Source organism: Leuciscus leuciscus (genome assembly GCF_965113295.1).
Source record: "Leuciscus leuciscus genome assembly, chromosome: 22".
In the NCBI taxonomy this organism is placed as follows: Eukaryota; Metazoa; Chordata; class Actinopteri; order Cypriniformes; family Leuciscidae; genus Leuciscus; species Leuciscus leuciscus.
Genome location: NC_138746.1, coordinates 27,688,068 through 27,760,156, shown reverse-complemented (window position 1 = coordinate 27,760,156; position 72,089 = coordinate 27,688,068).

Here is a 72,089-nt window from a genome sequence, read left to right as displayed (position 1 = left end):
GATAGATAGATAGATAGATAGATAGATAGATAGATAGATAGATAGATAGATAGATAGATAGATAGATAGATAGATAGATAGATAGATAGATAGATAGATAGATAGATAGATGATAGATAGATGATAGATAGATAGATAGATAGATAGATGATAGATAGATGATAGATAGATAGATAGATAGATAGATAGATAGATAGATGATAGATAGATAGATAGATAGATAGATAGATAGATAGATAGATAGATAGATAGATAGATAGATAGATAGATAGATAGATAGATTTAGATAGATTTACATAGAATGCTAGACAGACAGACACACACACACACACACACACACACACACTAACTCGCTCACACACTCAGAGTTTATGAGTTTAGAGTTTATAAGTGTAACAATTGATGAGTTTATAAGTGTACGAGTTTTTGAGTTTAGAGTTTATAAGTTTAAATGAGTTTACAGTTTATAAGTTTAAATGAGTTTAAGAGTTCAGAGTTTATACATTTATGAGTTTAAGAGTTCATAAGTCTATGAATTCATGAGTTTATAAGTTAATTAGTTTATGAGTGTATGAGTTTAGAGTTTATAAGTTTAAATGAAGTAAATTTAGTAGTTTGAAGTTTAAATTAGTTTAAAGTTTAAATTTAGTTTGAAGTTTAAAGTTTAATTTAGTTTGAAGTTTAATTTAGTTTGAAGTTTAATTTATTTTGATGTAGATAGATGAGTTTATTAGTTTAAATGAGTCTCAATGGCTCATATAGTATAGAACGGCAGTTTGGTTTAGTCTTCAAGGTGTTTAGATTTGAATTTTTGTCGGTTGGTCAGTTTGAAAATGAAAACATTCCACAATGTTAAGTCAATGGGAGTTTTTCCGAGTTTTGATCGTCATTTTTAGTAAAACCGTAAGTCCGATCAGTTAGAAAAGATATAGCATACAGAGTCAGAATAGTCTGAAGGTCTTAGCCGAGTTTGGAGTATGTAGAGTTAAAGCTCTAAATTTTTGTCTCAGAAGAAGTAGAATAAATAGATGGGAAAGTTCGTCGAGACAAACTTTAAGTTGGCTTGAGAAAGTTTGGAGCAGAACGTTTTTTGCTAGGCGGTTGCTAGGATGTTATGGGTGGTTGCTATGGTGTTCTGGGTGGTTGCTAGGTGGTTGCTAGGGTGTCCTGGGTGGTTGCTAGGGTCTTTTGGGTGGTTGCTAGGTTGTTCTAGGTGGTTGCTATGTGGTTGCTAGGGTATTATGGGTGGTTGCTAGGCGGTTGCTAGGGTGTTCTGGGTGGTTGCTAGGCTGTTTTGGGTGGTTGCTAGGATATTCTGGGTGGTTGCTAGGCGGTTGCTAGGATATTTCTGGTGGTTGCTAGGGTCTTTTGGGTGGTTGCTAGGCGGTTGCTAGGATATTTTGGGTGGTTGCTAGGCGGTTGCTGGGGTGTTCTGGGTGGTTACTATGGTGTTGCTAGGCGGTTGCTAAGGTAATTTGGGTGGTTGCCAGGGTGTTGCTAGGTGGTAGCTAAGGTATTTGGGGTGGTTGCTATGGTGTTGCTAGGCTGTTTTGGGTGGTTGCTAAGGTCTTTTGGTTGGTTGCTAAGCGGTTGCTAGGGTATTTTGGGTGGTTGCTAGGCGGTTGCTAGGGCATTTTGGGTGGTTGCTAGGGTCTTTTGGGTGGTTGCAAGGCTGTTGCTAGGGTATTTTGGGTGGTTGCTAGGCGGTTGCTAGAGTGTTCTGGGTGGTTACTATGGTGTTGCTAGGTGGTTGCTAAGGTAATTTGGGTGGTTGCTAGGCTGTTGCTAGGCGGTTGCTAAGGTATTTTGGGTGGTTACTATGGTGTTGCTAGGCGGTTGCTAAGGTAATTTGGGTGGTTGCTAGGGTGTTGCTAGGCGGTTGCTAAGGTATTTTGGGTGGTTGCTAGGCGGTTGCTATGGTCTTCTGGGTGGTTGAGGCGGTTGCTAGGGTATTTTGGGTGGTTGTTAGGGCATTTTAGGTGGTTGCTAGGGTGTTCTGGGTGGTTGCTAGGGTATTCTGGGTGGTTGTTAGGCAGTTGCTACAGTGTTCTGAGTGGTTGCTATGGTGTTGCTAGGGTGTTCTAAGGTATTATAGGTGGTTGCTAGGGTGTTATGGGTGGTTGTTAGGCAGTTGCTAGGGTGTTCTGAGTGGTTGATATGGTGTTGCTAGGGTGTTCTAAGTTATTCTGGGTGGTTGCTAGGGTGTTCTGGGTGGTTGCTATGGTGTCCTGGGTGGTTGCTAGGTGGTTGCAAAGGTATTTTGGGTGGTTGCTAGGGTGTTCTGTGTGGTTGCTAGGCGGTTGCTATGGTGTTCTCCGTGGTTGCTATTGTGTTCTAGGCGGTTACACACACACACACACACACACACACACACACATTAACTCATATACATATACACACACACACACACACACACACACACACACACACTAACTCGATAACACTTACAGAGTTTATTTGCGTTACAGTTTATAAGTTAAAATGAAGTAAATTTAGTAGTTTAAATTATCTTAAAGTAGTTTGAAGTTTAAAATAGTTTGAAGTAGATAGATAGATATATCAACCACCCAAAAGACCATAGCAACCACTGAAAATATCCTAGCAACCACCCAGAACAACATAGCAACCGCCTAGCAACCACCCAGAATACCCTAGCAACCACCTAGCAACACCCTAGCAACCACCCAAAATATCTTAGCAACCGCCTAGCAACCACCCAGAATACCTTAGCAACCGCCTAGCAACCGCCTAGAAACCACCCAAAAGACCCCAGCAACCACTCAAAATACCCTAGCAACCACCCAGAATACCTTAGCAACGCCTAGCAACACCTAAGCAACCACCCAGAATACCCTAGCAACACCATAGCAACACCCTAGCAACCACCCAAAATACCTCAGCAACCACCTAGCAACACCCTAGCAACCGCCTAGCAACCACCCAAAACACCCTAGTAACCATCCATAACACCATAGCCAACCACCCAGAACACCCTAGCAACCGCCTAGCAACCACCCAGAACACCCTAGCAACCGCCTAGCAACACCATAGCAACCACCCAGAACACCCTAGCAACCATCTAGCAACACCCTAGCAACCACCCAAAACACCCTATTAACCATCCATAACACCATAGCCAACCACCCAGAAGACCCTAGCAACCGCCTTGCAACCACCCAGAACACCCTAGTAATCAACCATAACATCCTAGCAACCACCCAGAACACCCTAACAACCACCCAAAATACCCTAGCAACCGCCTAGCAACCACCCAAAAGTCCATAGCAACAACCTAGCAACACCATAGCAACCACCCAGAACAGCCTAGCAACCGCCTAGCAACCACCCAAAATATCTTAGCAACCGCCTAGCAACACCATAGCAACACCCTAGCAACCACCCAAAATACCTCAGCAACCGCTAGCAAAACCCTAGCAACCGCCCAAAATATCTTAGCAACCACCTAGCAACACCCTAGCAACCGCCTAGCAACCACCCAAAACCCCCTAGTAACCATGCATAACACCATAGCCAACCACCCAGAACACCCTAGCAACCGCCTAGCAACCACCAAGAACACCCTAGCAACCGCCTAGTAACACCATAGCAACCCCCCAGAAGACCCTAGCAACCGCCTAGCAACCACCCAGAACACCCTAGTAATCAACCATAACATCCTAGCAACCATCCAGAACATCCTAACAACCACCCAAAATACCCTAGCAACCGCCTAGCAACCACCCAAAAGACCATAGCAACCACTGAAAATATCCTAGCAACACCATAGCAACCGCCCAGCAACCACCCAGAATACCTTAGCAACCGCCTAGCAACACCATAGCAACCACCCAGAACAGCCTAGCAACCGCCTAGAAACACCCTAGCAACCACCCAAAAGACCCTAGCAACCACCCAAAATACCCTAGCAACCGCTTTACAACCACCCAGAATACCTTAGCAACCGCCTAGCAACACCATAGCAACCGCCCAGAATACCCTAGCAACCGCCTAGCAACACCCTAGCAACCACCCAAAATACCTTAGCAACCGCCTAGCAACACCCTAGCAACCACCCAAAATACCTAAGCAACTGCCTAGCAACAACATAGCAACCACCCAGAACATCCTAGCAACCACCCAGAATACCCTAGCAACCGCTTAGCAACACCATAGAAACCACCCAGAATACCCTAGCAACCGCCTAGCAACACCATAACGACCACCCATAACATCCTAGCAACTGCCTAGCAAAAAACATTCTGGTCCAAACTTTCTCAAGCCAACTTAAAGTTTGTCTCGACGAACATTTGCATCTAGTTATTATTACTATTATTATCTTAATAATTCTATTATTATTTCTGGTCAAAGGTTTCTCAAAAGTTTTTAAACTATGTTAAATTATAGACTCCATCTGATGATAAATATGTCTAACCAAGTCAAAAATGTGACTGGTCACATCTAAATTTTTAAATTGGCCCAAGTGCAATTCTTGTTGCAATAGTCTGTTAACATTGGCTCAATGAGAAATAATACGTCAGACTAATTGAATGTGACCAGTCACTAGAAATTTTTGACTTGGGGATGTAATTTTTTTTTTACAGTGTAACATAAGAAAGAGTCCACTAGTAATATAGAAAGGTCAAGTTTCGAGTACTCCTTGGCCAGAAAAAATGTCAGTATGTCAAAAATGGACTTTTGTCAGGATGAAATAACATCTTTAAGGACTCTTTGGCCAGAAATATGTTCAGTAGGTCAAAACCGTACCTATGCATTGTTATAACATTATGTGCTTTGCACAAACGATCTAACGTTGAGCATCATTAAAAAAACATAGGCTATGCACTTCTTGCAATGCATTGCACAAACGATCTAACGTTGTGCAATGAAGAATAACATACAGGTTATGCACTTTTTACATTGCATTAAATTGCACACCAGAACTAACTCATTCCCATGTTGATTAAAGACATAACGTGTGTTGTTGCATTGCATTGCATTGTATTGATTTGCACTGTGTTGCATTGCATTGCACTAACGATGTGACGTTGTGCACTGAATAACAATATGCACTTTTCGCATTGCATTACATTGCAATGCATTGCTTTGCACTGCATTGCATTTCATTGCACTAACGATCTAACGTTGTGCACTGAAGAACAACATATAGGTTATGTACTTTTTGTATTGCATTGCACACCAGAACTAACTCATTCCCATGTTGATTAAAGACATAGAGAGATTTCTATTTAATGAACATGGCAATGAGTTAGTTCTGGTGTACAATGCAATGCAATGCGAAATTCTTCAGTGCACAAAGATCGTTAGTGCAGTGCAATGCCATGCAATGCAATGCAATGCAATGCAATGCAATGCAATGCAATGAGAAAAGTACATGTGTTATTTTTCAGTTCACAACGTTAGACCGTTAGTGCAATGCAATGCAATGCAATGCAATGCAACAACACACGTTATGTCTTTAATCAACATGGGAATGAGTTAGTTCTGGTGTGCAATGCAATGCAGGAAGTGCATAGCCTGGTATTCTTCAATGCACAACGTTAGATCGTTAGTTCAATGCAATGCAATGCAATGCAACAACACACGTTATTTCTTGAACATTGGAACTATTTAGTTATGGTGTGCAATGCACATAATGTTATTACAATGGTGCAGGAAGTGCATAGCCTGGTATTCTTCAATGCACAACGCTAGATCGTTAGTGCAATGCAACACAATGCAACCACACACATATCATCTATTTAAAGAACATTGCATTGATTTTGTACTGGTGTGCAATGCAATGCGAAAAAAGCATAACCAATATGTTTTATTCTTCAGTGCACAACGTTAGATCGTTTGTTCAATGTAATGCAACAACACACGTTATCTAATGAACACGGGAATGAGTTAGTTCTGGTGTGCAATGCAATGTGAAAAGTGCATATGTTATTCTTCAGTGCACTTTTTGCATTGCATTGCACACCAGATCAAAATTCCCATGTTCATTAAAGAGATAACGTGTGTTGTTGCATTGCACTGCACTGCATTGGATTGCATTGCATTGCATTGCATTGCATTGGATTGCATTGCATTGCATTGCATTGCATTGGATTGCATTGCATTGCATTGCATTGCATTGCATTGCATTGCATTGCATTGCATTGCATTGCATTGCATTGCTTTTGCACTGCATTGCATTTCATTGCACTAACGATCTAACGTTGTGCACTGAAGAATAACATATAGGTTATGCACTTTTTGCATTGCATTGCACACCAGATCAAAATTCCCATGTTCATTAAAGAGATAACGTGTGTTAGATCATTAACGTTAGATCGTTAATGCAATGCAATGCAATGCAGTGCAAAAGCAATGTAATGCAATGCAATTGCAATGCAATGCAATGCAATGCAATGCAATGCAATGCAATGCAATGCAATGCAATTCAATTCAATGCAATCCAATGCAATGCAATGCAATGCAATGCAATCCAATGCAATGCAAAAAGAGCATGACCTATGCAGTGCAATGCAACAACACACGTTATCTCTTTAATGAACATGGGAATTTTGATCTGGTGTGCAATGCAATGCAAAAAGTGCATAACCTATATGTTATTCTTCAGTGCACAACGTTAGATCGTTAGTGCAATGAAATGCAATGCAGTGCAAAAGCAATGCAATGCAATGCAATGCAATGCAATGCAATGCAATCCAATGCAATGCAATGCTATGCAATCCAATGCAATGCAATGCAATGCAATGCAATGCAATCCAATGCAGTGCAGTGCAATGCAACAACACACGTTATCTCTTTAATGAACATGGGAATTTTGATCTGGTGTGCAATGCAATGCAAAAAGTGCATAACCTGTATGTTATTCTTCAGTGCAATGCAACAACACACATTATGTCTTTAATCAACATGGGAATGAGTTTGTTCCGGTGTGCAATGCAATGCAATGTAAGAAGTGCATAACCTATATGTTATTCTTCAGTAAACAACGTCAGATCGTTAGTGCAATGCAATGCAACAACACACATTATGTCTTTAATCAACATTGGAATGATTTAGTTCTGGTGTGCAATTTAATGCATTGAAAAAAGTGCATAACATATGTTATTCTTCAGTGCACAACGTTAGATCGTTAGTGCAATGCAATGCAACAGCACACTTTATCTCTTCTTTGAACATGGGAATGAGTTAGTTCTGGTGTGCAATTTAATGCAATGTAAAAAGTGCATAACCTGTATGTTATGCTTCAAGTGCACAACGTTAGATCGTTAGTGCAATGCAATGCAAGAAGTGCATAGGCATAGCCTATGTTTCTTTAATTATGCTCAACGATGGATCGTTTTGTGCAAAGCACAAGTAGTTTACAATGGTACGCTTTTGACGTACTGAACATATTTCTGGCCAAAGAGTCCTTAAAGATGTTATTCCATCCTGACAAAAGTCCATTTTTGACATACTGAATTTTTTTCTGGCCAAGGAGTACTCGAAACTTGACCTTTTTATATATAATAGTGGACTCCTTCTTGTGTTACACTAAAAGAAATTCAATTAGTCTGACGTATTTCTCATTGAGCCAATGTTAACAGACTATTGCAACAAGAATCGCACTTGGGCCATTTAAAAAATTTAGATGTGACCCGTCACTAGAAAATTTTGACTTGGAGAGGTTAGACATATTTATCATCAGATGGAGTCTATAATTTTACATAGTTTAAAAACTTTTTAGGGAACCTTTGACCAGAAATAATAATATAATTATTAAGATAATAATAGTAATAATAATTAGATGCGAAAGTTCGTCGAGACAAACTTTAAGTTGGCTTGAGAAAGTTTGGACCAGAATGTTTTTTGCTAGGCAGTTGCTAGGATGTTATGGGTGGTCGTTATGGTGTTGCTAGGCGGTTGCTAGGGTATTCTGGGTGGTTTCTAGGCGGTTGCCTGGGTGTTCTGGGTGGTTGCTATGTTGTTGCTAGGCAGTTGCTAAGGCATTTTGGGCGGTCGCTAGGGTGTTGCTAGGGTGTTCTGGGTTGTTGCTATGGTGTTGCTAGGCGGTTGCTAAGGTACTCTGGGTGGTTGCAAGGCGGTTGCTAGGGTCTTTTGGGTGGTTGCTAGGGTCTTTTGGGTGGTTGCTAGGTGGTTGCTAGGCTGTTCTGGGTGGTTGCTAAGGTGTTGCTAGGTGGTTGCTAAGGTATTCTGGGTGGTTGCTAGGCGGTTGCTATGGTGTTCTGGGTGGTTGCTAGGATATTTTCAGTGGTTGCTATTGTCTTTTGGGTTGTTGAGGCGGTTGCTAGTGTGATCTGGGTGGTTGCTAAGATATTATGGGTGGTTAGCAGGGTCTTTTGGGTGGTTGCTAGGTGGTTGCTAGGGTGTTCTTGGTGGTTGCTAGGCGGTTGCAATGGTGTTCTGGGTGGTTGCTAGGATATTTTCAGTGGTTGCTAGGGTGTTTATAGGCGGTTGATAGGCTGTTCTGGGTGGTTGCTATGGTGTTGCTAGGCGGTTGCTAATGTATTCTTGGTGGTTGCTAGGCGGTTGCAATGGTGTTCTGGGTGGTTGGTAGGATATTTTCAGTGGTTGCTAGGGTGTATATAGGCGGTTGCTAGGCTGTTCTGGGTGGTTGCTATGGTGTTGCTAGGCGGTTGCTAATATATTCTTGGTGGTTGCTAAGCGGTTGCAGTGGAGTTCTGGGTGGTTGCTAGGATATTTTCAGTGGTTGCTATGGTCTTTTGGGTGGTTGAGGCGGTTGCTAGGGTATTTTGGGTGGTTGCTAGGGTGTTCTGGGTGGTTGCTAGGATGTTATGGGTGGTTACTAGGGTGTTCTGGATGGTTGCTATGGTGTTGCTAGGCGGTTGCTAAGATATTTTGGGTGGTTGCTAGGGTGTTGCTAGGCGGTTGCTAGGCTATTCTGGGTGGTTGCTATGGTGTTTCTAGGTGGTTGCTAAGGTATTTTGGGTGGTTGCTAGGCGGTTGCTATGGTGTTCTGGGTGGTTGCTAGGATATTTTCAGTGGTTGCTATGGTCTTTTGGGTGGTTGAGGCGGTTGCTAGTGTGTTCTGGGTGGTTGCTAGGATATTATGGGTGGTTAGCAGGGTCTTTTGGGTGGTTGCTAGGTGGTTGCTAGGGTGTTCTTGGTGGTTGCTAGGCGGTTGCTAGGGTCTTTTGGGTGGTTGCTAGGGTCTTTTGGGTGGTTGCTAGGTGGTTGCTAGGCTGTTCTAGGTGGTTGCTATGGTGTTGCTAGGTGGTTGCTAAGGTATTTTGGGTGGTTGCTAGGCGGTTGCTATGGTGTTCTGGGTCGTTGCTAGGATATTTTCCGTGGTTGCTATTGTCTTTTGGGTTGTTGAGGCGGTTGCTAGTGTGATCTGGGTGGTTGCTAGGATATTATGGGTGGTTAGCAGGGTCTTTTGGGTGGTTGCTAGGTGGTTGCTAGGGTGTTCTTGGTGGTTGCTAGGCGGTTGCAATGGTGTTCCGGGTGGTTGCTAGGATATTTTCAGTGGTTGCTAGGGTGTTTATAGGCGGTTGCTAGGCTGTTCTGGGTGGTTGCTATGGTGTTGCTAGGCGGTTGCTAATGTATTCTTGGTGGTTGCTAGGCGGTTGCAATGGAGTTCTGGGTGGTTGCTAGGATATTTTCAGTGGTTGCTATGGTCTTTTGGGTGGTTGAGGCGGTTGCTAGGGTATTTTGGGTGGTTGCTAGGGTGTTCTGGGTGGTTGCTAGGATGTTATGGGTGGTTACTAGGGTGTTCTGGATGGTTGCTAGGCGGTTGCTAGGATATTTTTGGTTGTTGCTAGGCGGTTGCTAGGGTCTTTTGGGTGGTTGCTAGGGTGTTCTGGGTGGTTGCTATGGTGTTATGGATGGTTACTAGGGTGTTCTGGGTGGTTGCTATGGTGTTGCTAGGCGGTTGCTAAGATATTTTGGGTGGTTGCTAGGGTGTTCTGGGTGGTTGCTAGGTGGTTGCTAGGGTGTTCTTGGTGGTTGCTAGGCGGTTGCAATGGTGTTCTGGGTGGTTGCTAGGATATTTTCAGTGATTGCTAGGGTGTTTATAGGCGGTTGCTAGGCTGTTCTGGGTGGTTGCTATGGTGTTGCTAGGCGGTTGCTAATGTATTCTTGGTGGTTGCCAGGCGGTTGCAATGGTGTTCTGGGTGGTTGGTAGGATATTTTCAGTGGTTGCTAGGGTGTTTATAGGCGGTTGCTAGGCTGTTCTGGGTGGTTGCTATGGTGTTGCTAGGCGGTTCCTAATGTATTCTTGGTGGTTGCTAGGCGGTTGCAATGGAGTTCTGGGTGGTTGGTAGGATATTTTCAGTGGTTGCTAGGGTGTTTATAGGCGGTTGCTAGGCTGTTCTGGGTGGTTGCTATGGTGTTGCTAGGCGGTTGCTAATGTATTCTTGGTGGTTGCTAGGCGTTTGCAATGGAGTTCTGGGTGGTTGCTGGGATATTTTAAGTGGTTGCTATGGTCTTTTGGGTGGTTGAGGCGGTTGCTAGGGTTTTATGGGTGGTTACTAGGGTGTTCTGGATGGTTGCTAGGTGAGGATATTTTTGGTGGTTGCTAGGCGGTTGCTAGGGTCTTTTGGGTGGTTGCTAGGGTGTTCTGGGTGGTTGCTATGGTGTTATGGATGGTTACTAGGGTGTTCTGGGTGGTTGCTATGGTGTTGCTAGGCGGTTGCTAAGATATTTTGGGTGGTTGCTAGGGTGTTGCTAGGGTGTTTTGGGTGGTTGCTAGGGTGTTGCTAGGTGGTTGCTAGGCGGTTGCTAGGGTGTTTTGGGTGGTTGCTTGGCGGTTGCTAGGGTTTTCTGGGTGGTTGTTATGGTGTTGCTAGGCGGTTGCTTAGGTATTTTGGGTGGTTGCTAGGTGGTTGCTAGGGTGTTCTGGGTGGTTGTTATGGTATTTTGGGTGTTTGCTATGCGGTTGCTAAGGTATTCAGGGCGGTTGATATGGTGTTACTAGGTGGTTTGTAGTTTTCACAGATGGTTACTATGGAGTTTTTATAGAGTTCTGAGCATGATTTAACACTTAACTAATCACTATTACAGTTTTTCTCAGTCGCTTTGGTGCATTTCTCACATCACTATTTACATTTGCACAACAGTTAATGCAGTTCTCAAAACAATTAGTACAAACTGCAAAACATAGTTGATAACCTGCAAAAGCGTGTCACTTGCTCAAAATGGATAGCTCATTCCTCAAAAGCAAGTATTCATGTCAATGAAAGTGTCAGTGTCATCAAGATGAAAAGTCCTGACACCATTGTTTATGAACAAGATAGTCAAATGGCTTTGTCATGTTTTCATTATGACAGTTTACTCTGTAAATGTTTTCCAATGCAAAAAAGTCAGATCTTGGTGACACTACCTGAAAATGCTCAAGACAGCACTATATACTATTTGCACAGCCATTTGAAAAATACAGTAAAGTTACACATTACTGTATTTAGTGAGGTAACTGAGTACAAGACACTGAATATGTATGTTTCACATTTTTACTGCATATGCTCTTTGCAATTCTAATTTGTTCATAGCATTGTGCAAAAGAAAAAATACACCCTTATTTACAACAAACATAAACTCCCTTTGGGTAGAGCTGAGCACAACTGTAAACAATACTGCAGCACATATTGGAACTGAACATACAACATACATAGTACTGTAATCATTCATGCACATCCAGACGTTCCTCTCTGTCTATGCTGAAAGCTGAAATTCACCTGAGAGAAATTTTTCAATTTAGGAGACATTTTCAGAAAAGAAAAAAAAAGATTTAATTTTTTTTTTTTTTTTCTTGACAGATTTTGACAACTAGTTCAACATTTTTGTATGTAATGACTCAAGCAATGAAATGAGGACTATTAGTTTTATATGGAATGACTATTCAGCATTCACAAGTATAGTTAATTTTGACTGACATGACATAAGCAAATGATAATGTTATAAAACAGCAGAGAGTTGTATGAAAGCAATTGATACATGTCCAAAAGCATCTGCAATTTGTTGGAAGGAATGAGAAACTGCTACTATGATGAGCACAAATGACTAAATGTTGTGGAGGTTGAACTAACTGTTGTGCAAATGTAAATAGTGATGTGAGAAATGCACCAAAGCGACTGAGAAAAACTGTAGCATGTAGCTATGCACTGCTAGCATGTGTAGCATGCTGTTTGCTAGCATGAGTCAAAAGAGCCAAACCTCATCTCTATAAGATGTTCGGATACAGAGATATAGGTCTTGCAAAACGGTTTGGTTGCTATGGCGCTGCTTTGGAGCTGGGAGCTTTAAACTTAAGAAATTTAAAGTGGTTTGAAGTTTAAAGTAGTTTAAAGTCGTTTGAAGTTTATGATTAGATAGATAGATAGATAGATAGATAGATAGATAGATAGATAGATAGATAGATAGATAGATAGATAGATAGATAGATAGATAGATAGATAGATAGATAGATAGATAGATAGATGATAGATAGATGATAGATAGATAGATAGATAGATAGATAGATAGATAGATAGATAGATAGATAGATAGATAGATATAGATAGATGATAGATAGATGATAGATAGATAGATAGATAGATAGATAGATAGATAGATAGATAGATAGATAGATAGATAGATAGATAGATAGATAGATGATAGATTTAGATAGATTTACATAGAATGCTAGACAGACAGACACACACACACACACACACACACACTAACTCGCTCACACACTCAGAGTTTATGAGTTTAGAGTTTATAAGTGTAACAATTGATGAGTTTATAAGTGTACGAGTTTTTGAGTTTAGAGTTTATAAGTTTAAATGAGTTTACAGTTTATAAGTTTAAATGAGTTTAAGAGTTCAGAGTTTATACATTTATGAGTTTAAGAGTTCATAAGTCTATGAATTCATGAGTTTATAAGTTAATTAGTTTATGAGTGTATGAGTTTAGAGTTTATAAGTTTAAATGAAGTAAATTTAGTAGTTTGAAGTTTAAATTAGTTTAAAGTTTAAATTTAGTTTGAAGTTTAAAGTTTAATTTAGTTTGAAGTTTAATGTAGTTTGAAGTTTAATTTATTTTGATGTAGATAGATGAGTTTATTAGTTTAAATGAGTCTCAATGGCTCATATAGTATAGAACGGCAGTTTGGTTTAGTCTTCAAGGTGTTTAGATTTGAATTTTTGTCGGTTGGTCAGTTTGAAAATGAAAACATTCCACAATGTTAAGTCAATGGGAGTTTTTCCGAGTTTTGATCGTCATTTTTAGTAAAACCGTAAGTCCGATCAGTTAGAAAAGATATAGCATACAGAGTCAGAATAGTCTGAAGGTCTTAGCCGAGTTTGGAGTATGTAGAGTTAAAGCTCAAAATTTTTGTCTCAGAAGAAGAAGAATAAATAGATGGGAAAGTTCGTCGAGACAAACTTTAAGTTGGCTTGAGAAAGTTTGGAGCAGAAAGTTTTTTGCTAGGCGGTTGCTAGGATGTTATGGGTGGTTGCTATGGTGTTCTGGGTGGTTGCTAGGTGGTTGCTAGGGTGTCCTGGGTGGTTGCTAGGGTCTTTTGGGTGGTTGCTAGGTTGTTCTAGGTGGTTGCTATGTGGTTGCTAGGGTATTATGGGTGGTTGCTAGGCGGTTGCTAGGGTGTTCTGGGTGGTTGCTAGGCTGTTTTGGGTGGTTGCTAGGATATTCTGGGTGGTTGCTAGGCGGTTGCTAGGATATTTCTGGTGGTTGCTAGGGTCTTTTGGGTGGTTGCTAGGCGGTTGCTAGGATATTTTGGGTGGTTGCTAGGCGGTTGCTGGGGTGTTCTAGGTGGTTACTATGGTGTTGCTAGGCGGTTGCTAAGGTAATTTGGGTGGTTGCCAGGGTGTTGCTAGGTGGTAGCTAAGGTATTTGGGGTGGTTGCTATGGTGTTGCTAGGCTGTTTTGGGTGGTTGCTGAGGTCTTTTGGTTGGTTGCTAAGCGGTTGCTAGGGTATTTTGGGTGGTTGCTAAGCGGTTGCTAGGGCATTTTGGGTGGTTGCTAGGGTCTTTTGGGTGGTTGCAAGGCTGTTGCTAGGGTATTTTGGGTGGTTGCTAGGCGGTTGCTAGAGTGTTCTGGGTGGTTACTATGGTGTTGCTAGGCGGTTGCTAAGGTAATTTGGGTGGTTGCTAGGCTGTTGCTAGGCGGTTGCTAAGGTATTTTGGGTGGTTACTATGGTGTTGCTAGGCGGTTGCTAAGGTAATTTGGGTGGTTGCTAGGGTGTTGCTAGGCGGTTGCTAAGGTATTTTGGGTGGTTGCTAGGCGGTTGCTATGGTCTTCTCGGTGGTTGAGGCGGTTGCTAGGGTATTTTGGGTGGTTGTTAGGGCATTTTAGGTGGTTGCTAGGGTGTTCTGGGTGGTTGCTAGGGTATTCTGGGTGGTTGTTAGGCAGTTGCTACGGTGTTCTGAGTGGTTGCTATGGTGTTGCTAGGGTGTTCTAAGGTATTATAGGTGGTTGCTAGGGTGTTATGGGTGGTTGTTAGGCAGTTGCTAGGGTGTTCTGAGTGGTTGATATGGTGTTGCTAGGGTGTTCTAAGTTATTCTGGGTGGTTGCTAGGGTGTTCTGGGTGGTTGCTATGGTGTCCTGGGTGGTTGCTAGGTGGTTGCAAAGGTATTTTGGGTGGTTGCTAGGGTGTTCTGGGTGGTTGCTAGGCGGTTGCTAGGGTGTTCTCAGTGGTTGCTATTGTGTTCTAGGCGGTTACACACACACACACACACACACACACTCATTAACTCACATACATATACACACACACACACACACACACACACTAACTCGATAACACTTACAGAGTTTATTTGCGTTACAGTTTATAAGTTAAAATGAAGTAAATTTAGTAGTTTGAAGTTTAAATTATCTTAAAGTTTAAAGTAGTTTGAAGTTTAAAATAGTTTGAAGTAGATAGATAGATATATCAACCACCCAAAAGACCATAGCAACCACTGAAAATATCCTAGCAACCACCCAGAACAACATAGCAACCGCCTAGCAACCACCCAGAATACCCTAGCAACCACCTAGCAACACCCTAGCAACCACCCAAAATATCTTAGCAACCGCCTAGCAACCACCCAGAATACCTTAGCAACCGCCTAGCAACCGCCTAGAAACCACCCAAAAGACCCCAGCAACCACTCAAAATACCCTAGCAACCACCCAGAATACCTTAGCAACGCCTAGCAACACCTAAGCAACCACCCAGAATACCCTAGCAACACCATAGCAACACCCTAGCAACCACCCAAAATACCTCAGCAACCACCTAGCAACACCCTAGCAACCGCCTAGCAACCACCCAAAACACCCTAGTAACCATCCATAACACCATAGCCAACCACCCAGAACACCCTAGCAACCGCCTAGCAACCACCCAGAACACCCTAGCAACCGCCTAGCAACACCATAGCAACCACCCAGAACACCCTAGCAACCATCTAGCAACACCCTAGCAACCACCCAAAACACCCTATTAACCATCCATAACACCATAGCCAACCACCCGGAAGACCCTAGCAACCGCCTTGCAACCACCCAGAACACCCTAGTAATCAACCATAACATCCTAGCAACCACCCAGAACACCCTAACAACCACCCAAAATACCCTAGCAACCGCCTAGCAACCACCCAAAAGTCCATAGCAACAACCTAGCAACACCATAGCAACCACCCAGAACAGCCTAGCAACACCCTAGCAACACCCTAGCAACCACCCAAAATATCTTAGCAACCGCCTAGCAACACCATAGCAACACCCTAGCAACCACCCAAAATACCTCAGCAACCGCTAGCAAAACCCTAGCAACCGCCCAAAATATCTTAGCAACCACCTAGCAACACCCTAGCAACCGCCTAGCAACCACCCAAAACCCCCTAGTAACCATGCATAACACCATAGCCAACCACCCAGAACACCCTAGCAACCGCCTAGCAACCACCAAGAACACCCTAGCAACCGCCTAGTAACACCATAGCAACCCCCCAGAAGACCCTAGCAACCGCCTAGCAACCACCCAGAACACCCTAGTAATCAACCATAACATCCCAGCAACCATCCAGAACATCCTAACAACCACCCAAAATACCCTAGCAACCGCCTAGCAACCACCCAAAAGACCATAGCAACCACTGAAAATATCCTAGCAACACCATAGCAACCGCCCAGCAACCACCCAGAATACCTTAGCAACCGCCTAGCAACACCATAGCAACCACCCAGAACAGCCTAGCAACCGCCTAGAAACACCCTAGCAACCACCCAAAAGACCCTAGCAACCACCCAAAATACCCTAGCAACCGCTTTACAACCACCCAGAATACCTTAGCAACCGCCTAGCAACACCATAGCAACCGCCCAGAATACCCTAGCAACCGCCTAGCAACACCCTAGCAACCACCCAAAATACCTTAGCAACCGCCTAGCAACACCCTAGCAACCACCCAAAATACCTAAGCAACTGCCTAGCAACAACATAGCAACCACCCAGAACATCCTAGCAACCACCCAGAATACCCTAGCAACCGCTTAGCAACACCATAGAAACCACCCAGAATACCCTAGCAACCGCCTAGCAACACCATAACGACCACCCATAACATCCTAGCAACTGCCTAGCAAAAAACATTCTGGTCCAAACTTTCTCAAGCCAACTTAAAGTTTGTCTCGACGAACATTTGCATCTAGTTATTATTACTATTATTATCTTAATAATTCTATTATTATTTCTGGTCAAAGGTTTCTCAAAAGTTTTTAAACTATGTTAAATTATAGACTCCATCTGATGATAAATATGTCTAACCAAGTCAAAAATGTGACTGGTCACATCTAAATTTTTAAATTGGCCCAAGTGCAATTCTTGTTGCAATAGTCTGTTAACATTGGCTCAATGAGAAATAATACGTCAGACTAATTGAATGTGACCAGTCACTAGAAATTTTTGACTTGGGGATGTAATTTTTTTTTTACAGTGTAACATAAGAAAGAGTCCACTAGTAATATAGAAAGGTCAAGTTTCGAGTACTCCTTGGCCAGAAAAAATGTCAGTATGTCAAAAATGGACTTTTGTCAGGATGAAATAACATCTTTAAGGACTCTTTGGCCAGAAATATGTTCAGTAGGTCAAAACCGTACCTATGCATTGTTATAACATTATGTGCTTTGCACAAACGATCTAACGTTGAGCATCATTAAAAAAACATAGGCTATGCACTTCTTGCAATGCATTGCACAAACGATCTAACGTTGTGCAATGAAGAATAACATACAGGTTATGCACTTTTTACATTGCATTAAATTGCACACCAGAACTAACTCATTCCCATGTTGATTAAAGACATAACGTGTGTTGTTGCATTGCATTGCATTGTATTGATTTGCACTGTGTTGCATTGCATTGCACTAACGATGTGACGTTGTGCACTGAATAACAATATGCACTTTTCGCATTGCATTACATTGCAATGCATTGCTTTGCACTGCATTGCATTTCATTGCACTAACGATCTAACGTTGTGCACTGAAGAACAACATATAGGTTATGTACTTTTTGTATTGCATTGCACACCAGAACTAACTCATTCCCATGTTGATTAAAGACATAGAGAGATTTCTATTTAATGAACATGGCAATGAGTTAGTTCTGGTGTACAATGCAATGCAATGCGAAATTCTTCAGTGCACAAAGATCGTTAGTGCAGTGCAATGCCATGCAATGCAATGCAATGCAATGCAATGCAATGCAATGAGAAAAGTACATGTGTTATTTTTCAGTTCACAACGTTAGACCGTTAGTGCAATGCAATGCAATGCAATGCAATGCAACAACACACGTTATGTCTTTAATCAACATGGGAATGAGTTAGTTCTGGTGTGCAATGCAATGCAGGAAGTGCATAGCCTGGTATTCTTCAATGCACAACGTTAGATCGTTAGTTCAATGCAATGCAATGCAATGCAACAACACACGTTATTTCTTGAACATTGGAACTATTTAGTTATGGTGTGCAATGCACATAATGTTATTACAATGGTGCAGGAAGTGCATAGCCTGGTATTCTTCAATGCACAACGCTAGATCGTTAGTGCAATGCAACACAATGCAACCACACACATATCATCTATTTAAAGAACATTGCATTGATTTTGTACTGGTGTGCAATGCAATGCGAAAAAAGCATAACCAATATGTTTTATTCTTCAGTGCACAACGTTAGATCGTTTGTTCAATGTAATGCAACAACACACGTTATCTAATGAACACGGGAATGAGTTAGTTCTGGTGTGCAATGCAATGTGAAAAGTGCATATGTTATTCTTCAGTGCACTTTTTGCATTGCATTGCACACCAGATCAAAATTCCCATGTTCATTAAAGAGATAACGTGTGTTGTTGCATTGCACTGCACTGCATTGGATTGCATTGCATTGCATTGCATTGCATTGCATTGGATTGCATTGCATTGCATTGCATTGCATTGCATTGGATTGCATTGCATTGCATTGCATTGCATTGCATTGCATTGCATTGCATTGCATTGCTTTTGCACTGCATTGCATTTCATTGCACTAACGATCTAACGTTGTGCACTGAAGAATAACATATAGGTTATGCACTTTTTGCATTGCATTGCACACCAGATCAAAATTCCCATGTTCATTAAAGAGATAACGTGTGTTAGATCATTAACGTTAGATCGTTAATGCAATGCAATGCAATGCAGTGCAAAAGCAATGTAATGCAATGCAATTGCAATGCAATGCAATGCAATGCAATGCAATGCAATGCAATGCAATGCAATGCAATGCAATGCAATGCAATGCAATGCAATGCAATTCAATTCAATGCAATCCAATGCAATGCAATGCAATGCAATGCAATCCAATGCAATGCAAAAAGTGCATGACCTATGCAGTGCAATGCAACAACACACGTTATCTCTTTAATGAACATGGGAATTTTGATCTGGTGTGCAATGCAATGCAAAAAGTGCATAACCTATATGTTATTCTTCAGTGCACAACGTTAGATCGTTAGTGCAATGAAATGCAATGCAGTGCAAAAGCAATGCAATGCAATGCAATGCAATGCAATGCAATGCAATCCAATGCAATGCAATGCTATGCAATCCAATGCAATGCAATGCAATGCAATGCAATGCAATCCAATGCAGTGCAGTGCAATGCAACAACACACGTTATCTCTTTAATGAACATGGGAATTTTGATCTGGTGTGCAATGCAATGCAAAAAGTGCATAACCTGTATGTTATTCTTCAGTGCAATGCAACAACACACATTATGTCTTTAATCAACATGGGAATGAGTTTGTTCCGGTGTGCAATGCAATGCAATGTAAGAAGTGCATAACCTATATGTTATTCTTCAGTAAACAACGTCAGATCGTTAGTGCAATGCAATGCAACAACACACATTATGTCTTTAATCAACATTGGAATGATTTAGTTCTGGTGTGCAATTTAATGCATTGTAAAAAGTGCATAACATATGTTATTCTTCAGTGCACAACGTTAGATCGTTAGTGCAATGCAATGCAACAGCACACTTTATCTCTTCTTTGAACATGGGAATGAGTTAGTTCTGGTGTGCAATTTAATGCAATGTAAAAAGTGCATAACCTGTATGTTATGCTTCAAGTGCACAACGTTAGATCGTTAGTGCAATGCAATGCAAGAAGTGCATAGGCATAGCCTATGTTTCTTTAATTATGCTCAACGATGGATCGTTTTGTGCAAAGCACATAATGTTATTACAATGGTACGCTTTTGACGTACTGAACATATTTCTGGCCAAAGAGTCCTTAAAGATGTTATTCCATCCTGACAAAAGTCCATTTTTGACATACTGAATTTTTTTCTGGCCAAGGAGTACTCGAAACTTGACCTTTTTATATATAATAGTGGACTCCTTCTTGTGTTACACTAAAAGAAATTCAATTAGTCTGACGTATTTCTCATTGAGCCAATGTTAACAGACTATTGCAACAAGAATCGCACTTGGGCCATTTAAAAAATTTAGATGTGACCCGTCACTAGAAAATTTTGACTTGGAGAGGTTAGACATATTTATCATCAGATGGAGTCTATAATTTTACATAGTTTAAAAACTTTTTAGGGAACCTTTGACCAGAAATAATAATATAATTATTAAGATAATAATAGTAATAATAATTAGATGCGAAAGTTCGTCGAGACAAACTTTAAGTTGGCTTGAGAAAGTTTGGACCAGAATGTTTTTTGCTAGGCAGTTGCTAGGATGTTATGGGTGGTCGTTATGGTGTTGCTAGGCGGTTGCTAGGGTATTCTGGGTGGTTTCTAGGCGGTTGCCTGGGTGTTCTGGGTGGTTGCTATGTTGTTGCTAGGCAGTTGCTAAGGCATTTTGGGCGGTCGCTAGGGTGTTGCTAGGGTGTTCTGGGTTGTTGCTATGGTGTTGCTAGGCGGTTGCTAAGGTACTCTGGGTGGTTGCAAGGCGGTTGCTAGGGTCTTTTGGGTGGTTGCTAGGGTCTTTTGGGTGGTTGCTAGGTGGTTGCTAGGCTGTTCTGGGTGGTTGCTAAGGTGTTGCTAGGTGGTTGCTAAGGTATTCTGGGTGGTTGCTAGGCGGTTGCTATGGTGTTCTGGGTGGTTGCTAGGATATTTTCAGTGGTTGCTATTGTCTTTTGGGTTGTTGAGGCGGTTGCTAGTGTGATCTGGGTGGTTGCTAAGATATTATGGGTGGTTAGCAGGGTCTTTTGGGTGGTTGCTAGGTGGTTGCTAGGGTGTTCTTGGTGGTTGCTAGGCGGTTGCAATGGTGTTCTGGGTGGTTGCTAGGATATTTTCAGTGGTTGCTAGGGTGTTTATAGGCGGTTGATAGGCTGTTCTGGGTGGTTGCTATGGTGTTGCTAGGCGGTTGCTAATGTATTCTTGGTGGTTGCTAGGCGGTTGCAATGGTGTTCTGGGTGGTTGGTAGGATATTTTCAGTGGTTGCTAGGGTGTATATAGGCGGTTGCTAGGCTGTTCTGGGTGGTTGCTATGGTGTTGCTAGGCGGTTGCTAATATATTCTTGGTGGTTGCTAAGCGGTTGCAGTGGAGTTCTGGGTGGTTGCTAGGATATTTTCAGTGGTTGCTATGGTCTTTTGGGTGGTTGAGGCGGTTGCTAGGGTATTTTGGGTGGTTGCTAGGGTGTTCTGGGTGGTTGCTAGGATGTTATGGGTGGTTACTAGGGTGTTCTGGATGGTTGCTATGGTGTTGCTAGGCGGTTGCTAAGATATTTTGGGTGGTTGCTAGGGTGTTGCTAGGCGGTTGCTAGGGTGTTCTGGGTGGTTGCTATGGTGTTTCTAGGTGGTTGCTAAGGTATTTTGGGTGGTTGCTAGGCGGTTGCTATGGTGTTCTGGGTGGTTGCTAGGATATTTTCAGTGGTTGCTATGGTCTTTTGGGTGGTTGAGGCGGTTGCTAGGTTGCGGTTGAGGTGGTTGCTAGGATATTATGGGTGGTTAGCAGGGTCTTTTGGGTGGTTGCTAGGTGGTTGCTAGGGTGTTCTTGGTGGTTGCTAGGCGGTTGCTAGGGTCTTTTGGGTGGTTGCTAGGGTCTTTTGGGTGGTTGCTAGGTGGTTGCTAGGCTGTTCTAGGTGGTTGCTATGGTGTTGCTAGGTGGTTGCTAAGGTATTCTGGGTGGTTGCTAGGCGGTTGCTATGGTGTTCTGGGTGGTTGCTAGGATATTTTCAGTGGTTGCTATTGTCTTTTGGGTTGTTGAGGCGGTTGCTAGTGTGATCTGGGTGGTTGCTAAGATATTATGGGTGGTTAGCAGGGTCTTTTGGGTGGTTGCTAGGTGGTTGCTAGGGTGTTCTTGGTGGTTGCTAGGCGGTTGCAATGGTGTTCCGGGTGGTTGCTAGGATATTTTCAGTGGTTGCTAGGGTGTTTATAGGCGGTTGTTAGGCTGTTCTGGGTGGTTGCTATGGTGTTGCTAGGTGGTTGCTAATGTATTCTTGGTGGTTGCTAGGCGGTTGCAATGGTGTTCTGGGTGGTTGGTAGGATATTTTCAGTGGTTGCTAGGGTGTATATAGGCGGTTGCTAGGCTGTTCTGGGTGGTTGCTATGGTGTTGCTAGGCGGTTGCTAATGTATTCTTGGTGGTTGCTAGGCGGTTGCAATGGAGTTCTGGGTGGTTGCTAGGATATTTTCAGTGGTTGCTATGGTCTTTTGGGTGGTTGAGGCGGTTGCTAGGGTATTTTGGGTGGTTGCTAGGGTGTTCTGGGTGGTTGCTAGGATGTTATGGGTGGTTACTAGGGTGTTCTGGATGGTTGCTAGGCGGTTGCTAGGATATTTTTGGTTGTTGCTAGGCGGTTGCTAGGGTCTTTTGGGTGGTTGCTAGGGTGTTCTGGGTGGTTGCTATGGTGTTATGGATGGTTACTAGGGTGTTCTGGGTGGTTGCTATGGTGTTGCTAGGCGGTTGCTAAGATATTTTGGGTGGTTGCTAGGCGGTTGCTAGGGTGTTTTGGGTGGTTGCTTGGCGGTTGCTAGGGTGTTCTGGGTGGTTGTTATGGTGTTGCTAGGCGGTTGCTTAGGTATTTTGGGTGGTTGCTAGGTGGTTGCTAGGGTGTTCTGGGTGGTTGTTATGGTATTTTGGGTGTTTGCTATGCGGTTGCTAAGGTATTCAGGGCGGTTGATATGGTGTTACTAGGTGGTTTGTAGTTTTCACAGATGGTTACTATGGAGTTTTTATAGAGTTCTGAGCATGATTTAACACTTAACTAATCACTATTACAGTTTTTCTCAGTCGCTTTGGTGCATTTCTCACATCACTATTTACATTTGCACAACAGTTAATGCAGTTCTCAAAACAATTAGTACAAACTGCAAAACATAGTTGATAACCTGCAAAAGCGTGTCACTTGCTCAAAATGGATAGCTCATTCCTCAAAAGCAAGTATTCATGTCAATGAAAGTGTCAGTGTCATCAAGATGAAAAGTCCTGACACCATTGTTTATGAACAAGATAGTCAAATGGCTTTGTCATGTTTTCATTATGACAGTTTACTCTGTAAATGTTTTCCAATGCAAAAAAGTCAGATCTTGGTGACACTACCTGAAAATGCTCAAGACAGCACTATATACTATTTGCACAGCCATTTGAAAAATACAGTAAAGTTACACATTACTGTATTTAGTGAGGTAACTGAGTACAAGACACTGAATATGTATGTTTCACATTTTTACTGCATATGCTCTTTGCAATTCTAATTTGTTCATAGCATTGTGCAAAAGAAAAAATACACCCTTATTTACAACAAACATAAACTCCCTTTGGGTAGAGCTGAGCACAACTGTAAACAATACTGCAGCACATATTGGAACTGAACATACAACATACATAGTACTGTAATCATTCATGCACATCCAGACGTTCCTCTCTGTCTATGCTGAAAGCTGAAATTCACCTGAGAGAAATTTTTCAATTTAGGAGACATTTTCAGAAAAGAAAAAAAAAGATTTAATTTTTTTTTTTTTTTTTTTGACAGATTTTGACAACTAGTTCAACATTTTTGTATGTAATGACTCAAGCAATGAAATGAGGACTATTAGTTTTATATGGAATGACTATTCAGCATTCACAAGTATAGTTAATTTTGACTGACATGACATAAGCAAATGATAATGTTATAAAACAGCAGAGAGTTGTATGAAAGCAATTGATACATGTCCAAAAGCATCTGCAATTTGTTGGAAGGAATGAGAAACTGCTACTATGATGAGCACAAATGACTGAATGTTGTGGAGGTTGAACTAACTGTTGTGCAAATGTAAATAGTGATGTGAGAAATGCACCAAAGCGACTGAGAAAAACTGTAGCATGTAGCTATGCACTGCTAGCATGTGTAGCATGCTGTTTGCTAGCATGAGTCAAAAGAGCCAAACCTCATCTCTATAAGATGTTCGGATACAGAGATATAGGTCTTGCAAAACGGTTTGGTTGCTATGGCGCTGCTTTGGAGCTGGGAGCTTTAAACTTAAGAAATTTAAAGTGGTTTGAAGTTTAAAGTAGTTTAAAGTCGTTTGAAGTTTATGATTAGATAGATAGATAGATAGATAGATAGATAGATAGATAGATAGATAGATAGATAGATAGATAGATAGATAGATAGATAGATAGATAGATAGATAGATAGATAGATAGATAGATAGATAGATGATAGATAGATAGATAGATAGATAGATAGATAGATAGATAGATAGATAGATAGATGATAGATAGATAGATAGATAGATAGATAGATAGATAGATAGATAGATAGATAGATAGATAGATATAGATAGATGATAGATAGATAGATAGATAGATAGATAGATAGATAGATAGATGATAGATAGATAGATAGATAGATGATAGATAGATAGATAGATAGATAGATAGATAGATAGATAGATAGATAGATAGATAGATGATAGATAGATAGATAGATGATAGATTTAGATAGATTTACATAGAATGCTAGACAGACAGACACACACACACACACACACACACACACACACACACACTAACTCGCTCACACACTCAGAGTTTATGAGTTTAGAGTTTATAAGTGTAACAATTGATGAGTTTATAAGTGTACGAGTTTTTGAGTTTAGAGTTTATAAGTTTAAATGAGTTTACAGTTTATAAGTTTAAATGAGTTTAAGAGTTCAGAGTTTATACATTTATGAGTTTAAGAGTTCATAAGTCTATGAATTCATGAGTTTATAAGTTAATTAGTTTATGAGTGTATGAGTTTAGAGTTTATAAGTTTAAATGAAGTAAATTTAGTAGTTTGAAGTTTAAATTAGTTTAAAGTTTAAATTTAGTTTGAAGTTTAAAGTTTAATTTAGTTTGAAGTTTAATTTAGTTTGAAGTTTAATTTATTTTGATGTAGATAGATGAGTTTATTAGTTTAAATGAGTCTCAATGGCTCATATAGTATAGAACGGCAGTTTGGTTTAGTCTTCAAGGTGTTTAGATTTGAATTTTTGTCGGTTGGTCAGTTTGAAAATGAAAACATTCCACAATGTTAAGTCAATGGGAGTTTTTCCGAGTTTTGATCGTCATTTTTAGTAAAACCGTAAGTCCGATCAGTTAGAAAAGATATAGCATACAGAGTCAGAATAGTCTGAAGGTCTTAGCCGAGTTTGGAGTATGTAGAGTTAAAGCTCTAAATTTTTGTCTCAGAAGAAGAAGAATAAATAGATGGGAAAGTTCGTCGAGACAAACTTTAAGTTGGCTTGAGAAAGTTTGGAGCAGAACGTTTTTTGCTAGGCGGTTGCTAGGATGTTATGGGTGGTTGCTATGGTGTTCTGGGTGGTTGCTAGGTGGTTGCTAGGGTGTCCTGGGTGGTTGCTAGGGTCTTTTGGGTGGTTGCTAGGTTGTTCTAGGTGGTTGCTATGTGGTTGCTAGGGTATTATGGGTGGTTGCTAGGCGGTTGCTAGGGTGTTCTGGGTGGTTGCTAGGCTGTTTTGGGTGGTTGCTAGGATATTCTGGGTGGTTGCTAGGCGGTTGCTAGGATATTTCTGGTGGTTGCTAGGGTCTTTTGGGTGGTTGCTAGGCGGTTGCTAGGATATTTTGGGTGGTTGCTAGGCGGTTGCTGGGGTGTTCTGGGTGGTTACTATGGTGTTGCTAGGCGGTTGCTAAGGTAATTTGGGTGGTTGCCAGGGTGTTGCTAGGTGGTAGCTAAGGTATTTGGGGTGGTTGCTATGGTGTTGCTAGGCTGTTTTGGGTGGTTGCTAAGGTCTTTTGGTTGGTTGCTAAGCGGTTGCTAGGGTATTTTGGGTGGTTGCTAGGCGGTTGCTAGGGCATTTTGGGTGGTTGCTAGGGTCTTTTGGGTGGTTGCAAGGCTGTTGCTAGGGTATTTTGGGTGGTTGCTAGGCGGTTGCTAGAGTGTTCTGGGTGGTTACTATGGTGTTGCTAGGTGGTTGCTAAGGTAATTTGGGTGGTTGCTAGGCTGTTGCTAGGCGGTTGCTAAGGTATTTTGGGTGGTTACTATGGTGTTGCTAGGCGGTTGCTAAGGTAATTTGGGTGGTTGCTAGGGTGTTGCTAGGCGGTTGCTAAGGTATTTTGGGTGGTTGCTAGGCGGTTGCTATGGTCTTCTGGGTGGTTGAGGCGGTTGCTAGGGTATTTTGGGTGGTTGTTAGGGCATTTTAGGTGGTTGCTAGGGTGTTCTGGGTGGTTGCTAGGGTATTCTGGGTGGTTGTTAGGCAGTTGCTACAGTGTTCTGAGTGGTTGCTATGGTGTTGCTAGGGTGTTCTAAGGTATTATAGGTGGTTGCTAGGGTGTTATGGGTGGTTGTTAGGCAGTTGCTAGGGTGTTCTGAGTGGTTGATATGGTGTTGCTAGGGTGTTCTAAGTTATTCTGGGTGGTTGCTAGGGTGTTCTGGGTGGTTGCTATGGTGTCCTGGGTGGTTGCTAGGTGGTTGCAAAGGTATTTTGGGTGGTTGCTAGGGTGTTCTGTGTGGTTGCTAGGCGGTTGCTAGGGTGTTCTCAGTGGTTGCTATTGTGTTCTAGGCGGTTACACACACACACACACACACACACACACACACATTAACTCATATACATATACACACACACACACACACACACACACACTAACTCGATAACACTTACAGAGTTTATTTGCGTTACAGTTTATAAGTTAAAATGAAGTAAATTTAGTAGTTTAAATTATCTTAAAGTAGTTTGAAGTTTAAAATAGTTTGAAGTAGATAGATAGATATATCAACCACCCAAAAGACCATAGCAACCACTGAAAATATCCTAGCAACCACCCAGAACAACATAGCAACCGCCTAGCAACCACCCAGAATACCCTAGCAACCACCTAGCAACACCCTAGCAACCACCCAAAATATCTTAGCAACCGCCTAGCAACCACCCAGAATACCTTAGCAACCGCCTAGCAACCGCCTAGAAACCACCCAAAAGACCCCAGCAACCACTCAAAATACCCTAGCAACCACCCAGAATACCTTAGCAACGCCTAGCAACACCTAAGCAACCACCCAGAATACCCTAGCAACACCATAGCAACACCCTAGCAACCACCCAAAATACCTCAGCAACCACCTAGCAACACCCTAGCAACCGCCTAGCAACCACCCAAAACACCCTAGTAACCATCCATAACACCATAGCCAACCACCCAGAACACCCTAGCAACCGCCTAGCAACCACCCAGAACACCCTAGCAACCGCCTAGCAACACCATAGCAACCACCCAGAACACCCTAGCAACCATCTAGCAACACCCTAGCAACCACCCAAAACACCCTATTAACCATCCATAACACCATAGCCAACCACCCAGAAGACCCTAGCAACCGCCTTGCAACCACCCAGAACACCCTAGTAATCAACCATAACATCCTAGCAACCACCCAGAACACCCTAACAACCACCCAAAATACCCTAGCAACCGCCTAGCAACCACCCAAAAGTCCATAGCAACAACCTAGCAACACCATAGCAACCACCCAGAACAGCCTAGCAACCGCCTAGCAACCACCCAAAATATCTTAGCAACCGCCTAGCAACACCATAGCAACACCCTAGCAACCACCCAAAATACCTCAGCAACCGCTAGCAAAACCCTAGCAACCGCCCAAAATATCTTAGCAACCACCTAGCAACACCCTAGCAACCGCCTAGCAACCACCCAAAACCCCCTAGTAACCATGCATAACACCATAGCCAACCACCCAGAACACCCTAGCAACCGCCTAGCAACCACCAAGAACACCCTAGCAACCGCCTAGTAACACCATAGCAACCCCCCAGAAGACCCTAGCAACCGCCTAGCAACCACCCAGAACACCCTAGTAATCAACCATAACATCCTAGCAACCATCCAGAACATCCTAACAACCACCCAAAATACCCTAGCAACCGCCTAGCAACCACCCAAAAGACCATAGCAACCACTGAAAATATCCTAGCAACACCATAGCAACCGCCCAGCAACCACCCAGAATACCTTAGCAACCGCCTAGCAACACCATAGCAACCACCCAGAACAGCCTAGCAACCGCCTAGAAACACCCTAGCAACCACCCAAAAGACCCTAGCAACCACCCAAAATACCCTAGCAACCGCTTTACAACCACCCAGAATACCTTAGCAACCGCCTAGCAACACCATAGCAACCGCCCAGAATACCCTAGCAACCGCCTAGCAACACCCTAGCAACCACCCAAAATACCTTAGCAACCGCCTAGCAACACCCTAGCAACCACCCAAAATACCTAAGCAACTGCCTAGCAACAACATAGCAACCACCCAGAACATCCTAGCAACCACCCAGAATACCCTAGCAACCGCTTAGCAACACCATAGAAACCACCCAGAATACCCTAGCAACCGCCTAGCAACACCATAACGACCACCCATAACATCCTAGCAACTGCCTAGCAAAAAACATTCTGGTCCAAACTTTCTCAAGCCAACTTAAAGTTTGTCTCGACGAACATTTGCATCTAGTTATTATTACTATTATTATCTTAATAATTCTATTATTATTTCTGGTCAAAGGTTTCTCAAAAGTTTTTAAACTATGTTAAATTATAGACTCCATCTGATGATAAATATGTCTAACCAAGTCAAAAATGTGACTGGTCACATCTAAATTTTTAAATTGGCCCAAGTGCAATTCTTGTTGCAATAGTCTGTTAACATTGGCTCAATGAGAAATAATACGTCAGACTAATTGAATGTGACCAGTCACTAGAAATTTTTGACTTGGGGATGTAATTTTTTTTTTACAGTGTAACATAAGAAAGAGTCCACTAGTAATATAGAAAGGTCAAGTTTCGAGTACTCCTTGGCCAGAAAAAATGTCAGTATGTCAAAAATGGACTTTTGTCAGGATGAAATAACATCTTTAAGGACTCTTTGGCCAGAAATATGTTCAGTAGGTCAAAACCGTACCTATGCATTGTTATAACATTATGTGCTTTGCACAAACGATCTAACGTTGAGCATCATTAAAAAAACATAGGCTATGCACTTCTTGCAATGCATTGCACAAACGATCTAACGTTGTGCAATGAAGAATAACATACAGGTTATGCACTTTTTACATTGCATTAAATTGCACACCAGAACTAACTCATTCCCATGTTGATTAAAGACATAACGTGTGTTGTTGCATTGCATTGCATTGTATTGATTTGCACTGTGTTGCATTGCATTGCACTAACGATGTGACGTTGTGCACTGAATAACAATATGCACTTTTCGCATTGCATTACATTGCAATGCATTGCTTTGCACTGCATTGCATTTCATTGCACTAACGATCTAACGTTGTGCACTGAAGAACAACATATAGGTTATGTACTTTTTGTATTGCATTGCACACCAGAACTAACTCATTCCCATGTTGATTAAAGACATAGAGAGATTTCTATTTAATGAACATGGCAATGAGTTAGTTCTGGTGTACAATGCAATGCAATGCGAAATTCTTCAGTGCACAAAGATCGTTAGTGCAGTGCAATGCCATGCAATGCAATGCAATGCAATGCAATGCAATGCAATGCAATGAGAAAAGTACATGTGTTATTTTTCAGTTCACAACGTTAGACCGTTAGTGCAATGCAATGCAATGCAATGCAATGCAACAACACACGTTATGTCTTTAATCAACATGGGAATGAGTTAGTTCTGGTGTGCAATGCAATGCAGGAAGTGCATAGCCTGGTATTCTTCAATGCACAACGTTAGATCGTTAGTTCAATGCAATGCAATGCAATGCAACAACACACGTTATTTCTTGAACATTGGAACTATTTAGTTATGGTGTGCAATGCACATAATGTTATTACAATGGTGCAGGAAGTGCATAGCCTGGTATTCTTCAATGCACAACGCTAGATCGTTAGTGCAATGCAACACAATGCAACCACACACATATCATCTATTTAAAGAACATTGCATTGATTTTGTACTGGTGTGCAATGCAATGCGAAAAAAGCATAACCAATATGTTTTATTCTTCAGTGCACAACGTTAGATCGTTTGTTCAATGTAATGCAACAACACACGTTATCTAATGAACACGGGAATGAGTTAGTTCTGGTGTGCAATGCAATGTGAAAAGTGCATATGTTATTCTTCAGTGCACTTTTTGCATTGCATTGCACACCAGATCAAAATTCCCATGTTCATTAAAGAGATAACGTGTGTTGTTGCATTGCACTGCACTGCATTGGATTGCATTGCATTGCATTGCATTGCATTGCATTGGATTGGATTGCATTGCATTGCATTGCATTGGATTGCATTGCATTGCATTGCATTGCATTGCATTGCATTGCATTGCATTGCATTGCATTGCATTGCTTTTGCACTGCATTGCATTTCATTGCACTAACGATCTAACGTTGTGCACTGAAGAATAACATATAGGTTATGCACTTTTTGCATTGCATTGCACACCAGATCAAAATTCCCATGTTCATTAAAGAGATAACGTGTGTTAGATCATTAACGTTAGATCGTTAATGCAATGCAATGCAATGCAGTGCAAAAGCAATGTAATGCAATGCAATTGCAATGCAATGCAATGCAATGCAATGCAATGCAATGCAATGCAATGCAATGCAATGCAATGCAATGCAATGCAATGCAATTCAATTCAATGCAATCCAATGCAATGCAATGCAATGCAATGCAATCCAATGCAATGCAAAAAGTGCATGACCTATGCAGTGCAATGCAACAACACACGTTATCTCTTTAATGAACATGGGAATTTTGATCTGGTGTGCAATGCAATGCAAAAAGTGCATAACCTATATGTTATTCTTCAGTGCACAACGTTAGATCGTTAGTGCAATGAAATGCAATGCAGTGCAAAAGCAATGCAATGCAATGCAATGCAATGCAATGCAATGCAATCCAATGCAATGCAATGCTATGCAATCCAATGCAATGCAATGCAATGCAATGCAATGCAATCCAATGCAGTGCAGTGCAATGCAACAACACACGTTATCTCTTTAATGAACATGGGAATTTTGATCTGGTGTGCAATGCAATGCAAAAAGTGCATAACCTGTATGTTATTCTTCAGTGCAATGCAACAACACACATTATGTCTTTAATCAACATGGGAATGAGTTTGTTCCGGTGTGCAATGCAATGCAATGTAAGAAGTGCATAACCTATATGTTATTCTTCAGTAAACAACGTCAGATCGTTAGTGCAATGCAATGCAACAACACACATTATGTCTTTAATCAACATTGGAATGATTTAGTTCTGGTGTGCAATTTAATGCATTGTAAAAAGTGCATAACATATGTTATTCTTCAGTGCACAACGTTAGATCGTTAGTGCAATGCAATGCAACAGCACACTTTATCTCTTCTTTGAACATGGGAATGAGTTAGTTCTGGTGTGCAATTTAATGCAATGTAAAAAGTGCATAACCTGTATGTTATGCTTCAAGTGCACAACGTTAGATCGTTAGTGCAATGCAATGCAAGAAGTGCATAGGCATAGCCTATGTTTCTTTAATTATGCTCAACGATGGATCGTTTTGTGCAAAGCACATAATGTTATTACAATGGTACGCTTTTGACGTACTGAACATATTTCTGGCCAAAGAGTCCTTAAAGATGTTATTCCATCCTGACAAAAGTCCATTTTTGACATACTGAATTTTTTTCTGGCCAAGGAGTACTCGAAACTTGACCTTTTTATATATAATAGTGGACTCCTTCTTGTGTTACACTAAAAGAAATTCAATTAGTCTGACGTATTTCTCATTGAGCCAATGTTAACAGACTATTGCAACAAGAATCGCACTTGGGCCATTTAAAAAATTTAGATGTGACCCGTCACTAGAAAATTTTGACTTGGAGAGGTTAGACATATTTATCATCAGATGGAGTCTATAATTTTACATAGTTTAAAAACTTTTTAGGGAACCTTTGACCAGAAATAATAATATAATTATTAAGATAATAATAGTAATAATAATTAGATGCGAAAGTTCGTCGAGACAAACTTTAAGTTGGCTTGAGAAAGTTTGGACCAGAATGTTTTTTGCTAGGCAGTTGCTAGGATGTTATGGGTGGTCGTTATGGTGTTGCTAGGCGGTTGCTAGGGTATTCTGGGTGGTTTCTAGGCGGTTGCCTGGGTGTTCTGGGTGGTTGCTATGTTGTTGCTAGGCAGTTGCTAAGGCATTTTGGGCGGTCGCTAGGGTGTTGCTAGGGTGTTCTGGGTTGTTGCTATGGTGTTGCTAGGCGGTTGCTAAGGTACTCTGGGTGGTTGCAAGGCGGTTGCTAGGGTCTTTTGGGTGGTTGCTAGGGTCTTTTGGGTGGTTGCTAGGTGGTTGCTAGGCTGTTCTGGGTGGTTGCTAAGGTGTTGCTAGGTGGTTGCTAAGGTATTCTGGGTGGTTGCTAGGCGGTTGCTATGGTGTTCTGGGTGGTTGCTAGGATATTTTCAGTGGTTGCTATTGTCTTTTGGGTTGTTGAGGCGGTTGCTAGTGTGATCTGGGTGGTTGCTAAGATATTATGGGTGGTTAGCAGGGTCTTTTGGGTGGTTGCTAGGTGGTTGCTAGGGTGTTCTTGGTGGTTGCTAGGCGGTTGCAATGGTGTTCTGGGTGGTTGCTAGGATATTTTCAGTGGTTGCTAGGGTGTTTATAGGCGGTTGATAGGCTGTTCTGGGTGGTTGCTATGGTGTTGCTAGGCGGTTGCTAATGTATTCTTGGTGGTTGCTAGGCGGTTGCAATGGTGTTCTGGGTGGTTGGTAGGATATTTTCAGTGGTTGCTAGGGTGTATATAGGCGGTTGCTAGGCTGTTCTGGGTGGTTGCTATGGTGTTGCTAGGCGGTTGCTAATATATTCTTGGTGGTTGCTAAGCGGTTGCAGTGGAGTTCTGGGTGGTTGCTAGGATATTTTCAGTGGTTGCTATGGTCTTTTGGGTGGTTGAGGCGGTTGCTAGGGTATTTTGGGTGGTTGCTAGGGTGTTCTGGGTGGTTGCTAGGATGTTATGGGTGGTTACTAGGGTGTTCTGGATGGTTGCTATGGTGTTGCTAGGCGGTTGCTAAGATATTTTGGGTGGTTGCTAGGGTGTTGCTAGGCGGTTGCTAGGGTGTTCTGGGTGGTTGCTATGGTGTTTCTAGGTGGTTGCTAAGGTATTTTGGGTGGTTGCTAGGCGGTTGCTATGGTGTTCTGGGTGGTTGCTAGGATATTTTCAGTGGTTGCTATGGTCTTTTGGGTGGTTGAGGCGGTTGCTAGGTTGCGGTTGAGGTGGTTGCTAGGATATTATGGGTGGTTAGCAGGGTCTTTTGGGTGGTTGCTAGGTGGTTGCTAGGGTGTTCTTGGTGGTTGCTAGGCGGTTGCTAGGGTCTTTTGGGTGGTTGCTAGGGTCTTTTGGGTGGTTGCTAGGTGGTTGCTAGGCTGTTCTAGGTGGTTGCTATGGTGTTGCTAGGTGGTTGCTAAGGTATTCTGGGTGGTTGCTAGGCGGTTGCTATGGTGTTCTGGGTGGTTGCTAGGATATTTTCAGTGGTTGCTATTGTCTTTTGGGTTGTTGAGGCGGTTGCTAGTGTGATCTGGGTGGTTGCTAAGATATTATGGGTGGTTAGCAGGGTCTTTTGGGTGGTTGCTAGGTGGTTGCTAGGGTGTTCTTGGTGGTTGCTAGGCGGTTGCAATGGTGTTCCGGGTGGTTGCTAGGATATTTTCAGTGGTTGCTAGGGTGTTTATAGGCGGTTGTTAGGCTGTTCTGGGTGGTTGCTATGGTGTTGCTAGGTGGTTGCTAATGTATTCTTGGTGGTTGCTAGGCGGTTGCAATGGTGTTCTGGGTGGTTGGTAGGATATTTTCAGTGGTTGCTAGGGTGTATTTAGGCGGTTGCTAGGCTGTTCTGGGTGGTTGCTATGGTGTTGCTAGGCGGTTGCTAATGTATTCTTGGTGGTTGCTAGGCGGTTGCAATGGAGTTCTGGGTGGTTGCTAGGATATTTTCAGTGGTTGCTATGGTCTTTTGGGTGGTTGAGGCGGTTGCTAGGGTATTTTGGGTGGTTGCTAGGGTGTTCTGGGTGGTTGCTAGGATGTTATGGGTGGTTACTAGGGTGTTCTGGATGGTTGCTAGGCGGTTGCTAGGATATTTTTGGTTGTTGCTAGGCGGTTGCTAGGGTCTTTTGGGTGGTTGCTAGGGTGTTCTGGGTGGTTGCTATGGTGTTATGGATGGTTACTAGGGTGTTCTGGGTGGTTGCTATGGTGTTGCTAGGCGGTTGCTAAGATATTTTGGGTGGTTGCTAGGCGGTTGCTAGGGTGTTTTGGGTGGTTGCTTGGCGGTTGCTAGGGTGTTCTGGGTGGTTGTTATGGTGTTGCTAGGCGGTTGCTTAGGTATTTTGGGTGGTTGCTAGGTGGTTGCTAGGGTGTTCTGGGTGGTTGTTATGGTATTTTGGGTGTTTGCTATGCGGTTGCTAAGGTATTCAGGGCGGTTGATATGGTGTTACTAGGTGGTTTGTAGTTTTCACAGATGGTTACTATGGAGTTTTTATAGAGTTCTGAGCATGATTTAACACTTAACTAATCACTATTACAGTTTTTCTCAGTCGCTTTGGTGCATTTCTCACATCACTATTTACATTTGCACAACAGTTAATGCAGTTCTCAAAACAATTAGTACAAACTGCAAAACATAGTTGATAACCTGCAAAAGCGTGTCACTTGCTCAAAATGGATAGCTCATTCCTCAAAAGCAAGTATTCATGTCAATGAAAGTGTCAGTGTCATCAAGATGAAAAGTCCTGACACCATTGTTTATGAACAAGATAGTCAAATGGCTTTGTCATGTTTTCATTATGACAGTTTACTCTGTAAATGTTTTCCAATGCAAAAAAGTCAGATCTTGGTGACACTACCTGAAAATGCTCAAGACAGCACTATATACTATTTGCACAGCCATTTGAAAAATACAGTAAAGTTACACATTACTGTATTTAGTGAGGTAACTGAGTACAAGACACTGAATATGTATGTTTCACATTTTTACTGCATATGCTCTTTGCAATTCTAATTTGTTCATAGCATTGTGCAAAAGAAAAAATACACCCTTATTTACAACAAACATAAACTCCCTTTGGGTAGAGCTGAGCACAACTGTAAACAATACTGCAGCACATATTGGAACTGAACATACAACATACATAGTACTGTAATCATTCATGCACATCCAGACGTTCCTCTCTGTCTATGCTGAAAGCTGAAATTCACCTGAGAGAAATTTTTCAATTTAGGAGACATTTTCAGAAAAGAAAAAAAAAGATTTAATTTTTTTTTTTTTTTTTTTGACAGATTTTGACAACTAGTTCAACATTTTTGTATGTAATGACTCAAGCAATGAAATGAGGACTATTAGTTTTATATGGAATGACTATTCAGCATTCACAAGTATAGTTAATTTTGACTGACATGACATAAGCAAATGATAATGTTATAAAACAGCAGAGAGTTGTATGAAAGCAATTGATACATGTCCAAAAGCATCTGCAATTTGTTGGAAGGAATGAGAAACTGCTACTATGATGAGCACAAATGACTAAATGTTGTGGAGGTTGAACTAACTGTTGTGCAAATGTAAATAGTGATGTGAGAAATGCACCAAAGCGACTGAGAAAAACTGTAGCATGTAGCTATGCACTGCTAGCATGTGTAGCATGCTGTTTGCTAGCATGAGTCAAAAGAGCCAAACCTCATCTCTATAAGATGTTCGGATACAGAGATATAGGTCTTGCAAAACGGTTTGGTTGCTATGGCGCTGCTTTGGAGCTGGGAGCTTTAAACTTAAGAAATTTAAAGTGGTTTGAAGTTTAAAGTAGTTTAAAGTCGTTTGAAGTTTATGATTAGATAGATAGATAGATAGATAGATAGATAGATAGATAGATAGATAGATAGATAGATAGATAGATAGATAGATAGATAGATAGATAGATAGATAGATGATAGATAGATAGATAGATAGATAGATAGATAGATAGATAGATAGATAGATAGATGATAGATAGATAGATAGATAGATAGATAGATAGATAGATAGATAGATAGATAGATAGATAGATAGATAGATAGATATAGATAGATGATAGATAGATAGATAGATAGATAGATAGATAGATAGATGATAGATAGATAGATAGATAGATGATAGATAGATAGATAGATAGATAGATAGATAGATAGATAGATAGATAGATAGATATATAGATAGATAGATAGATAGATGATAGATAGATAGATAGATGATAGATTTAGATAGATTTACATAGAATGCTAGACAGACAGACACACACACACACACACACACTAACTCGCTCACACACTCAGAGTTTATGAGTTTAGAGTTTATAAGTGTAACAATTGATGAGTTTATAAGTGTACGAGTTTTTGAGTTTAGAGTTTATAAGTTTAAATGAGTTTACAGTTTATAAGTTTAAATGAGTTTAAGAGTTCAGAGTTTATACATTTATGAGTTTAAGAGTTCATAAGTCTATGAATTCATGAGTTTATAAGTTAATTAGTTTATGAGTGTATGAGTTTAGAGTTTATAAGTTTAAATGAAGTAAATTTAGTAGTTTGAAGTTTAAATTAGTTTAAAGTTTAAATTTAGTTTGAAGTTTAAAGTTTAATTTAGTTTGAAGTTTAATTTAGTTTGAAGTTTAATTTATTTTGATGTAGATAGATGAGTTTATTAGTTTAAATGAGTCTCAATGGCTCATATAGTATAGAACGGCAGTTTGGTTTAGTCTTCAAGGTGTTTAGATTTGAATTTTTGTCGGTTGGTCAGTTTGAAAATGAAAACATTCCACAATGTTAAGTCAATGGGAGTTTTTCCGAGTTTTGATCGTCATTTTTAGTAAAACCGTAAGTCCGATCAGTTAGAAAAGATATAGCATACAGAGTCAGAATAGTCTGAAGGTCTTAGCCGAGTTTGGAGTATGTAGAGTTAAAGCTCAAAATTTTTGTCTCAGAAGAAGAAGAATAAATAGATGGGAAAGTTCGTCGAGACAAACTTTAAGTTGGCTTGAGAAAGTTTGGAGCAGAAAGTTTTTTGCTAGGCGGTTGCTAGGATGTTATGGGTGGTTGCTATGGTGTTCTGGGTGGTTGCTAGGTGGTTGCTAGGGTGTCCTGGGTGGTTGCTAGGGTCTTTTGGGTGGTTGCTAGGTTGTTCTAGGTGGTTGCTATGTGGTTGCTAGGGTATTATGGGTGGTTGCTAGGCGGTTGCTAGGGTGTTCTGGGTGGTTGCTAGGCTGTTTTGGGTGGTTGCTAGGATATTCTGGGTGGTTGCTAGGCGGTTGCTAGGATATTTCTGGTGGTTGCTAGGGTCTTTTGGGTGGTTGCTAGGCGGTTGCTAGGATATTTTGGGTGGTTGCTAGGCGGTTGCTGGGGTGTTCTGGGTGGTTACTATGGTGTTGCTAGGCGGTTGCTAAGGTAATTTGGGTGGTTGCCAGGGTGTTGCTAGGTGGTAGCTAAGGTATTTGGGGTGGTTGCTATGGTGTTGCTAGGCTGTTTTGGGTGGTTGCTAAGGTCTTTTGGTTGGTTGCTAAGCGGTTGCTAGGGTATTTTGGGTGGTTGCTAGGCGGTTGCTAGGGCATTTTGGGTGGTTGCTAGGGTCTTTTGGGTGGTTGCAAGGCTGTTGCTAGGGTATTTTGGGTGGTTGCTAGGCGGTTGCTAGAGTGTTCTGGGTGGTTACTATGGTGTTGCTAGGTGGTTGCTAAGGTAATTTGGGTGGTTGCTAGGCTGTTGCTAGGCGGTTGCTAAGGTATTTTGGGTGGTTACTATGGTGTTGCTAGGCGGTTGCTAAGGTAATTTGGGTGGTTGCTAGGGTGTTGCTAGGCGGTTGCTAAGGTATTTTGGGTGGTTGCTAGGCGGTTGCTATGGTCTTCTGGGTGGTTGAGGCGGTTGCTAGGGTATTTTGGGTGGTTGTTAGGGCATTTTAGGTGGTTGCTAGGGTGTTCTGGGTGGTTGCTAGGGTATTCTGGGTGGTTGTTAGGCAGTTGCTACAGTGTTCTGAGTGGTTGCTATGGTGTTGCTAGGGTGTTCTAAGGTATTATAGGTGGTTGCTAGGGTGTTATGGGTGGTTGTTAGGCAGTTGCTAGGGTGTTCTGAGTGGTTGATATGGTGTTGCTAGGGTGTTCTAAGTTATTCTGGGTGGTTGCTAGGGTGTTCTGGGTGGTTGCTATGGTGTCCTGGGTGGTTGCTAGGTGGTTGCAAAGGTATTTTGGGTGGTTGCTAGGGTGTTCTGTGTGGTTGCTAGGCGGTTGCTAGGGTGTTCTCAGTGGTTGCTATTGTGTTCTAGGCGGTTACACACACACACACACACACACACACACACATTAACTCATATACATATACACACACACACACACACACACACACACTAACTCGATAACACTTACAGAGTTTATTTGCGTTACAGTTTATAAGTTAAAATGAAGTAAATTTAGTAGTTTAAATTATCTTAAAGTAGTTTGAAGTTTAAAATAGTTTGAAGTAGATAGATAGATATATCAACCACCCAAAAGACCATAGCAACCACTGAAAATATCCTAGCAACCACCCAGAACAACATAGCAACCGCCTAGCAACCACCCAGAATACCCTAGCAACCACCTAGCAACACCCTAGCAACCACCCAAAATATCTTAGCAACCGCCTAGCAACCACCCAGAATACCTTAGCAACCGCCTAGCAACCGCCTAGAAACCACCCAAAAGACCCCAGCAACCACTCAAAATACCCTAGCAACCACCCAGAATACCTTAGCAACGCCTAGCAACACCTAAGCAACCACCCAGAATACCCTAGCAACACCATAGCAACACCCTAGCAACCACCCAAAATACCTCAGCAACCACCTAGCAACACCCTAGCAACCGCCTAGCAACCACCCAAAACACCCTAGTAACCATCCATAACACCATAGCCAACCACCCAGAACACCCTAGCAACCGCCTAGCAACCACCCAGAACACCCTAGCAACCGCCTAGCAACACCATAGCAACCACCCAGAACACCCTAGCAACCATCTAGCAACACCCTAGCAACCACCCAAAACACCCTATTAACCATCCATAACACCATAGCCAACCACCCAGAAGACCCTAGCAACCGCCTTGCAACCACCCAGAACACCCTAGTAATCAACCATAACATCCTAGCAACCACCCAGAACACCCTAACAACCACCCAAAATACCCTAGCAACCGCCTAGCAACCACCCAAAAGTCCATAGCAACAACCTAGCAACACCATAGCAACCACCCAGAACAGCCTAGCAACCGCCTAGCAACCACCCAAAATATCTTAGCAACCGCCTAGCAACACCATAGCAACACCCTAGCAACCACCCAAAATACCTCAGCAACCGCTAGCAAAACCCTAGCAACCGCCCAAAATATCTTAGCAACCACCTAGCAACACCCTAGCAACCGCCTAGCAACCACCCAAAACCCCCTAGTAACCATGCATAACACCATAGCCAACCACCCAGAACACCCTAGCAACCGCCTAGCAACCACCAAGAACACCCTAGCAACCGCCTAGTAACACCATAGCAACCCCCCAGAAGACCCTAGCAACCGCCTAGCAACCACCCAGAACACCCTAGTAATCAACCATAACATCCTAGCAACCATCCAGAACATCCTAACAACCACCCAAAATACCCTAGCAACCGCCTAGCAACCACCCAAAAGACCATAGCAACCACTGAAAATATCCTAGCAACACCATAGCAACCGCCCAGCAACCACCCAGAATACCTTAGCAACCGCCTAGCAACACCATAGCAACCACCCAGAACAGCCTAGCAACCGCCTAGAAACACCCTAGCAACCACCCAAAAGACCCTAGCAACCACCCAAAATACCCTAGCAACCGCTTTACAACCACCCAGAATACCTTAGCAACCGCCTAGCAACACCATAGCAACCGCCCAGAATACCCTAGCAACCGCCTAGCAACACCCTAGCAACCACCCAAAATACCTTAGCAACCGCCTAGCAACACCCTAGCAACCACCCAAAATACCTAAGCAACTGCCTAGCAACAACATAGCAACCACCCAGAACATCCTAGCAACCACCCAGAATACCCTAGCAACCGCTTAGCAACACCATAGAAACCACCCAGAATACCCTAGCAACCGCCTAGCAACACCATAACGACCACCCATAACATCCTAGCAACTGCCTAGCAAAAAACATTCTGGTCCAAACTTTCTCAAGCCAACTTAAAGTTTGTCTCGACGAACATTTGCATCTAGTTATTATTACTATTATTATCTTAATAATTCTATTATTATTTCTGGTCAAAGGTTTCTCAAAAGTTTTTAAACTATGTTAAATTATAGACTCCATCTGATGATAAATATGTCTAACCAAGTCAAAAATGTGACTGGTCACATCTAAATTTTTAAATTGGCCCAAGTGCAATTCTTGTTGCAATAGTCTGTTAACATTGGCTCAATGAGAAATAATACGTCAGACTAATTGAATGTGACCAGTCACTAGAAATTTTTGACTTGGGGATGTAATTTTTTTTTTACAGTGTAACATAAGAAAGAGTCCACTAGTAATATAGAAAGGTCAAGTTTCGAGTACTCCTTGGCCAGAAAAAATGTCAGTATGTCAAAAATGGACTTTTGTCAGGATGAAATAACATCTTTAAGGACTCTTTGGCCAGAAATATGTTCAGTAGGTCAAAACCGTACCTATGCATTGTTATAACATTATGTGCTTTGCACAAACGATCTAACGTTGAGCATCATTAAAAAAACATAGGCTATGCACTTCTTGCAATGCATTGCACAAACGATCTAACGTTGTGCAATGAAGAATAACATACAGGTTATGCACTTTTTACATTGCATTAAATTGCACACCAGAACTAACTCATTCCCATGTTGATTAAAGACATAACGTGTGTTGTTGCATTGCATTGCATTGTATTGATTTGCACTGTGTTGCATTGCATTGCACTAACGATGTGACGTTGTGCACTGAATAACAATATGCACTTTTCGCATTGCATTACATTGCAATGCATTGCTTTGCACTGCATTGCATTTCATTGCACTAACGATCTAACGTTGTGCACTGAAGAACAACATATAGGTTATGTACTTTTTGTATTGCATTGCACACCAGAACTAACTCATTCCCATGTTGATTAAAGACATAGAGAGATTTCTATTTAATGAACATGGCAATGAGTTAGTTCTGGTGTACAATGCAATGCAATGCGAAATTCTTCAGTGCACAAAGATCGTTAGTGCAGTGCAATGCCATGCAATGCAATGCAATGCAATGCAATGCAATGCAATGCAATGCAATGCAATGAGAAAAGTACATGTGTTATTTTTCAGTTCACAACGTTAGACCGTTAGTGCAATGCAATGCAATGCAATGCAATGCAACAACACACGTTATGTCTTTAATCAACATGGGAATGAGTTAGTTCTGGTGTGCAATGCAATGCAGGAAGTGCATAGCCTGGTATTCTTCAATGCACAACGTTAGATCGTTAGTTCAATGCAATGCAATGCAATGCAACAACACACGTTATTTCTTGAACATTGGAACTATTTAGTTATGGTGTGCAATGCACATAATGTTATTACAATGGTGCAGGAAGTGCATAGCCTGGTATTCTTCAATGCACAACGCTAGATCGTTAGTGCAATGCAACACAATGCAACCACACACATATCATCTATTTAAAGAACATTGCATTGATTTTGTACTGGTGTGCAATGCAATGCGAAAAAAGCATAACCAATATGTTTTATTCTTCAGTGCACAACGTTAGATCGTTTGTTCAATGTAATGCAACAACACACGTTATCTAATGAACACGGGAATGAGTTAGTTCTGGTGTGCAATGCAATGTGAAAAGTGCATATGTTATTCTTCAGTGCACTTTTTGCATTGCATTGCACACCAGATCAAAATTCCCATGTTCATTAAAGAGATAACGTGTGTTGTTGCATTGCACTGCACTGCATTGGATTGCATTGCATTGCATTGCATTGCATTGCATTGGATTGCATTGCATTGCATTGCATTGCATTGCATTGGATTGCATTGCATTGCATTGCATTGCATTGCATTGCATTGCATTGCATTGCATTGCATTGCATTGCATTGCATTGCTTTTGCACTGCATTGCATTTCATTGCACTAACGATCTAACGTTGTGCACTGAAGAATAACATATAGGTTATGCACTTTTTGCATTGCATTGCACACCAGATCAAAATTCCCATGTTCATTAAAGAGATAACGTGTGTTAGATCATTAACGTTAGATCGTTAATGCAATGCAATGCAATGCAGTGCAAAAGCAATGTAATGCAATGCAATTGCAATGCAATGCAATGCAATGCAATGCAATGCAATGCAATGCAATGCAATGCAATGCAATTCAATTCAATGCAATCCAATGCAATGCAATGCAATGCAATGCAATCCAATGCAATGCAAAAAGTGCATGACCTATGCAGTGCAATGCAACAACACACGTTATCTCTTTAATGAACATGGGAATTTTGATCTGGTGTGCAATGCAATGCAAAAAGTGCATAACCTATATGTTATTCTTCAGTGCACAACGTTAGATCGTTAGTGCAATGAAATGCAATGCAGTGCAAAAGCAATGCAATGCAATGCAATGCAATGCAATGCAATGCAATCCAATGCAATGCAATGCTATGCAATCCAATGCAATGCAATGCAATGCAATGCAATGCAATCCAATGCAGTGCAGTGCAATGCAACAACACACGTTATCTCTTTAATGAACATGGGAATTTTGATCTGGTGTGCAATGCAATGCAAAAAGTGCATAACCTGTATGTTATTCTTCAGTGCAATGCAACAACACACATTATGTCTTTAATCAACATGGGAATGAGTTTGTTCCGGTGTGCAATGCAATGCAATGTAAGAAGTGCATAACCTATATGTTATTCTTCAGTAAACAACGTCAGATCGTTAGTGCAATGCAATGCAACAACACACATTATGTCTTTAATCAACATTGGAATGATTTAGTTCTGGTGTGCAATTTAATGCATTGAAAAAAGTGCATAACATATGTTATTCTTCAGTGCACAACGTTAGATCGTTAGTGCAATGCAATGCAACAGCACACTTTATCTCTTCTTTGAACATGGGAATGAGTTAGTTCTGGTGTGCAATTTAATGCAATGTAAAAAGTGCATAACCTGTATGTTATGCTTCAAGTGCACAACGTTAGATCGTTAGTGCAATGCAATGCAAGAAGTGCATAGGCATAGCCTATGTTTCTTTAATTATGCTCAACGATGGATCGTTTTGTGCAAAGCACATAATGTTATTACAATGGTACGCTTTTGACGTACTGAACATATTTCTGGCCAAAGAGTCCTTAAAGATGTTATTCCATCCTGACAAAAGTCCATTTTTGACATACTGAATTTTTTTCTGGCCAAGGAGTACTCGAAACTTGACCTTTTTATATATAATAGTGGACTCCTTCTTGTGTTACACTAAAAGAAATTCAATTAGTCTGACGTATTTCTCATTGAGCCAATGTTAACAGACTATTGCAACAAGAATCGCACTTGGGCCATTTAAAAAATTTAGATGTGACCCGTCACTAGAAAATTTTGACTTGGAGAGGTTAGACATATTTATCATCAGATGGAGTCTATAATTTTACATAGTTTAAAAACTTTTTAGGGAACCTTTGACCAGAAATAATAATATAATTATTAAGATAATAATAGTAATAATAATTAGATGCGAAAGTTCGTCGAGACAAACTTTAAGTTGGCTTGAGAAAGTTTGGACCAGAATGTTTTTTGCTAGGCAGTTGCTAGGATGTTATGGGTGGTCGTTATGGTGTTGCTAGGCGGTTGCTAGGGTATTCTGGGTGGTTTCTAGGCGGTTGCCTGGGTGTTCTGGGTGGTTGCTATGTTGTTGCTAGGCAGTTGCTAAGGCATTTTGGGCGGTCGCTAGGGTGTTGCTAGGGTGTTCTGGGTTGTTGCTATGGTGTTGCTAGGCGGTTGCTAAGGTACTCTGGGTGGTTGCAAGGCGGTTGCTAGGGTCTTTTGGGTGGTTGCTAGGGTCTTTTGGGTGGTTGCTAGGTGGTTGCTAGGCTGTTCTGGGTGGTTGCTAAGGTGTTGCTAGGTGGTTGCTAAGGTATTCTGGGTGGTTGCTAGGCGGTTGCTATGGTGTTCTGGGTGGTTGCTAGGATATTTTCAGTGGTTGCTATTGTCTTTTGGGTTGTTGAGGCGGTTGCTAGTGTGATCTGGGTGGTTGCTAAGATATTATGGGTGGTTAGCAGGGTCTTTTGGGTGGTTGCTAGGTGGTTGCTAGGGTGTTCTTGGTGGTTGCTAGGCGGTTGCAATGGTGTTCTGGGTGGTTGCTAGGATATTTTCAGTGGTTGCTAGGGTGTTTATAGGCGGTTGATAGGCTGTTCTGGGTGGTTGCTATGGTGTTGCTAGGCGGTTGCTAATGTATTCTTGGTGGTTGCTAGGCGGTTGCAATGGTGTTCTGGGTGGTTGGTAGGATATTTTCAGTGGTTGCTAGGGTGTATATAGGCGGTTGCTAGGCTGTTCTGGGTGGTTGCTATGGTGTTGCTAGGCGGTTGCTAATATATTCTTGGTGGTTGCTAAGCGGTTGCAGTGGAGTTCTGGGTGGTTGCTAGGATATTTTCAGTGGTTGCTATGGTCTTTTGGGTGGTTGAGGCGGTTGCTAGGGTATTTTGGGTGGTTGCTAGGGTGTTCTGGGTGGTTGCTAGGATGTTATGGGTGGTTACTAGGGTGTTCTGGATGGTTGCTATGGTGTTGCTAGGCGGTTGCTAAGATATTTTGGGTGGTTGCTAGGGTGTTGCTAGGCGGTTGCTAGGCTATTCTGGGTGGTTGCTATGGTGTTTCTAGGTGGTTGCTAAGGTATTTTGGGTGGTTGCTAGGCGGTTGCTATGGTGTTCTGGGTGGTTGCTAGGATATTTTCAGTGGTTGCTATGGTCTTTTGGGTGGTTGAGGCGGTTGCTAGTGTGTTCTGGGTGGTTGCTAGGATATTATGGGTGGTTAGCAGGGTCTTTTGGGTGGTTGCTAGGTGGTTGCTAGGGTGTTCTTGGTGGTTGCTAGGCGGTTGCTAGGGTCTTTTGGGTGGTTGCTAGGGTCTTTTGGGTGGTTGCTAGGTGGTTGCTAGGCTGTTCTAGGTGGTTGCTATGGTGTTGCTAGGTGGTTGCTAAGGTATTTTGGGTGGTTGCTAGGCGGTTGCTATGGTGTTCTGGGTCGTTGCTAGGATATTTTCCGTGGTTGCTATTGTCTTTTGGGTTGTTGAGGCGGTTGCTAGTGTGATCTGGGTGGTTGCTAGGATATTATGGGTGGTTAGCAGGGTCTTTTGGGTGGTTGCTAGGTGGTTGCTAGGGTGTTCTTGGTGGTTGCTAGGCGGTTGCAATGGTGTTCCGGGTGGTTGCTAGGATATTTTCAGTGGTTGCTAGGGTGTTTATAGGCGGTTGCTAGGCTGTTCTGGGTGGTTGCTATGGTGTTGCTAGGCGGTTGCTAATGTATTCTTGGTGGTTGCTAGGCGGTTGCAATGGAGTTCTGGGTGGTTGCTAGGATATTTTCAGTGGTTGCTATGGTCTTTTGGGTGGTTGAGGCGGTTGCTAGGGTATTTTGGGTGGTTGCTAGGGTGTTCTGGGTGGTTGCTAGGATGTTATGGGTGGTTACTAGGGTGTTCTGGATGGTTGCTAGGCGGTTGCTAGGATATTTTTGGTTGTTGCTAGGCGGTTGCTAGGGTCTTTTGGGTGGTTGCTAGGGTGTTCTGGGTGGTTGCTATGGTGTTATGGATGGTTACTAGGGTGTTCTGGGTGGTTGCTATGGTGTTGCTAGGCGGTTGCTAAGATATTTTGGGTGGTTGCTAGGGTGTTCTGGGTGGTTGCTAGGTGGGTGCTAGGGTGTTCTTGGTGGTTGCTAGGCGGTTGCAATGGTGTTCTGGGTGGTTGCTAGGATATTTTCAGTGATTGCTAGGGTGTTTATAGGCGGTTGCTAGGCTGTTCTGGGTGGTTGCTATGGTGTTGCTAGGCGGTTGCTAATGTATTCTTGGTGGTTGCCAGGCGGTTGCAATGGTGTTCTGGGTGGTTGGTAGGATATTTTCAGTGGTTGCTAGGGTGTTTATAGGCGGTTGCTAGGCTGTTCTGGGTGGTTGCTATGGTGTTGCTAGGCGGTTCCTAATGTATTCTTGGTGGTTGCTAGGCGGTTGCAATGGAGTTCTGGGTGGTTGGTAGGATATTTTCAGTGGTTGCTAGGGTGTTTATAGGCGGTTGCTAGGCTGTTCTGGGTGGTTGCTATGGTGTTGCTAGGCGGTTGCTAATGTATTCTTGGTGGTTGCTAGGCGTTTGCAATGGAGTTCTGGGTGGTTGCTGGGATATTTTAAGTGGTTGCTATGGTCTTTTGGGTGGTTGAGGCGGTTGCTAGGGTTTTATGGGTGGTTACTAGGGTGTTCTGGATGGTTGCTAGGTGAGGATATTTTTGGTGGTTGCTAGGCGGTTGCTAGGGTCTTTTGGGTGGTTGCTAGGGTGTTCTGGGTGGTTGCTATGGTGTTATGGATGGTTACTAGGGTGTTCTGGGTGGTTGCTATGGTGTTGCTAGGCGGTTGCTAAGATATTTTGGGTGGTTGCTAGGGTGTTGCTAGGGTGTTTTGGGTGGTTGCTAGGGTGTTGCTAGGTGGTTGCTAGGCGGTTGCTAGGGTGTTTTGGGTGGTTGCTTGGCGGTTGCTAGGGTGTTCTGGGTGGTTGTTATGGTGTTGCTAGGCGGTTGCTTAGGTATTTTGGGTGGTTGCTAGGTGGTTGCTAGGGTGTTCTGGGTGGTTGTTATGGTATTTTGGGTGTTTGCTATGCGGTTGCTAAGGTATTCAGGGCGGTTGATATGGTGTTACTAGGTGGTTTGTAGTTTTCACAGATGGTTACTATGGAGTTTTTATAGAGTTCTGAGCATGATTTAACACTTAACTAATCACTATTACAGTTTTTCTCAGTCGCTTTGGTGCATTTCTCACATCACTATTTACATTTGCACAACAGTTAATGCAGTTCTCAAAACAATTAGTACAAACTGCAAAACATAGTTGATAACCTGCAAAAGCGTGTCACTTGCTCAAAATGGATAGCTCATTCCTCAAAAGCAAGTATTCATGTCAATGAAAGTGTCAGTGTCATCAAGATGAAAAGTCCTGACACCATTGTTTATGAACAAGATAGTCAAATGGCTTTGTCATGTTTTCATTATGACAGTTTACTCTGTAAATGTTTTCCAATGCAAAAAAGTCAGATCTTGGTGACACTACCTGAAAATGCTCAAGACAGCACTATATACTATTTGCACAGCCATTTGAAAAATACAGTAAAGTTACACATTACTGTATTTAGTGAGGTAACTGAGTACAAGACACTGAATATGTATGTTTCACATTTTTACTGCATATGCTCTTTGCAATTCTAATTTGTTCATAGCATTGTGCAAAAGAAAAAATACACCCTTATTTACAACAAACATAAACTCCCTTTGGGTAGAGCTGAGCACAACTGTAAACAATACTGCAGCACATATTGGAACTGAACATACAACATACATAGTACTGTAATCATTCATGCACATCCAGACGTTCCTCTCTGTCTATGCTGAAAGCTGAAATTCACCTGAGAGAAATTTTTCAATTTAGGAGACATTTTCAGAAAAGAAAAAAAAAGATTTAATTATTTTTTTTTTTTTCTTGACAGATTTTGACAACTAGTTCAACATTTTTGTATGTAATGACTCAAGCAATGAAATGAGGACTATTAGTTTTATATGGAATGACTATTCAGCATTCACAAGTATAGTTAATTTTGACTGACATGACATAAGCAAATGATAATGTTATAAAACAGCAGAGAGTTGTATGAAAGCAATTGATACATGTCCAAAAGCATCTGCAATTTGTTGGAAGGAATGAGAAACTGCTACTATGATGAGCACAAATGACTAAATGTTGTGGAGGTTGAACTAACTGTTGTGCAAATGTAAATAGTGATGTGAGAAATGCACCAAAGCGACTGAGAAAAACTGTAGCATGTAGCTATGCACTGCTAGCATGTGTAGCATGCTGTTTGCTAGCATGAGTCAAAAGAGCCAAACCTCATCTCTATAAGATGTTCGGATACAGAGATATAGGTCTTGCAAAACGGTTTGGTTGCTATGGCGCTGCTTTGGAGCTGGGAGCTTTAAACTTAAGAAATTTAAAGTGGTTTGAAGTTTAAAGTAGTTTAAAGTCGTTTGAAGTTTATGATTAGATAGATAGATAGATAGATAGATAGATAGATAGATAGATAGATAGATAGATAGATAGATAGATAGATAGATAGATAGATAGATGATTTAGATAGATTTACATAGAATGCTAGACAGACAGACACACACACACACACACACACACACACACACTAACTCGCTCACACACTCAGAGTTTATGAGTTTAGAGTTTATAAGTGTAACAATTGATGAGTTTATAAGTGTACGAGTTTTTGAGTTTAGAGTTTATAAGTTTAAATGAGTTTACAGTTTATAAGTTTAAATGAGTTTAAGAGTTCAGAGTTTATACATTTATGAGTTTAAGAGTTCATAAGTCTATGAATTCATGAGTTTATAAGTTAATTAGTTTATGAGTGTATGAGTTTAGAGTTTATAAGTTTAAATGAAGTAAATTTAGTAGTTTGAAGTTTAAATTAGTTTAAAGTTTAAATTTAGTTTGAAGTTTAAAGTTTAATTTAGTTTGAAGTTTAATTTAGTTTGAAGTTTAATTTATTTTGATGTAGATAGATGAGTTTATTAGTTTAAATGAGTCTCAATGGCTCATATAGTATAGAACGGCAGTTTGGTTTAGTCTTCAAGGTGTTTAGATTTGAATTTTTGTCGGTTGGTCAGTTTGAAAATGAAAACATTCCACAATGTTAAGTCAATGGGAGTTTTTCCGAGTTTTATCGTCATTTTTAGTAAAACCGTAAGTCCGATCAGTTAGAAAAGATATAGCATACAGAGTCAGAATAGTCTGAAGTAGAGGTCTTCACGGGTCTACTTGGATCCGAAAACCCGAGGTCCGACCCGAGACCCGAGCGGTTTCGGGTCCAAAACTCAGACGAATGTCTCGGACACGGGTCGGGTTCGGTATTAGTGGCCTCGGGTCTCGGGTAATTTAAAATAAATATGCTTATTCCAAATGGACCCGAGAAGACCCAAACTATGTTGGGCATTTAACAAAATTGCATTATTTAAAACAACTCTATGACACCGTTCTCTCACTTTTTCTAAGTGAGAGAGCGAATCCGCGCTTCTACGTGCAATGGGCTATAAGCACGGTTGCCTCCGTATTTATTTACTCAGTTATTAATTTGCTTAGTTATATAATTTATAATTTGAATAAGTGAACAACCCCAATAAACTTGGGGTAATCAGAATTTTTTTTTATTCATTAGGCTACATTATAGATCGGAATTTTCTTCAGGAAACTGGCAGACTTGAATAAATAGCGATAAACGATAAAAATTGCAAAAAAAAATTTAATAATTAATCCAAAGTTTGAACATTTATGAGTAGGCTAAAACATCTTATTTTGAACTTGCGTTGTGTGACTGTTTACAGTAAGCAGACACGTTGCTCAAATAAAGAAAAGTTGCAAAAATAAAGACATATGCCTACATGGTATTTGACCTGCTATGGCGGTTCTAATGCCTTGTTTTTAATCTGGTTTTATCTAAACAACTTTTTAACAACGGGATTGTAGGCTAAATAACAACATTTTAGTAAAAGTCAATGACTGGGAGACTTTGGATATTTTATTGAAAATCTGTTATAGGCTACATTTGAAAAACAGCCATCGGTAGCCTAAATTTTACCCTGTGGTGGTTCTAATGTTAATCATCGTATGGTCCGGTAAATAACATTATGCCAAATTTTATAGGATGTAATGGGTTACCGACCGTGATGTGTGATTGACATTTCAGCACTTCAGAGCATAGGCCTACTTGCGCGTCTATGTTAAGTGCATTTTTGAGAAACGCAGAGCTGCAGGCTGTGCACAATGTAAATGCCGTTTACGTTCGGGTCCAGTCGGGTTCTAAAGGAAATGGCGTCAGGTCGGGTCGGATCCGGGTCTAATTTTATCGGGTCTGTCTCGGGTCGGGTTTTTCTTTAAAAAAAATTAATTTATGCACGTCGGGTTCGGGTAAGTAGTGATTCGGGTCGATTCGGGTCGGGTACAGTTTTTAGGACCCGAGAAGACCTCTAGTCTGAAGGTCTTAGCCGAGTTTGGAGTATGTAGAGTTAAAGCTCTAAATTTTTGTCTCAGAAGAAGAAGAATAAATAGATGGGAAAGTTCGTCGAGACAAACTTTAAGTTGGCTTGAGAAAGTTTGGAGCAGAAAGTTTTTTGCTAGGCGGTTGCTAGGATGTTATGGGTGGTTGCTATGGTGTTCTGGGTGGTTGCTAGGGTGTCCTGGGTGGTTGCTAGGGTCTTTTGGGTGGTTGCTAGGTTGTTCTAGGTGGTTGCTATGTGGTTGCTAGGGTATTATGGGTGGTTGCTAGACGGTTGCTAGGGTGTTCTGGGTGGTTGCTAGGCTGTTTTGGGTGGTTGCTAGGATATTCTGGGTGGTTGCTAGGCGGTTGCTAGGATATTTCTGGTGGTTGCTAGGGTCTTTTGGGTGGTTGCTAGGCGGTTGCTAGGATATTTTGGGTGGTTGCTAGGCGGTTGCTGGGGTGTTCTGGGTGGTTACTATGGTGTTGCTAGGCGGTTGCTAAGGTAATTTGGGTGGTTGCCAGGGTGTTGCTAGGTGGTAGCTAAGGTATTTGGGGTGGTTGCTATGGTGTTGCTAGGCTGTTTTGGGTGGTTGCTAAGGTCTTTTGGTTGGTTGCTAAGCGGTTGCTAGGGTATTTTGGGTGGTTGCTAGGCGGTTGCTAGGGCATTTTGGGTGGTTGCTAGGGTCTTTTGGGTAGTTGCAAGGCTGTTGCTAGGGTATTTTGGGTGGTTGCTAGGCGGTTGCTAGAGTGTTCTGGGTGGTTACTATGGTGTTGCTAGGCGGTTGCTAAGGTAATTTGGGTGGTTGCTAGGCTGTTGCTAGGCGGTTGCTAAGGTATTTTGGGTGGTTACTATGGTGTTGCTAGGCGGTTGCTAAGGTAATTTGGGTGGTTGCTAGGGTGTTGCTAGGCGGTTGCTAAGGTATTTTGGGTGGTTGCTAGGCGGTTGCTATGGTCTTCTGGGTGGTTGAGGCGGTTGCTAGGGTATTTTGGGTGGTTGTTAGGGCATTTTAGGTGGTTGCTAGGGTGTTCTGGGTGGTTGCTAGGGTATTCTGGGTGGTTGTTAGGCAGTTGCTACGGTGTTCTGAGTGGTTGCTATGGTGTTGCTAGGGTGTTCTAAGGTATTATAGGTGGTTGCTAGGGTGTTATGGGTGGTTGTTAGGCAGTTGCTAGGGTGTTCTGAGTGGTTGATATGGTGTTGCTAGGGTGTTCTAAGTTATTCTGGGTGGTTGCTAGGGTGTTCTGAGTGGTTGCTATGGTGTTGCTAGGGTGTTCTAAGGTATTATAGGTGGTTGCTAGGGTGTTATGGGTGGTTGTTAGGCAGTTGCTAGGGTGTTCTGAGTGGTTGATATGGTGTTGCTAGGGTGTTCTAAGTTATTCTGGGTGGTTGCAATGGAGTTCTGGGTGGTTGCTGGGATATTTTAAGTGGTTGCTATGGTCTTTTGGGTGGTTGAGGCGGTTGCTAGGGTTTTATGGGTGGTTACTAGGGTGTTCTGGATGGTTGCTAGGTGAGGATATTTTTGGTGGTTGCTAGGCGGTTGCTAGGGTCTTTTGGGTGGTTGCTAGGGTGTTCTGGGTGGTTGCTATGGTGTTATGGATGGTTACTAGGGTGTTCTGGGTGGTTGCTATGGTGTTGCTAGGCGGTTGCTAAGATATTTTGGGTGGTTGCTAGGGTGTTGCTAGGGTGTTTTGGGTGGTTGCTAGGGTGTTGCTAGGTGGTTGCTAGGCGGTTGCTAGGGTGTTTTGGGTGGTTGCTTGGCGGTTGCTAGGGTGTTCTGGGTGGTTGTTATGGTGTTGCTAGGCGGTTGCTTAGGTATTTTGGGTGGTTGCTAGGTGGTTGCTAGGGTGTTCTGGGTGGTTGTTATGGTATTTTGGGTGTTTGCTATGCGGTTGCTAAGGTATTCAGGGCGGTTGATATGGTGTTACTAGGTGGTTTGTAGTTTTCACAGATGGTTACTATGGAGTTTTTATAGAGTTCTGAGCATGATTTAACACTTAACTAATCACTATTACAGTTTTTCTCAGTCGCTTTGGTGCATTTCTCACATCACTATTTACATTTGCACAACAGTTAATGCAGTTCTCAAAACAATTAGTACAAACTGCAAAACATAGTTGATAACCTGCAAAAGCGTGTCACTTGCTCAAAATGGATAGCTCATTCCTCAAAAGCAAGTATTCATGTCAATGAAAGTGTCAGTGTCATCAAGATGAAAAGTCCTGACACCATTGTTTATGAACAAGATAGTCAAATGGCTTTGTCATGTTTTCATTATGACAGTTTACTCTGTAAATGTTTTCCAATGCAAAAAAGTCAGATCTTGGTGACACTACCTGAAAATGCTCAAGACAGCACTATATACTATTTGCACAGCCATTTGAAAAATACAGTAAAGTTACACATTACTGTATTTAGTGAGGTAACTGAGTACAAGACACTGAATATGTATGTTTCACATTTTTACTGCATATGCTCTTTGCAATTCTAATTTGTTCATAGCATTGTGCAAAAGAAAAAATACACCCTTATTTACAACAAACATAAACTCCCTTTGGGTAGAGCTGAGCACAACTGTAAACAATACTGCAGCACATATTGGAACTGAACATACAACATACATAGTACTGTAATCATTCATGCACATCCAGACGTTCCTCTCTGTCTATGCTGAAAGCTGAAATTCACCTGAGAGAAATTTTTCAATTTAGGAGACATTTTCAGAAAAGAAAAAAAAAGATTTAATTTTTTTTTTTTTTTTCTTGACAGATTTTGACAACTAGTTCAACATTTTTGTATGTAATGACTCAAGCAATGAAATGAGGACTATTAGTTTTATATGGAATGACTATTCAGCATTCACAAGTATAGTTAATTTTGACTGACATGACATAAGCAAATGATAATGTTATAAAACAGCAGAGAGTTGTATGAAAGCAATTGATACATGTCCAAAAGCATCTGCAATTTGTTGGAAGGAATGAGAAACTGCTACTATGATGAGCACAAATGACTAAATGTTGTGGAGGTTGAACTAACTGTTGTGCAAATGTAAATAGTGATGTGAGAAATGCACCAAAGCGACTGAGAAAAACTGTAGCATGTAGCTATGCACTGCTAGCATGTGTAGCATGCTGTTTGCTAGCATGAGTCAAAAGAGCCAAACCTCATCTCTATAAGATGTTCGGATACAGAGATATAGGTCTTGCAAAACGGTTTGGTTGCTATGGCGCTGCTTTGGAGCTGGGAGCTTTAAACTTAAGAAATTTAAAGTGGTTTGAAGTTTAAAGTAGTTTAAAGTCGTTTGAAGTTTATGATTAGATAGATAGATAGATAGATAGATAGATAGATAGATAGATAGATAGATAGATAGATAGATAGATAGATAGATAGATAGATAGATAGATAGATAGATGATTTAGATAGATTTACATAGAATGCTAGACAGACAGACACACACACACACACACACACACACACTAACTCGCTCACACACTCAGAGTTTATGAGTTTAGAGTTTATAAGTGTAACAATTGATGAGTTTATAAGTGTACGAGTTTTTGAGTTTAGAGTTTATAAGTTTAAATGAGTTTACAGTTTATAAGTTTAAATGAGTTTAAGAGTTCAGAGTTTATACATTTATGAGTTTAAGAGTTCATAAGTCTATGAATTCATGAGTTTATAAGTTAATTAGTTTATGAGTGTATGAGTTTAGAGTTTATAAGTTTAAATGAAGTAAATTTAGTAGTTTGAAGTTTAAATTAGTTTAAAGTTTAAATTTAGTTTGAAGTTTAAAGTTTAATTTAGTTTGAAGTTTAATTTAGTTTGAAGTTTAATTTATTTTGATGTAGATAGATGAGTTTATTAGTTTAAATGAGTCTCAATGGCTCATATAGTATAGAACGGCAGTTTGGTTTAGTCTTCAAGGTGTTTAGATTTGAATTTTTGTCGGTTGGTCAGTTTGAAAATGAAAACATTCCACAATGTTAAGTCAATGGGAGTTTTTCCGAGTTTTATCGTCATTTTTAGTAAAACCGTAAGTCCGATCAGTTAGAAAAGATATAGCATACAGAGTCAGAATAGTCTGAAGTAGAGGTCTTCACGGGTCTACTTGGATCCGAAAACCCGAGGTCCGACCCGAGACCCGAGCGGTTTCGGGTCCAAAACTCAGACGAATGTCTCGGACACGGGTCGGGTTCGGTATTAGTGGCCTCGGGTCTCGGGTAATTTAAAATAAATATGCTTATTCCAAATGGACCCGAGAAGACCCAAACTATGTTGGGCATTTAACAAAATTGCATTATTTAAAACAACTCTATGACACCGTTCTCTCACTTTTTCTAAGTGAGAGAGCGAAACCGCGCTTCTACGTGCAATGGGCTATAAGCACGGTTGCCTCCGTATTTATTTACTCAGTTATTAATTTGCTTAGTTATATAATTTATAATTTGAATAAGTGAACAACCCCAATAAACTTGGGGTAATCAGAATTTTTTTTTATTCATTAGGCTACATTATAGATCGGAATTTTCTTCAGGAAACTGGCAGACTTGAATAAATAGCGATAAACGATAAAAATTGCAAAAAAAAATTTAATAATTAATCCAAAGTTTGAACATTTATGAGTAGGCTAAAACATCTTATTTTGAACTTGCGTTGTGTGACTGTTTACAGTAAGCAGACACGTTGCTCAAATAAAGAAAAGTTGCAAAAATAAAGACATATGCCTACATGGTATTTGACCTGCTATGGCGGTTCTAATGCCTTGTTTTTAATCTGGTTTTATCTAAACAACTTTTTAACAACGGGATTGTAGGCTAAATAACAACATTTTAGTAAAAGTCAATGACTGGGAGACTTTGGATATTTTATTGAAAATCTGTTATAGGCTACATTTGAAAAACAGCCATCGGTAGCCTAAATTTTACCCTGTGGTGGTTCTAATGTTAATCATCGTATGGTCCGGTAAATAACATTATGCCAAATTTTATAGGATGTAATGGGTTACCGACCGTGATGTGTGATTGACATTTCAGCACTTCAGAGCATAGGCCTACTTGCGCGTCTATGTTAAGTGCATTTTTGAGAAACGCAGAGCTGCAGGCTGTGCACAATGTAAATGCCGTTTACGTTCGGGTCCAGTCGGGTTCTAAAGGAAATGGCGTCAGGTCGGGTCGGATCCGGGTCTAATTTTATCGGGTCTGTCTCGGGTCGGGTTTTTCTTTAAAAAAAATTAATTTATGCACGTCGGGTTCGGGTAAGTAGTGATTCGGGTCGATTCGGGTCGGGTACAGTTTTTAGGACCCGAGAAGACCTCTAGTCTGAAGGTCTTAGCCGAGTTTGGAGTATGTAGAGTTAAAGCTCTAAATTTTTGTCTCAGAAGAAGAAGAATAAATAGATGGGAAAGTTCGTCGAGACAAACTTTAAGTTGGCTTGAGAAAGTTTGGAGCAGAAAGTTTTTTGCTAGGCGGTTGCTAGGATGTTATGGGTGGTTGCTATGGTGTTCTGGGTGGTTGCTAGGGTGTCCTGGGTGGTTGCTAGGGTCTTTTGGGTGGTTGCTAGGTTGTTCTAGGTGGTTGCTATGTGGTTGCTAGGGTATTATGGGTGGTTGCTAGACGGTTGCTAGGGTGTTCTGGGTGGTTGCTAGGCTGTTTTGGGTGGTTGCTAGGATATTCTGGGTGGTTGCTAGGCGGTTGCTAGGATATTTCTGGTGGTTGCTAGGGTCTTTTGGGTGGTTGCTAGGCGGTTGCTAGGATATTTTGGGTGGTTGCTAGGCGGTTGCTGGGGTGTTCTGGGTGGTTACTATGGTGTTGCTAGGCGGTTGCTAAGGTAATTTGGGTGGTTGCCAGGGTGTTGCTAGGTGGTAGCTAAGGTATTTGGGGTGGTTGCTATGGTGTTGCTAGGCTGTTTTGGGTGGTTGCTAAGGTCTTTTGGTTGGTTGCTAAGCGGTTGCTAGGGTATTTTGGGTGGTTGCTAGGCGGTTGCTAGGGCATTTTGGGTGGTTGCTAGGGTCTTTTGGGTAGTTGCAAGGCTGTTGCTAGGGTATTTTGGGTGGTTGCTAGGCGGTTGCTAGAGTGTTCTGGGTGGTTACTATGGTGTTGCTAGGCGGTTGCTAAGGTAATTTGGGTGGTTGCTAGGCTGTTGCTAGGCGGTTGCTAAGGTATTTTGGGTGGTTACTATGGTGTTGCTAGGCGGTTGCTAAGGTAATTTGGGTGGTTGCTAGGGTGTTGCTAGGCGGTTGCTAAGGTATTTTGGGTGGTTGCTAGGCGGTTGCTATGGTCTTCTGGGTGGTTGAGGCGGTTGCTAGGGTATTTTGGGTGGTTGTTAGGGCATTTTAGGTGGTTGCTAGGGTGTTCTGGGTGGTTGCTAGGGTATTCTGGGTGGTTGTTAGGCAGTTGCTACGGTGTTCTGAGTGGTTGCTATGGTGTTGCTAGGGTGTTCTAAGGTATTATAGGTGGTTGCTAGGGTGTTATGGGTGGTTGTTAGGCAGTTGCTAGGGTGTTCTGAGTGGTTGATATGGTGTTGCTAGGGTGTTCTAAGTTATTCTGGGTGGTTGCTAGGGTGTTCTGGGTGGTTGCTATGGTGTCCTGGGTGGTTGCTAGGTGGTTGCAAAGGTATTTTGGGTGGTTGCTAGGGTGTTCTGGGTGGTTGCTAGGCGGTTGCTAGGGTGTTCTCAGTGGTTGCTATTGTGTTCTAGGCGGTTACACACACACACACACACACACACACACACACACACATTAAATCACATACATATACACACACACACACACACACACACACACTCACACTAACTCGATAACACTTACAGAGTTTATTTGCGTTACAGTTTATAAGTTAAAATGAAGTAAATTTAGTAGTTTGAAGTTTAAATTATCTTAAAGTTTAAAGTAGTTTGAAGTTTAAAATAGTTTGAAGTAGATAGATATATCAACCACCCAAAAGACCATAGCAACCACTGAAAATATCCTAGCAACCACCCAGAACAACATAGCAACCGCCTAGCAACCACCCAGAATACCCTAGCAACCACCTAGCAACACCCTAGCAACCACCCAAAATATCTTAGCAACCGCCTAGCAACCACCCAGAATACCTTAGCAACCGCCTAGCAACCGCCTAGAAACCACCCAAAAGACCCCAGCAACCACTCAAAATACCCTAGCAACCACCCAGAATACCTTAGCAACGCCTAGCAACACCCTAGCAACCACCCAAAACACCCTATTAACCATCCATAACACCATAGCCAACCACCCAGAAGACCCTAGCAACCGCCTTGCAACCACCCAGAACACCCTAGTAATCAACCATAACATCCTAGCAACCACCCAGAACACCCTAACAACCACCCAAAATACCCTAGCAACCGCCTAGCAACCACCCAAAAGTCCATAGCAACAACCTAGCAACACCATAGCAACCACCCAGAACAGCCTAGCAACCGCCTAGCAACACCCTAGCAACCACCCAAAATATCTTAGCAACCGCCTAGCAACACCATAGCAGCACCCTAGCAACCACCCAAAATACCTCAGCAACCGCTAGCAAAACCCTAGCAACCGCCCAAAATATCTTAGCAACCACCTAGCAACACCCTAGCAACCGCCTAGCAACCACCCAAAACCCCCTAGTAACCATGCATAACACCATAGCCAACCACCCAGAACACCCTAGCAACCGCCTAGCAACCACCAAGAACACCCTAGCAACCGCCTAGTAACACCATAGCAACCCCCCAGAAGACCCTAGCAACCGCCTAGCAACCACCCAGAACACCCTAGTAATCAACCATAACATCCCAGCAACCATCCAGAACATCCTAACAACCACCCAAAATACCCTAGCAACCGCCTAGCAACCACCCAAAAGACCATAGCAACCACTGAAAATATCCTAGCAACACCATAGCAACCGCCCAGCAACCACCCAGAATACCTTAGCAACCGCCTAGCAACACCATAGCAACCACCCAGAACAGCCTAGCAACCGCCTAGAAACACCCTAGCAACCACCCAAAAGACCCTAGCAACCACCCAAAATACCCTAGCAACCGCTTTACAACCACCCAGAATACCTTAGCAACCGCCTAGCAACACCATAGCAACCGCCCAGAATACCCTAGCAACCGCCTAGCAACACCCTAGCAACCACCCAAAATACCTTAGCAACCGCCTAGCAACACCCTAGCAACCACCCAAAATACCTAAGCAACTGCCTAGCAACAACATAGCAACCACCCAGAACATCCTAGCAACCACCCAGAATACCCTAGCAACCGCTTAGCAACACCATAGAAACCACCCAGAATACCCTAGCAACCGCCTAGCAACACCATAACGACCACCCATAACATCCTAGCAACTGCCTAGCAAAAAACATTCTGGTCCAAACTTTCTCAAGCCAACTTAAAGTTTGTCTCGACGAACTTTCGCATCTAATTATTATTACTATTATTATCTTAATAATTCTATTATTATTTCTGGTCAAAGGTTTCTCAAAAGTTTTTAAACTATGTTAAATTATAGACTCCATCTGATGATAAATATGTCTAACCAAGTCAAAAATGTGACTGGTCACATCTAAATTTTTTAATTGGCCCAAGTGCAATTCTTGTTGCAATAGTCTGTTAACATTGGCTCAATGAGAAATAATACGTCAGACTAATTGAATGTGACCAGTCACTAGAAATTTTTGACTTGGGGATGTAATTTTTTTTTTACAGTGTAACATAAGAAAGAGTCCACTAGTAATATAGAAAGGTCAAGTTTCGAGTTTTTCTTGGCCAGAAAAAATGTCAGTATGTCAAAAATGGACTTTTGTCAGGATGAAATAACATCTTTAAGGACTCTTTGGCCAGAAATATGTTCAGTAGGTCAAAACCGTACCTATGCATTGTTATAACATTATGTGCTTTGCACAAACGATCTAACGTTGAGCATCATTAAAAAAACATAGGCTATGCACTTCTTGCAATGCATTGCACAAACGATCTAACGTTGTGCAATGAAGAATAACATACAGGTTATGCACTTTTTACATTGCATTAAATTGCACACCAGAACTAACTCATTCCCATGTTGATTAAAGACATAACGTGTGTTGTTGCATTGCATTGCATTGTATTGATCAAATGCAATGCAATGCAATGTATTGCAATGCAATGCAACAACACACGTTATGTCTTTAATCAACATGGGAATGAGTTAGTTCTGGTGTGCATTACAATGCAATGCGAAAAGTGCATATTGTTATTCACTGCACAACGTCAGATCGTTAGTGCAGTGCAATGCCATGCAATGCAATGCAATGCAATGCAATGCAATGCAATGAGAAAAGTACATGTGTTATTTTTCAGTTCACAACGTTAGACCGTTAGTGCAATGCAATGCAATGCAATGCAATGCAACAACACACGTTATGTCTTGAACATTGGAATGATTTAGTTATGGTGTGCAATGCAATGCAGGAAGTGCATAGCCTGGTATTCTTCAATGCACAACGTTAGATCGTTAGTTCAATGCAATGCAATGCAATGCAACAACACACGTTATTTCTTGAACATTGTAATGATTTAGTTATGGTGTGCAATGCACATAATGTTATTACAATGGTGCATGAAGTGCATAGCCTGGTATTCTTCAATGCACAACGCTAGATCGTTAGTGCAATGCAACACAATGCAACCACACACATATCATCTATTTAATGAACATTGCATTGATTTTGTACTGGTGTGCAATGCAATGCGAAAAAAGCATAACCAATATGTTTTATTCTTCAGTGCACAACGTTAGATCGTTTGTTCAATGTAATGCAACAACACACGTTATCTAATGAACACGGGAATGAGTTAGTTCTGGTGTGCAATGCAATGTGAAAAGTGCATATGTTATTCTTCAGTGCACTTTTTGCATTGCATTGCACACCAGATCAAAATTCCCATGTTCATTAAAGAGATAACGTGTGTTGTTGCATTGCACTGCACTGCATTGGATTGCATTGCATTGCATTGCATTGGATTGCATTGCATTGCATTGCATTGCATTGCATTGCATTGGATTGCATTGCATTGCATTGCATTGCATTGCATTGCATTGCATTGCATTGCATTGCTTTTGCACTGCATTGAATTTCATTGCACTAACGATCTAACGTTGTGCACTGAAGAATAACATATAGGTTATGCACTTTTTGCATTGCATTGCACACCAGATCAAAATTCCCATGTTCATTAAAGAGATAACGTGTGTTAGATCATTAACGTTAGATCGTTAATGCAATGCAATGCAATGCAGTGCAAAAGCAATGTAATGCAATGCAATGCAATGCAATGCAATGCAATGCAATGCAATGCAATGCAATTCAATTCAATGCAATCCAATGCAATGCAAAAAGTGCATGACCTATGCAGTGCAATGCAACAACACACGTTATCTCTTTAATGAACATGGGAATTTAGATCTGGTGTGCAATGCAATGCAAAAAGTGCATAACCTATATGTTATTCTTCAGTGCACAACGTTAGATCGTTAGTGCAATGAAATGCAATGCAGTGCAAAAGCAATGCAATGCAATGCAATGCAATGCAATGCAATGCAATGCAATGCAATGCTATGCAATCCAATGCAATGCAATGCAATGCAATGCAATGCAATGCAATGCAATCCAATGCAGTGCAGTGCAATGCAACGCAACAACACACGTTATCTCTTTAATGAACATGGGAATTTTGATCTGGTGTGCAATGCAATGCAAAAAGTGCATAACCTGTATGTTATTCTTCAGTGCAATGCAACAACACACATTATGTCTTTAATCAACATGGGAATGAGTTTGTTCCGGTGTGCAATGCAATGCAATGTAAGAAGTGCATAACCTATTTGTTACTCTTCAGTGCACAACGTTAGATCGTTAGTGCAATACAATGCAACAGCACACTTTATCTCTTCTTTGAACATGGGAATGAGTTAGTTCTGGTGTGCAATTTAATGTAATGTAAAAAGTGCATAACCTGTATGTTATGCTTCAAGTGCACAACGTTAGATCGTTAGTGCAATGCAATGCAAGAAGTGCATAGGCATAGCCTATGTTTCTTTAATTATGCTCAACGTTGGATCGTTTTGTGCAAAGCACATAATGTTATTACAATGGTACGCTTTTGACGTACTGAACATATTTCTGGCCAAAGAGTCCTTAAAGATGTTATTCCATCCTGACAAAAGTCCATTTTTGACATACTGAATTTTTTTCTGGCCAAGGAGTACTCGAAACTTGACCTTTTTATATATACTAGTGGACTCCTTCTTGTGTTACACTAAAAGAAATTCAATTAGTCTGACGTATTTCTCATTGAGCCAATGTTAACAGACTATTGCAACAAGAATCGCACTTGGGCCATTTAAAAAATTTAGATGTGACCCGTCACTAGAAAATTTTGACTTGGAGAGGTTAGACATATTTATCATCAGATGGAGTCTATAATTTTACATAGTTTAAAAACTTTTTAGGGAACCTTTGACCAGAAATAATAATATAATTATTAAGATAATAATAGTAATAATAATTAGATGCGAAAGTTCGTCGAGACAAACTTTAAGTTGGCTTGAGAAAGTTTGGACCAGAATGTTTTTTGCTAGGCAGTTGCTAGGATGTTATGGGTGGTCGTTATGGTGTTGCTAGGCGGTTGCTAGGGTATTCTGGGTGGTTTCTAGGCGGTTGCCTGGGTGTTCTGGGTGGTTGCTATGTTGTTGCTAGGCAGTTGCTAAGGCATTTTGGGCGGTCGCTAGGGTGTTGCTAGGGTGTTCTGGGTTGTTGCTATGGTGTTGCTAGGCGGTTGCTAAGGTACTCTGGGTGGTTGCAAGGCGGTTGCTAGGGTCTTTTGGGTGGTTGCTAGGGTCTTTTGGGTGGTTGCTAGGTGGTTGCTAGGCTGTTCTGGGTGGTTGCTAAGGTGTTGCTAGGTGGTTGCTAAGGTATTCTGGGTGGTTGCTAGGCGGTTGCTATGGTGTTCTGGGTGGTTGCTAGGATATTTTCAGTGGTTGCTATTGTCTTTTGGGTTGTTGAGGCGGTTGCTAGTGTGATCTGGGTGGTTGCTAAGATATTATGGGTGGTTAGCAGGGTCTTTTGGGTGGTTGCTAGGTGGTTGCTAGGGTGTTCTTGGTGGTTGCTAGGCGGTTGCAATGGTGTTCTGGGTGGTTGCTAGGATATTTTCAGTGGTTGCTAGGGTGTTTATAGGCGGTTGCTAGGCTGTTCTGGGTGGTTGCTATGGTGTTGCTAGGCGGTTGCTAATGTATTCTTGGTGGTTGCTAGGCGGTTGCAATGGTGTTCTGGGTGGTTGGTAGGATATTTTCAGTGGTTGCTAGGGTGTATATAGGCGGTTGCTAGGTTGTTCTGGGTGGTTGCTATGGTGTTGCTAGGCGGTTGCTAATGTATTCTTGGTGGTTGCTAAGCGGTTGCAGTGGAGTTCTGGGTGGTTGCTAGGATATTTTCAGTGGTTGCTATGGTCTTTTGGGTGGTTGAGGCGGTTGCTAGGGTATTTTGGGTGGTTGCTAGGGTGTTCTGGGTGGTTGCTAGGATGTTATGGGTGGTTACTAGGGTGTTCTGGATGGTTGCTATGGTGTTGCTAGGCGGTTGCTAAGATATTTTGGGTGGTTGCTAGGGTGTTGCTAGGCGGTTGCTAGGCTGTTCTGGGTGGTTGCTATGGTGTTTCTAGGTGGTTGCTAAGGTATTTTGGGTGGTTGCTAGGCGGTTGCTATGGTGTTCTGGGTGGTTGCTAGGATATTTTCAGTGGTTGCTATGGTCTTTTGGGTGGTTGAGGCGGTTGCTAGTGTGTTCTGGGTGGTTGCTAGGATATTATGGGTGGTTAGCAGGGTCTTTTGGGTGGTTGCTAGGTGGTTGCTAGGGTGTTCTTGGTGGTTGCTAGGCGGTTGCTAGGGTCTTTTGGGTGGTTGCTAGGGTCTTTTGGGTGGTTGCTAGGTGGTTGCTAGGCTGTTCTAGGTGGTTGCTATGGTGTTGCTAGGTGGTTGCTAAGGTATTTTGGGTGGTTGCTAGGCGGTTGCTATGGTGTTCTGGGTGGTTGCTAGGATATTTTCAGTGGTTGCTATTGTCTTTTGGGTTGTTGAGGCGGTTGCTAGTGTGATCTGGGTGGTTGCTAGGATATTATGGGTGGTTAGCAGGGTCTTTTGGGTGGTTGCTAGGTGGTTGCTAGGGTGTTCTTGGTGGTTGCTAGGCGGTTGCAATGGTGTTCCGGGTGGTTGCTAGGATATTTTCAGTGGTTGCTAGGGTGTTTATAGACGGTTGCTAGGCTGTTCTGGGTGGTTGCTATGGTGTTGCTAGGCGGTTGCTAATGTATTCTTGGTGGTTGCTAGGCGGTTGCAATGGAGTTCTGGGTGGTTGCTAGGATATTTTCAGTGGTTGCTATGGTCTTTTGGGTGGTTGAGGCGGTTGCTAGGGTATTTTGGGTGGTTGCTAGGGTGTTCTGGGTGGTTGCTAGGATGTTATGGGTGGTTACTAGGGTGTTCTGGATGGTTGCTAGGCGGTTGCTAGGATATTTTTGGTTGTTGCTAGGCGGTTGCTAGGGTCTTTTGGGTGGTTGCTAGGGTGTTCTGGGTGGTTGCTATGGTGTTATGGATGGTTACTAGGGTGTTCTGGATGGTTGCTATGGTGTTGCTAGGCGGTTGCTAAGATATTTTGGGTGGTTGCTAGGGTGTTCTGGGTGGTTGCTAGGTGGTTGCTAGGGTGTTCTTGGTGGTTGCTAGGCGGTTGCAATGGTGTTCTGGGTGGTTGCTAGGATATTTTCAGTGATTGCTAGGGTGTTTATAGGCGGTTGCTAGGCTGTTCTGGGTGGTTGCTATGGTGTTGCTAGGCGGTTGCTAATGTATTCTTGGTGGTTGCCAGGCGGTTGCAATGGTGTTCTGGGTGGTTGGTAGGATATTTTCAGTGGTTGCTAGGGTGTTTATAGGCGGTTGCTAGGCTGTTCTGGGTGGTTGCTATGGTGTTGCTAGGCGGTTCCTAATGTATTCTTGGTGGTTGCTAGGCGGTTGCAATGGAGTTCTGGGTGGTTGGTAGGATATTTTCAGTGGTTGCTAGGGTGTTTATAGGCGGTTGCTAGGCTGTTCTGGGTGGTTGCTATGGTGTTGCTAGGCGGTTGCTAATGTATTCTTGGTGGTTGCTAGGCGTTTGCAATGGAGTTCTGGGTGGTTGCTGGGATATTTTAAGTGGTTGCTATGGTCTTTTGGGTGGTTGAGGCGGTTGCTAGGGTTTTATGGGTGGTTACTAGGGTGTTCTGGATGGTTGCTAGGTGAGGATATTTTTGGTGGTTGCTAGGCGGTTGCTAGGGTCTTTTGGGTGGTTGCTAGGGTGTTCTGGGTGGTTGCTATGGTGTTATGGATGGTTACTAGGGTGTTCTGGGTGGTTGCTATGGTGTTGCTAGGCGGTTGCTAAGATATTTTGGGTGGTTGCTAGGGTGTTGCTAGGGTGTTTTGGGTGGTTGCTAGGGTGTTGCTAGGTGGTTGCTAGGCGGTTGCTAGGGTGTTTTGGGTGGTCGCTTGGCGGTTGCTAGGGTGTTCTGGGTGGTTGTTATGGTGTTGCTAGGCGGTTGCTTAGGTATTTTGGGTGGTTGCTAGGTGGTTGCTAGGGTGTTCTGGGTGGTTGTTATGGTATTTTGGGTGTTTGCTATGCGGTTGCTAAGGTATTCAGGGCGGTTGATATGGTGTTACTAGGTGGTTTGTAGTTTTCACAGATGGTTACTATGGAGTTTTTATAGAGTTCTGAGCATGATTTAACACTTAACTAATCACTATTACAGTTTTTCTCAGTCGCTTTGGTGCATTTCTCACATCACTATTTACATTTGCACAACAGTTAATGCAGTTCTCAAAACAATTAGTACAAACTGCAAAACATAGTTGATAACCTGCAAAAGCGTGTCACTTGCTCAAAATGGATAGCTCATTCCTCAAAAGCAAGTATTCATGTCAATGAAAGTGTCAGTGTCATCAAGATGAAAAGTCCTGACACCATTGTTTATGAACAAGATAGTCAAATGGCTTTGTCATGTTTTCATTATGACAGTTTACTCTGTAAATGTTTTCCAATGCAAAAAAGTCAGATCTTGGTGACACTACCTGAAAATGCTCAAGACAGCACTATATACTATTTGCACAGCCATTTGAAAAATACAGTAAAGTTACACATTACTGTATTTAGTGAGGTAACTGAGTACAAGACACTGAATATGTATGTTTCACATTTTTACTGCATATGCTCTTTGCAATTCTAATTTGTTCATAGCATTGTGCAAAAGAAAAAATACACCCTTATTTACAACAAACATAAACTCCCTTTGGGTAGAGCTGAGCACAACTGTAAACAATACTGCAGCACATATTGGAACTGAACATACAACATACATAGTACTGTAATCATTCATGCACATCCAGACGTTCCTCTCTGTCTATGCTGAAAGCTGAAATTCACCTGAGAGAAATTTTTCAATTTAGGAGACATTTTCAGAAAAGAAAAAAAAAGATTTAATTTTTTTTTTTTTTTTCTTGACAGATTTTGACAACTAGTTCAACATTTTTGTATGTAATGACTCAAGCAATGAAATGAGGACTATTAGTTTTATATGGAATGACTATTCAGCATTCACAAGTATAGTTAATTTTGACTGACATGACATAAGCAAATGATAATGTTATAAAACAGCAGAGAGTTGTATGAAAGCAATTGATACATGTCCAAAAGCATCTGCAATTTGTTGGAAGGAATGAGAAACTGCTACTATGATGAGCACAAATGACTAAATGTTGTGGAGGTTGAACTAACTGTTGTGCAAATGTAAATAGTGATGTGAGAAATGCACCAAAGCGACTGAGAAAAACTGTAGCATGTAGCTATGCACTGCTAGCATGTGTAGCATGCTGTTTGCTAGCATGAGTCAAAAGAGCCAAACCTCATCTCTATAAGATGTTCGGATACAGAGATATAGGTCTTGCAAAACGGTTTGGTTGCTATGGCGCTGCTTTGGAGCTGGGAGCTTTAAACTTAAGAAATTTAAAGTGGTTTGAAGTTTAAAGTAGTTTAAAGTCGTTTGAAGTTTATGATTAGATAGATAGATAGATAGATAGATAGATAGATAGATAGATAGATAGATAGATAGATGATAGATAGATAGATAGATAGATAGATAGATAGATAGATAGATAGATAGATAGATAGATAGATAGATAGATAGATAGATAGATAGATAGATAGATGATAGATAGATAGATAGATAGATAGATAGATAGATAGATGATAGATAGATAGATAGATAGATAGATAGATAGATAGATAGATAGATAGATAGATATAGATAGATGATAGATAGATAGATAGATAGATAGATAGATAGATAGATAGATAGATAGATAGATAGATAGATGATAGATTTAGATAGATTTACATAGAATGCTAGACAGACAGACACACACACACACACACACACTAACTCGCTCACACACTCAGAGTTTATGAGTTTAGAGTTTATAAGTGTAACAATTGATGAGTTTATAAGTGTACGAGTTTTTGAGTTTAGAGTTTATAAGTTTAAATGAGTTTACAGTTTATAAGTTTAAATGAGTTTAAGAGTTCAGAGTTTATACATTTATGAGTTTAAGAGTTCATAAGTCTATGAATTCATAAGTTTATAAGTTAATTAGTTTATGAGTGTATGAGTTTAGAGTTTATAAGTTTAAATGAAGTAAATTTAGTAGTTTGAAGTTTAAATTAGTTTAAAGTTTAAATTTAGTTTGAAGTTTAAAGTTTAATTTAGTTTGAAGTTTAATTTATTTTGATGTAGATAGATGAGTTTATTAGTTTAAATGAGTCTCAATGGCTCATATAGTATAGAACGGCAGTTTGGTTTAGTCTTCAAGGTGTTTAGATTTGAATTTTTGTCGGTTGGTCAGTTTGAAAATGAAAACATTCCACAATGTTAAGTCAATGGGAGTTTTTCCGAGTTTTATCGTCATTTTTAGTAAAACCGTAAGTCCGATCAGTTAGAAAAGATATAGCATACAGAGTCAGAATAGTCTGAAGGTCTTAGCCGAGTTTGGAGTATGTAGAGTTAAAGCTCTAAATTTTTGTCTCAGAAGAAGAAGAATAAATAGATGGGAAAGTTCGTCGAGACAAACTTTAAGTTGGCTTGAGAAAGTTTGGAGCAGAAAGTTTTTTGCTAGGCGGTTGCTAGGATGTTATGGGTGGTTGCTATGGTGTTCTGGGTGGTTGCTAGGTGGTTGCTAGGGTGTCCTGGGTGGTTGCTAGGGTCTTTTGGGTGGTTGCTAGGTTGTTCTAGGTGGTTGCTATGTGGTTGCTAGGGTATTATGGGTGGTTGCTAGGCGGTTGCTAGGGTGTTCTGGGTGGTTGCTAGGCTGTTTTGGGTGGTTGCTAGGATATTCTGGGTGGTTGCTAGGCGGTTGCTAGGATATTTCTGGTGGTTGCTAGGGTCTTTTGGGTGGTTGCTAGGCGGTTGCTAGGATATTTTGGGTGGTTGCTAGGCGGTTGCTGGGGTGTTCTGGGTGGTTACTATGGTGTTGCTAGGCGGTTGCTAAGGTAATTTGGGTGGTTGCCAGGGTGTTGCTAGGTGGTAGCTAAGGTATTTGGGGTGGTTGCTATGGTGTTGCTAGGCTGTTTTGGGTGGTTGCTAAGGTCTTTTGGTTGGTTGCTAAGCGGTTGCTAGGGTATTTTGGGTGGTTGCTAAGCGGTTGCTAGGGCATTTTGGGTGGTTGCTAGGGTCTTTTGGGTGGTTGCAAGGCTGTTGCTAGGGTATTTTGGGTGGTTGCTAGGCGGTTGCTAGAGTGTTCTGGGTGGTTACTATGGTGTTGCTAGGCGGTTGCTAAGGTAATTTGGGTGGTTGCTAGGCTGTTGCTAGGCGGTTGCTAAGGTATTTTGGGTGGTTACTATGGTGTTGCTAGGCGGTTGCTAAGGTAATTTGGGTGGTTGCTAGGGTGTTGCTAGGCGGTTGCTAAGGTATTTTGGGTGGTTGCTAGGCGGTTGCTATGGTCTTCTGGGTGGTTGAGGCGGTTGCTAGGGTATTTTGGGTGGTTGCTAGGGTATTCTGGGTGGTTGTTAGGCAGTTGCTACGGTGTTCTGAGTGGTTGCTATGGTGTTGCTAGGGTGTTCTAAGGTATTATAGGTGGTTGCTAGGGTGTTATGGGTGGTTGTTAGGCAGTTGCTAGGGTGTTCTGAGTGGTTGATATGGTGTTGCTAGGGTGTTCTAAGTTATTCTGGGTGGTTGCTAGGGTGTTCTGGGTGGTTGCTATGGTGTCCTGGGTGGTTGCTAGGTGGTTGCAAAGGTATTTTGGGTGGTTGCTAGGGTGTTCTGGGTGGTTGCTAGGCGGTTGCTAGGGTGTTCTCAGTGGTTGCTATTGTGTTCTAGGCGGTTACACACACACACAAACACACACACACACACATTAACTCACATACATATACACACACACACACACACACACTAACTCGATAACACTTACAGAGTTTATTTGCGTTACAGTTTATAAGTTAAAATGAAGTAAATTTAGTAGTTTGAAGTTTAAATTATCTTAAAGTTTAAAGTAGTTTGAAGTTTAAAATAGTTTGAAGTAGATAGATAGATATATCAACCACCCAAAAGACCATAGCAACCACTGAAAATATCCTAGCAACCACCCAGAACAACATAGCAACCGCCTAGCAACCACCCAGAATACCCTAGCAACCACCTAGCAACACCCTAGCAACCACCCAAAATATCTTAGCAACCTCCTAGCAACCACCCAGAATACCTTAGCAACCGCCTAGCAACACCTAAGCAACCACCCAGAATACCCTAGCAACACCATAGCAACACCCTAGCAACCACCCAAAATACCCTAGCAACCACCCAGAATACCTTAGCAACGCCTAGCAACACCTAAGCAACCACCCAGAATACCCTAGCAACACCATAGCAACACCCTAGCAACCACCCAAAATACCTCAGCAACCACCTAGCAACACCCTAGCAACCGCCTAGCAACCACCCAAAACACCCTAGTAACCATCCATAACACCATAGCCAACCACCCAGAACACCCTAGCAACCGCCTAGCAACCACCCAGAACACCCTAGCAACCGCCTAGCAACACCATAGCAACCACCCAGAACACCCTAGCAACCATCTAGCAACACCCTAGCAACCACCCAAAACACCCTATTAACCATCCATAACACCATAGCCAACCACCCAGAAGACCCTAGCAACCGCCTTGCAACCACCCAGAACACCCTAGTAATCAACCATAACATCCTAGCAACCACCCAGAACACCCTAACAACCACCCAAAATACCCTAGCAACCGCCTAGCAACCACCCAAAAGTCCATAGCAACAACCTAGCAACACCATAGCAACCACCCAGAACAGCCTAGCAACCGCCTAGCAACACCCTAGCAACCACCCAAAATATCTTAGCAACCGCCTAGCAACACCATAGCAACACCCTAGCAACCACCCAAAATACCTCAGCAACCGCTAGCAAAACCCTAGCAACCGCCCAAAATATCTTAGCAACCACCTAGCAACACCCTAGCAACCGCCTAGCAACCACCCAAAACCCCCTAGTAACCATGCATAACACCATAGCCAACCACCCAGAACACCCTAGCAACCGCCTAGCAACCACCAAGAACACCCTAGCAACCGCCTAGTAACACCATAGCAACCCCCCAGAAGACCCTAGCAACCGCCTAGCAACCACCCAGAACACCCTAGTAATCAACCATAACATCCTAGCAACCATCCAGAACATCCTAACAACCACCCAAAATACCCTAGCAACCGCCTAGCAACCACCCAAAAGACCATAGCAACCACTGAAAATATCCTAGCAACACCATAGCAACCGCCCAGCAACCACCCAGAATACCTTAGCAACCGCCTAGCAACACCATAGCAACCACCCAGAACAGCCTAGCAACCGCCTAGAAACACCCTAGCAACCACCCAAAATACCCTAGCAACCGCTTTACAACCACCCAGAATACCTTAGCAACCGCCTAGCAACACCATAGCAACCGCCCAGAATACCCTAGCAACCGCCTAGCAACACCCTAGCAACCACCCAAAATACCTTAGCAACCGCCTAGCAACACCCTAGCAACCACCCAAAATACCTAAGCAACTGCCTAGCAACAACATAGCAACCACCCAGAACATCCTAGCAACCACCCAGAATACCCTAGCAACCGCTTAGCAACACCATAGAAACCACCCAGAATACCCTAGCAACCGCCTAGCAACACCATAACGACCACCCATAACATCCTAGCAACTGCCTAGCAAAAAACATTCTGGTCCAAACTTTCTCAAGCCAACTTGAAGTTTGTCTCGACGAACATTTGCATCTAGTTATTATTACTATTATTATCTTAATAATTCTATTATTATTTCTGGTCAAAGGTTTCTCAAAATTTTTAAACTATGTTAAATTATAGACTCCATCTGATGATAAATATGTCTAACCAAGTCAAAAATGTGACTGGTCACATCTAAATTTTTAAATTGGCCCAAGTGCAATTCTTGTTGCAATAGTCTGTTAACATTAACTAATTGAATGTAATTCATGAATGCAAGTGACACGTAATTTTTTTTTTACAGTGTAACATAAGAAAGAGTCCACTAGTAATATAGAAAGGTCAAGTTTCGAGTACTCCTTGGCCAGAAAAAATGTCAGTATGTCAAAAATGGACTTTTGTCAGGATGAAATAACATCTTTAAGGACTCTTTGGCCAGAAATATGTTCAGTAGGTCAAAACCGTACCTATGCATTGTTATAACATTATGTGCTTTGCACAAACGATCTAACGTTGAGCATCATTAAAAAAACATAGGCTATGCACTTCTTGCAATGCATTGCACAAACGATCTAACGTTGTGCAATGAAGAATAACATACAGGTTATGCACTTTTTACATTGCATTAAATTGCACACCAGAACTAACTCATTCCCATGTTGATTAAAGACATAACGTGTGTTGTTGCATTGCATTGCATTGTATTGATTTGCACTGTGTTGCATTGCATTGCACTAACGATGTGACGTTGTGCACTGAATAACAATATGCACTTTTCGCATTGCATTACATTGCAATGCATTGCTTTGCACTGCATTGCATTTCATTGCACTAACGATCTAACGTTGTGCACTGAAGAACAACATATAGGTTATGTACTTTTTGTATTGCATTGCACACCAGAACTAACTCATTCCCATGTTGATTAAAGACATAGAGAGATTTCTATTTAATGAACATGGCAATGAGTTAGTTCTGGTGTACAATGCAATGCAATGCGAAATTCTTCAGTGCACAAAGTTAGATCGTTTGTGCATGCAATGCAATGCAACAACACACGTTATTCTTCAGTGCACATAATTATTCTTCAGTGCTCTATAATGAACATGGGGTTTATTTTGTTCTGGTGTGCAATACAATGCAATGCGAAAAGTGCATAAAATATATGTTATTCTTCAGTGCACAACGTTAGATCGTTTGTGCAATGCAATGCAGTGTAATGTAATGTAATGCAATGCAATGCAACTACACATGTTATGTCTTTAATCAACATGGGAATGAGTTAGTTCTGGTGTGCAATGCAATGCGAAAAGTGCATATTGATATTCAGTGCACAACGTCAGATCGTTAATGCAATGCAATGCAATGCAGTGCAAAGCAAAACAAAGAATGCAATGCAATGAAATGC